The sequence below is a fragment of the Glycine soja genome, chromosome 1, assembly GCF_004193775.1.
Source record: "Glycine soja cultivar W05 chromosome 1, ASM419377v2, whole genome shotgun sequence".
Taxonomy (NCBI): domain Eukaryota; kingdom Viridiplantae; phylum Streptophyta; class Magnoliopsida; order Fabales; family Fabaceae; genus Glycine; species Glycine soja.
The window spans coordinates 55,812,158-55,870,823 of record NC_041002.1 but is presented as its reverse complement, the minus strand read 5'-3'; the positions used below and the strand labels follow the sequence as shown (position 1 = coordinate 55,870,823).

Genomic DNA, 58,666 nt, shown 5'->3' with positions numbered 1-58,666 from the left:
TTGTGTAATCTTATTTGAATTGTTGGAGGGAGTTGGAAATTTTAGAATGAAACGACTTTTCCTTTGCTTTAGTACGAGAAAACTTTGAAGAAAGATAAAAGGGGAGTCCAATAGAATTATTCAAATATTATCCAATCCAAAAATTGTTAAATTATTTTTTAGATGTAAACAGATTCATACAATAAAACCATGTGTTAAAAAAAAAAGATTTGACGCCTGTTAACGAGTATTTCAGTTTATTAATTGTTCTAGGATTAGAATTGAAAAACAGATAAAACTTATAAAAAGTAGTATAATTTATATTTGACATATTAAAAACTTGAAAACGTTACTTTCACTTAAAATTTTGTATTAATTGTGTATATTTAATAAATGTATAAAGAAAGTGATGGCACCCTAATAGCCATCGAGCAGAGTGTGAAAAGAAGAGAGAGCTATAGAACTGTGTCTGGTCTGGAAAGGTGATGGTATAATTGGACCCTACCACCTATATATCCAATGCCAATACCATGTGAGGGGCTCTTTTCTTATCCAGATAGATACCCCTTCAGTTTCGACGTGCCTTGCTTTTATGGCCCCAACGGCACCTACATCTTTGAAATTCCTTTCCCTAACTAATACGATGCATGCAGCTTTATTTCCTCTCAGAAAGTCACTCCACAACCAATTTCTTACTCTATATTTATAATATTTCAGATTTAATATTTATATCTAACAAATACATTGATAATAAAAAATGTTAATAGAATATATTATTAAAAAAAACAAAAAACTTAGCAGTCTGTTTGTTATCATGGAAATGGAGGCAGGAGGAAAGGAAGAAAGAAGAAATAGAAGGAAGATTGGACGTTTGATACTTTGATTTGTATACATAAATGTGGAGAACTTTTTTTTTTTTAAAAGATTTTACATATTTTTATTTACACCTTCAACAGTTGACATTTTTAATACTACTCCCTCCATCATTGTTTATATGACATAGTTAAATAAATTATGCTTATTAATAAAATTAATTAATTTAAATATTAGCATTAAATTTGTATTAAGTGTAATATTTTTTTTAAAATTTATTTTACCTTTCATGAAAGTTAATTCATCTCCTCCTATTAGAGAGAAAGTGACAATTCAAAATAATAACATTTAGGATATGTTCGTTTGAGTTTAAAAAGAGTAAAAAAATAAGATAAATTAACAATAAAATAAGAGGTGAGATCCATATTTTTACACTTTATTTTAATTAAAAAAATAATCTCAATTCACTTTTTTCCATTTATTTCCACTTTATTCTTAATTATAGATTAAAATAAATAAGAGTATTTTAGTAAAAAATAATAATTAATACACAAGAGAGATAAAATAAAATCTTATAATAAGAAATAAAAAAAATTGTTGACAATGTCATATAAATATAGGTAGAGGGAGTATTAATTATGTTTTTTCCACAATCAATTGCATATGTATATAATAATGGAAGGATTTCTATTTTCATTATAAACAATTGTTTGTTTTGAAAAAAAAAAGAAAGATTTTCATTGTTAATAAATCGGTTTTTTTTATCTTTCTCTCTTTCATATTTTTTTAAAAACAAAATACCCCCAAAATTCACAATATTTCATATCTATTTTTTTTTCTTCCCCACTCCTCTTTTTTATTTTATTTCTATTTATCTTATTTTTCTTCCTTATACAAAATAGATTTCTATCTTCTTTCATTTCCCTCAAATAAACACATCTATTGTTTTATTTCTCCGTCCTATTTTTCCTCTATCAAAAAAGACAAAAAGGAAAAACCGTCGCATAGCAACTTTTAAATGGTTTTTTAGATAAGACAGTGTAAATGGTTAGAAAGAAAGGCGATTGATGAGTATATTTAAGAAGTTTGTGTGTATTTTGTAAAATTTCACGAGAAATTTAGGTCGTATTTGGCAGAGATAAGGGTGCTACGTGGTGAAAGAAAAGGGGATGGGGTGGGAGTGGAGCGCCGTATACTGCCATCTTGGCATTTATTAATCATATACTGCCAAATTACACCTTTTTCAGACTCAATCCCACGTTCCACAAACCTATCCACGCGTTGCCTTTCTATTTGCACACCATTACTGCTCCAATTCACATTTCACAGTTCACACTTTATACCTCACGCATTTACCTAACTGCCCCTCTTCTATAACTAAACACATTACTCTAATTACTGCAAAGATTGGATTAAAAAGTGTTGGATCCTATAAATGCCATGCCACACGTACTGTGACTGTAAATTTGATGGTAGCAGTAAATTACAGTGAAAACGTTGTAGAGAAGGGTTCTCCTTCTTCTCCATTGTCATCTCATTGGTGTTAGGTCGGTTCGGTTCACATGCATATGTACAGAAGAGAAGGGTTTTGGGCCTTGGAAATACTGAGGAGTGTCCTTTCACGAGTGTTGTCCTTCACATTTCAAAGAAAGGCCTACCACCCCATACCTTTTCACAGACACCTTTACGCCTTTATTATACCATGCCTATTGATTGTCCCCACTTTGATATTGATGGGTTGGCTACTATTCTTGTTCGAGTTTCTCACTTCATCATCAACCATCATACCCTCCAGACATCAATCAAAACAAATGATACCCTGCGGACCTCCCAAAAATATTGATTAATTTTAAATTTGATTAAAAAATCCGAATAAAAGTTATTTTTGTTAAAAGATAGAATTCAATCTTTTCTTCTATGTTTGGATAAATAATTTATAAATTAAAATTGATTTTAAATAAAATTCATTTGAGTTAACATTATTTTTGACATAAAGTATCTTATGTTTAGACTATTCAAAATTACTCTAATTCAAAAATAATTTTGAACTTGGAATTAAGTCGCAACATGAAATTAAATGTATAAATATATACATAAAATTAGGTAAGTGGTATAATTTATTTTCTTTCATGATCATTTTCTCTTATATCATACAATCATAAAATAATCACTTTACTGTTTACTCATTTTCTTTCATGAATGAATTACAACATACCATAAAGCTCTCGAGTCTTGGCCACTCCAACACGTTGGCACATCACACATATATACACATAGATTTTTATTGGAAAAAATATCGCTTTTACGGTTCAACACTTCAAAATAAGAAATAATTACGGCCTAAAAGCTTATAAGTTCTGAATCTTACATCTATCCTCGCGCCTAAACTCTATGACAAGAAAAATAGGGAGGCTTTGGCAATCAGCATGTGCTCCCCATACTTGACTTTACCTTATGGTAAACTAACTAATCACTAATCAATATGTTTTGTTTCAACATTTCGTGCGGACATTTTTAATTTGATTTTTGCGTAGGACAACGTACGCTTACATATGATTATTAATGGGCTATTAGTACCTTACCCAGCACAAGAGTAATGAAACTTACTTCATGGCTGACACCCATGAGTGTGATGCCTTGATTTCCCATGTGTTTCCTACTTAAAGCTTCTATTACTTATACAAATATATCATTGTTTCCTTTTCTTTTTCTAGGAAAATAATTTGTCACTATTGACTAATTCACTTCATATGTCTTCAACAGGAAATAGCTTAAAAAGTATCGCTATCTCATTGAATGCTATGTTTCTATTTCAAGATAGGTGGCATAGACACGTTGCTGTTATTGCTGGCAGCTTTGAAAGTCAACTTATATAGATAGTATTCATCCCCTATCAACGCTTATCCTGGAATAAATATGAATAGTTCTTCAAACAAATCATGCATAATTTGATTCTGATTTCGGTTTAAGGAAATTTGATTAAATGGGTCTTGAACTCTTGATTTTTAGCCATAACATTTTTTTTTTGCTTAGTGCCAAGTGGATGTCGATACCCAGACCATGGATGAGTTCCATTATTTCTTTCGGTCTCATTCTTAGATCCCCGTTCCATCCTTCAGACCCTCCTTTTCGATCCCCTAAAATTTAAGATGAAAATTTTATTTTTAAATTGGGATGCCTCATTGAGCAATATATGTGTCACAGAGAAAGGTCGATAACATTATATATAATATAGTGTAATGTTATTCATATTATTTCCCGCTAAAGATATACGAGAAATACCTTTGGTAATTTTTTTTAATTAAGAGAGATAAAACGAGAAGAAAAAGAAATGTAAGATAAAATAATTTTTTATAAAATAGAGATAAAAAATATATTGTAAAAATATCTTGTTGCTCCCATAATATTTTTATTATAAAATTTATGTAATTATTTTAAAAATAAATTCTATTTTCAAAATTATAGTAAATTAAAAATCCAAAATAAATACATTTTACTTATTTACTTAAAAGATTAAAAAAAAGTTAAATGATTAAGTAATATATCGAATTAAATGTTACTGGTAAGAGAGGCCCAATGATACGTGTTGGTGTAGGAAACGCGTGGTTCTGGCTCAGAAATGGACCTTTTTGGAATGACACGTTCTGACCTGTGAAACTACTTCTATCTTCTCCTCTCATCATGTCTCAAAAGTCGCACCATATCGCTGCAATAAATTGCAAAAGTAGGCTTTTCTTTTTTGGTGACGTAGTGCAAAGGTCATCGATATGGACCCTCTCTTTATGGATCACGAGGGTGTTAAATCTGAACCCCTAATCAAATCAAAGTAGTATACAATAAAAATTTTTAACCCCATTGTTTTTTTGGAGTAAATTCTCATGGCTTTAATTTATGTCTTTGATAAATAAATAACAATGGTGCTTCCACTGCTCCTCCACACTTATTGGCCTTTGACTTTTGCCAACTTGCTTCTAGATGCTATGCTCTTGCCCTTTTCCTCCTTTGCTCCCTCTTAATAACTAAGCAAGAATCTATTACCAAATTTTATCACAAGAATTGTGGTGTCTATATAATCCTTAGAGTTTGTCTGTGTAGTTTTATTAAAAATAGTTATTTTTGGGGGTGTTCAAAATATTTAGATTGAAAAAGCAAGTAAATCCCTCATTTTTTCTTTTAATTATAAACGAAAAACTATTTAAATATGTCTCTTTTATTTTTACCGAAAACAAAATATTCCTAACTTTTGTTAAAAAAAACTTAGAGAAAAAGATTCTATAGTGTGTTTAGATTGCGATTGGAATATTCCCAAAACTTTGGAGAAAACCCAAAAAGTTTGGCTTGTACTTTTTTACTCAAAACCATGATACTAGGTTTTGAATTTCAACTAAAGTGCAATAATATTCAAAATCAATGCATAATTACGTACTGATGCAGTAGTGTTAGCCTAACTAAGTCAGGGTATTTCAGTCATTTTGGGGTCGCAAGCCAGGTCACAGAGACCATTTGAGACGAATGAAAGGATCACGTTGTGTGAACGGGGATTTGTTGCGTTGTACGAAAGTGCTTCCTGTTTCTATAAATACACCCTGGCCATGGTAAGAGTCCTAGCATACTGTTTGAAACCCCAAAGAGCCATTACTCATATAACCATCCTCTTTCTCTCATCTTTTCTTTTCCACATAACCTGCAACTTGTTTCGTTGATCCTCACTTTTTTTTCTTCTCGGGATCACTTCCTCCTAAAGCTACAAAAACTATTTTTGTTTCCTATATAGCAGGGAAGAGGGACCAATTTTTTTCGGTGACCTTCTTCCAATACATTGGCTTCCTGGTGGACAAGATTTTGCAAAAATCATGGAGGGAATGCGAGACAGAAACTCACAGCTTGAACTCCAAGACCAAGAGGGTACTAATATTGGGTCCTCTTTGTCAAAGCTGATATTAACAAGTGGCACAAACACCCTCGATTCAATTTTCTCGAATTGCCCCACAACAACAAATGGCAGCACTAGAAGCAACTCCGTGTTGGATTATTTAGAGCCCTTTGGGTCTTTGGGGTATGAGCCTTTGGGGTCTTCCGTGTACCTCCGCCAAAGGGACATCCTCCAAAAGTTCTACCAAGAAAGCCGAGGAAATGGGTCTTATAATGTTCCCACTTCCTCCTTGAGTAATTCGTTGACGAACCCTTGCAAGAAAAAGCTGTACAGGGGAGTGAGGCAGAGGCACTGGGGCAAATGGGTGGCGGAAATTAGACTCCCACAGAACAGGATGAGAGTGTGGTTGGGAACCTACGACACCGCCGAAGCTGCTGCCTACGCCTACGACCGCGCCGCGTACAAGCTCCGTGGAGAGTACGCGCGTTTGAACTTCCCCAATCTCAAGGACCCCACCAAGCTAGGTTTCGGTGACTCCGCCAGATTGAACGCCTTGAAGTCCTCCGTCGACGCCAAAATTCAAGCCATATGCCAGAAGGTCAAAAGGGAGAGAGCCAAAAAGAATGCCGCCAAGAAGCTTCACAATAGCACTGACCCTAAACGCGGCCAGAGTGAGAAGCCCTCCTCCTCGTCCTCGCCGTCGCCGTCGCCGTCGCCGTCGCCGTCGCCGTCGATTTTTAACGATAATTGGGCGAACCAGTTGTTTTCTCCGGCCGTTTCGGAGGATGGGTTTTGGAAGGGGGAGAATTCGCATTCGCCGGCCTCGGTTTTGACGGAGTGTCAAACAGAGGAAACAGAGTTGTTGTTCGAAGGTTGTTCTCTGGCTAGATTGCCTTCCTTCGACCCCGAGTTGATTTGGGAGGTTCTGACCGTTTAATTAGTTGATACTGTCTTCCTTTCTTAGGTTACTACTTACAGCGAGCGCTCATGTCATGTGTATATGAAAAATATATATTATTAGTGTGGTCTTGTTTTGTTTGTCGGAATGGGAAGAGGTCCTTTAGCGTATGCCTGTGGTTTCGGCCTTGGTTTTTTGCTCAAGCCTTGCTTCAGGGATTTTCCTATTGCACTTGTTGTCAATTGTGATAGAGTTCTCCCTCCATTATGAATTTTTCCTATTCACAGCACTTTTTTGTCTGAAACTGCAACCCTGTTCTTCACCATCCATAATTAATACTACAATCCAATTGCAGTTTAGTTCTTCTGATTACTTGTACTAAATTTGTCTCAGGATATAAGATATTTTACTGATCTCCTAACATTAATTGGAACTCCGCTTGTAAATATTCTGTTTGGTTGCGTTGCAGGTTCGTCAAATTAAAACCCCTGCTTGCTACACGAGAATTGTCTCCAAAACAGTATCTAATATGTTGGGTTTGACGCTTAAAGTGGGACGTAAATAGTAGTTAATTAGAAAATCAAATTTAAGGCTATATATTATTCTAACCTCTTTATGTCAAAGCAACACTTCACTTTAATTTTTTCTATCAAAAATACTGTCGATTATATTCCTCTTAGACCAAACTGTTATTGCTAACACTTGATTACTTTAATTGTGAATACAAATTTATTTAGTATTTATATTGATAAAAAAATGTCTTTTAACCTAATATTTTGTTGATGTTTAAATAAGAGCTTCTCTAATTCAATTGGTTGACTAAGTTCGTAAGGATTCTTAAAAATTTTCATGAGTTCTTAATTATTGAAACAAATGAGGATGAATTTTGGATTGCTTGTGTTAACGATCGTTATATAAGTAATTGTGTCTTAACAATATAAATTTATTTTTCTACCTTAGAAAAGTAAGTTATAAACTTTGTTAAAAAATTTAGTATTGAAGTGAAAATTTGTTAAAGATTTTAAATCTGATGTGATATAGTAGAATTTAAAAAAAAATGAGTTAAGAAATCATTTAAGATCAGTAACACAGGACATACTCTTTTTAGAAATTATATATTTATTTGTGTATTTGAAATTGCTTCTTTATAACACTTATTTTTTTTAAAAAAGAATAAAAATAATAACTCAATGGAATCATTTTCTCAAAAATTAAAATTTCTCAAATATGTTGCAAAAGTATATTTTTCTTATTAACATGACTCAAGTAATATATTATGTCAGAATTAATTTTAAATCTAATATATTTTTTACACATAAATTAATTTACTCAAAATTTAATTTTACAAAATGAAATTTATATAGGGGTGTAGGATTGTTGGCGGGACTTACAACGCAGAACAGGAGTCGTAGTGTGATTACAGCGATTTTATTTTGATAGGAGGTGTTTTGTGACTTTGTTGTTACACCTTGGGAGGCAAAGGCTATTTTTTGGCAAATTGACTTCAGGGAGTTCCTTTTAGAAACTAATTTTCAATTAGGATTGGTTTTGAAACATTTTGTAAAGGGGGTCTGTTTTGTATGAATATTTTGCGGAGGGGAATGACAAAACACATATTTCACCAAGACGAACAGCAAAACAAGTGTATATTTTGCCAACAGAAACAACAAAATAAGTGTAGGTCAGGTTAGGTGCAATGTGCAGCGCGTAGGGGTGCAGTGTGCAGAGTGAATTTCGCCATCCACATTGGCGAAATAGGTGCAACATGTTGATTTTGTCATCCTCATTGACGAAATAGGTGGTGCTGTTACTTTCTTGCACCATTTAAATTTCGGCTCCCCACCCTCTCCCCCTCCCCTTTACATAACACCCTTCCGTTTATTCTGAGGGGAATGACGAAACACATATTTCGCCAAAAGGAACAGCGAAATAGGTGTAGGTCAGGTTAGGTGCAATGTGCAGCGCGTAGGGGTGCAGTGTGTAGAGTGGATTTCGTCATCCACATTAGCAAAATAGGTACAACATGCAGAGTAGATTTCGCCATCCTCATTGGCGAAATTGGTGGTGTTGTTGCTTTTTTGCACCATTTAAATTTCGTCCCCCACCCTCTCTCCCTCCCCTTTATAATATTAACATATTAATAATAAACGGAAGGGTGTTATATAAAGGGGAGGGGGAGAGGGTGGGGGGCCGAAATTTAAATGGTGCAATCAAGCAACAACACTACCTATTTCGTCAATGAGGATGACGAAATCCACATGTTGCACCTATTTCGCCAATGTGGATGGCAAAATCCACTATGCACACTGCACCCCTACGCGCTGCACACTGCACCTGACCTGACCTACACTTATTTTGTTGTTCCTATTGGCGAAATATACACTTATTTCGCTGTTCCTCTTGGCGAAATATGTGTTTTATCATTCCCCTCCGCAAAACGCTCACACAAAATAGATCTCCTTCGCAAAATGTTTCAATTTACCTTATTTTTCATTGTATTTGGGATATGATACTCCTTATACTAAGTAAATAAAATCTGTTTTTGCTGATAAAAAAAATAAATTTATAAATTCTAATTAAACCAATGACGACTGTCGATTTTATTTAGTCGATCACCATCACAGCAAACATGTTTTTCGTAATTGGGTTGGGGGTATTGTACCTGAAACATGTTTTGGGAGGAGGAATTTTATAATGCATCCCTTAAGTTTGCTACATGCTATACACTGTAGCGAGTTTGTGTGAGGTACATTTTTTATTTTTTTTCAATCGGCTTTGTGAGGCACATGGCAACTATTATCCAGAGTTTAAGTGTGAAGAAGGACTCCTAGAAGTCATAACACATACGTTAGTGCGTTACTTGAATAAGTTGACAATAGAATACAAGGGAAAATGGGCTTGATGATAGAGAAACCTCTATATATCAAGCTTGGAAAAAGCAAAGGAGAACTCAATCTCTTGTTTCTCTTCAACACAACTACGTAGCCCCTTGTGATTGCTGAGAAGAATAGACAAGCTGATACTGGCTAAACCTTCATGCAATTGTTTCCATAATTCGGTATGATTTATGTGAGAATTATGTACAAACAATAAAAGCATGTAAGGCTCAACTCAAGGCCTGGAGGGTTTGCTTACCATCTGCAAATGCATAATAGGAAAAGTATTGATGGACATCCAATTTGTCATTGCACACTATGAGAGACACATAAAAGAGAGAAAACTATAAATATTATAAGTATTCTGATGTGATATATGATGAAAGAGAGAGAGACAAATTATAGATATTAGTTAGATATTTAAAAAGGATGGATATTTGTATATTATTATTTTATATAAAAATTTAAGAGATATAAAATGACGCAGTTTGAAAACTTGTATACAACATAAAAAGCTTATGTCGTAAGACATCAATTTTAATCTATTATTAGCATGAAGAAATAGCCTTTTCTAAAGGAGAAGCAATAATCGTAAATATATGAAATGTCAAAATGCTAGCTGATTTGGGACTTGATAGCAAACAAAAATGAATTTCTATATGTTTTCACCAACATATTGGACCTATCCTTGACTAGTATATATGTTGCCCACATACATGCCCACATACAAGCAATGCAACCAATTTAATTTGATCAGAAAATTCTTAAAACGAATACTCAAAATCACTGGAGATTTGCATGAACATATTTCAAATGCATTCACACGGTTGAAAACACTTTTAAAATAAAGGAGTAATAATATAAAACGAATACTCAAAATCACTGGAGATTTGCATGAACATATTTCAAATGCATTCACACGGTTGAAAACACTTTTAAAATAAAGGAGTAATAATACAAAATAAGTGTAATTACCAAAATTCAGAGTAGACACATGTTAGTGTGAATGTGGATAAGATGAACTCTTAGATTTTGCATGTCAAAATCAGAGTGACCTTTATTAAGAGGATAAAAGACTTTGACGTTTAAGTAAGTAAATTAGGAGAGTAAAAATGAGTATATGAAAAGAGTATGAGGGAGCCTATTACTTAGTGTAGAGTGAGAGTTACAAGTCTTTATTTGTAGGGACTATTACGGTAATGTAACAATCTTTGTAGATAATGTTAGAAATATAGTGTAATTTAGAGATGATTATTTACCTGCCACGTGATAAGAAAGAAAATAAAAATATGAATAAGATGTTAGAGATAATGTGTCTGTTGAAAGTTTGACGGCTAAGGACTGGACGTTCGTTCTCTTTTGACAGGACTGACATGAAAGATTGACGTGTATTCTGAAATGTCACATAACATATCACACGTATTTTGTAGATCATGATCATTACAACAATAATAAAAAACTCTTGTTGCTTTTTACAATTGTAATTATTGACTTGAAGGTCAAAATTTTTGCCAATCATGATCATATATGAACTTGACTTAAATGATACCATGAAAATTCTAGTTACTTTGGCAAATATTCTACTCTACTAAACTAGTGCAAAACTCTACCATAATCGAGTAACCAAACCAAAATTACTATGAGATTCTAGAAAGGAAGGTGAAAGAACGCTGATCTAGCAAATAGGAAAATACTAAACGTCTATGGTCTATCTCATTTTATTGAAATAATTTCTTCAAAACTAATCCTATCACAAACTTAATAATAATATTCTCTTTAATGATATTAACAAGAGATATGATATTTTAATTGGACATATATAAAAACGTCTCTGTAGAAAACTCAAAACGGATTGTTTGATTACTGAATGGGCTGGACCAAATGAGAGAAAGGACCAAGCTTGAATTATTTTTAAGTTAAAAAATTTTTGGGTCGTAAAGCTTTTTAGGCCTTGTTCTCATGTTTGGGCCATCTTCGGCATTTTCTGGTAATGGGTTCAATTAAATGGGCAATGAGTGTCCCATTACCCACAGTTGGCAATATGCGTGAATAGTCCGCATCACCCAATAGCCCAGCCCTCACGACTTAACTAGTTCACTTCAGATTGCTATGCACGTTATATTCGTTTAAAAATTTCAGCCCAAACTTGCAAATAATCATTATAATTTATATAATCGCTTACCTAATTACTGTAACTGAAATCATTATTTAAATTGGCAATTATAAATGATTTATTTTTTTGTTGATGGATAAAAAGTCAATATTTATGTATAAGCGATCCTAGTGCTGTTCGGTATGTGCATAAGAAAGAGATTAATAGAGTAGAAGGAAATGTGATAGATGAAAAATGGGAGTGTAATTAGAGGATGGACTTTTGGTTGAGTAAATGGGATCCACACACTTTATCCCGTATTTTGTGGCTGCCTCCATGTGAACGGGATCAGAATTTCAACTAAGAAGAACCCTCTTTTTACCGTTGACTCTCTCCTTCCAATGGAACAAGTCTAATATTATTTTTCACAGATAGGTAAAGTGATATCCATGCACCAGTTGACTGCTTATCGGATGAGATAATAAAAAGGAAAATAAAATAAAAAAATTAAAACTATGTTTAACAAGACATTTCAATTCGTTTTTACTGGTTAAAAAACTTGTTTCAATTTTTGATAAATAAATTTTTTTTATAGTAATTTTTAACATCTTTTAAACATTATGAAAAAGTATTTTTTAAAATGTTAATTTCTAGTTTCTAATTTTTAACATCTTTTAAACATTACGAGAAGTATTTTATCAAATACAGACTAATTTTTCAACTATTAGTTAACTTTTTCGTTAATAGCAAGCTTTCCAGTTAATAGCACGCTTTCCAATTTCTAGTTAACTTTTTAGCTAATTTTTCCGAATATAACCTAAAACAAGAAAAATAAAAAATTTATTTTCTTTAATTTTAAAATATATTTTTAAGATGTGTATATAAAATAAAAAACTATATATATTACACATCAATATTTTAAGAGTAAACCATGAATTTGATTCTTAAGTATCAATCTCTCTTAAATGGTTTTGAAACTAAGAAAAAAAATACTAAGAAGTCCTAGAAGCATTAAAAAGTATATTAAGTAGCCTCTTAAATATTAAAAAATCTTTTAAATTAGTCCTTCAGTTTTACTGAAATACATCAATCAAGAAAATAAAATGACGAGTATTTAATTATTCAAGATTACTTAAGCAGTTTTATTACTTCAGAAACTATTATAATTTAGTAGAGAGGTTAAATGTTTGACGAAAATTTGGTGGTTTAATCAATTATTTGAATATTCAGATAATTAAACCCGAGGAAGAAGGATTTTAAAACGAAACCGTATGTGTAGAAAGGCATGAAAAAGAGACATGTGCATGTTTCTACAGGACCAGGACCATTGTATAAAAGACATGATTAGTAGTGTGAACTGCTTGTTGATGGTGATCATATATAAAGCCTCTCCAATAACTCGAACGTTTGTTCAACAGGGCCAAACCTTGTCCATCCACGTTGACGGAAACTGAAAACTGTCAAAGGAAGACGCTTAGATGTTGCTGCAGATGAGAAGCTGAACAAAAACGAAAGGAAGCACATGCTAGCGGAGGAACCAAAGCCCTTTCTCCATTGTCATTGTTAAATTCAATTTTAATTAATTAATGCACGTCACTGGAACTCATTTCGATCTGTTTTATGTCTCATTCTCTACTTTCTTCATGAAGAAAATCAAAATAAAAAGTATTTTAAAAGGCTTATTCAATAAATAACTTAGTAAATAAAAGTTATTGTAAACAGGTTTTTTTTATATTAAAATTAAACAAAGATCATTTTGACAAAAGCAATCTCAATCTATACTTGACAATTTTAATTAGTTTGATAATAAATAACAATTTTTCTGTGTGATACTTTATGATTTTAATTTTGTGTTTAAATAATTATTCAGATATAACGTCAGCAACATCAACTACATGTTTCGTAGGGTGCTCATAACAGTTAATTATATACATGATTTTGAATCCAAGATGATTTAGCTTTCATTATTTTTAACTCAAATAAAATGGAAATGGAAAACCTGCAAGAAAAAAAAAAAACACTGAAAAACATCATCCAGAGGATCAAACCCGAGACCTAATGCTATCGAAACATGAGTTTGCCACTGCACTATACTACATGCATTATGCATTTGCTACACCCTGATGATCTACATCGTTAATTAATCTATCCTTATATCCAAAGGTAACAATGTCTGACCTAGAAAAAGACATCGATTAAGCCTTATTTCAGCCTTAATATCTTGTTAATAACGACAATATTTCACGTGGGATCAAACATGCTTTAGCTGGAATAATTAACAAGAGAGGTTAGCCTTTAGCAGCAGCCTTGAAGGACGATAACAAAGAATTAAAGCAACTTTAAGTCCTCGATGGCATCTTTAATCGATCACATAAGCGTTAATGCAAATATTTATGTTTCCTGTTTGACATTCCCTCCTTGTCTTGTCCCTGTTTCCCCTTTTTTTCATTTTATCGTTTATAGTATCAAACTATCAAAAGTCCTTCTATTTCACGTGTAACTTCCTTGTTACATCTTAAAGGGGATAAATTATAAAAAAGATTAGAATAAATCTTTAATGCGGTCCTTCACTTTATTAGTTGCCAAACTACCTTTACAATTATCTTATATAAAAAAGTAAAAATAAGAAACTATTAATATGAAATGAAAATAATTATTTGCTTCCATCCTCGGACTTTGGTGATTATCAAAATTAATTATCTAACCTTTAATATTCTAAATAAGTTTTAATAATTTGTTAAGCAAAATAACTAATTACTATATTGGATATAATAAAAAGGCTTAATTAGTTCCCATAAAATTATATATCAAAGTTTGAATTATTTTTTTTATTGAGAAATATTAATGGTTAGTTTTTATTCGGAGTGGATGAAATTATGTTGAGGTGTGTTCATATATATTTAGTATTTAATCATTTTTTGGGTAGGATTATTTTTTTAAAAAGATACATGTGAAAAAAATATATAATATTTTTTCTTCTAAAATCTGATTTTATAAATATTATTATGAGATCTCATAATAATATTTATAAATTCTAGAATTTATAATTCTACCTTATTCATTCTGACTTGACAATGATGCATGATTTTTTCTCGTATAAGATCACCACGGAAAGAAGAGGCAGTTAGCGTTCTTGAAGATGGAGTTGACCTTTAGAAAATAAATTATATTATCTTAATAACTTAAGAGATTAAGTAATTTAGAATAAAATAAAAACTTGATTGAAGAAGAAAATATAGGTTAGATGCAATAGGAATGGGGTCATTGCAGCAGCTGCCTGTACAGTTGTAACAACTCGACAAGTAACAATCCTAAGTCCTAACTACCCATAGAGTGTTCTTGGCAACCATCCATCATCACCAACCCATTTACATAAATCCTGTTGTATGTGAACACTTTTCAGAGGACTAGCGCTCCTCCATTCTATTCTCTCCTACCTGTCTGTTTAATGAAAATTTATAAAAAAATTTCAATTATTTATTTTATTATAGTTTTAAGAGAAGTTATCGAAATATAAATAGGACGAGGCAAAAATTTATTTTAAAAAAAATTTAGTATGCTAAATTTAAACCATATTTAAAAAAAAAAAACATAGTTATAGGCTTTTGTTTTTTTAAGTTATCGATTGTGTTATAAGAATATTGACTTAATAATTGAAGAAAAAAAAGGAAGAAAAAAGATGTCATGTGTTCGAATTATTTTTCCTAACATTCTAGTAAAGTTAATAACTAACATTGGCTTAGGAAAAAAAAGTAGTCAATTGTGTTACTTATTTACTTGCTAAATAGAAAAACTCAAGCCACGTGAATTTAAAACATCATTCTATTAATTTTTTTTTATATAATTTTGATGTAGAAATATAATTTCTCTCATCTTCTATTAATAGAAAGTTCTTGAACAAATTTCTTAAGAAATTACATGTTTGTATTTTATTCGACAAAAGTTAAAGAGAGGATAATTAATTTAATAATTATAAATTATTAATATAATCATAAATAATTATTGGTATGATTGTTTTATTTTAAATGTTAACAAACTTATGGTAGTTTGTTAATTTATTTAATAGTAAGTGTTTTATATTATCAATTTATAAACTATTTTTTTAATAAAATATTATAAAAAATAGAGAATTTTATCAAAATTAACCATGTATTTAGATTACGTTTATCTCTTTGTTCAACTCGATCTCTTCATTTGGTTTGATCATAGTTAATTATTACACTCTGATTGATTTGGCTAGGTTAAACTGTTGGCTCGAGATTTGGAAGTCTCATCGGTCTCTAAACATGTTGAAATGGGGCAAATTGCCTCCAAGGGGCTCCTTTTACAAAGTAATTCTCCAAATGGGGTTCTTTTTAAACAATTTCCGGCATGAGTCTATTTTCTACGTAGGGTGCATGCAACTTGCAAAGAAATTGCCAGCAATATTGACGATTTGACCATGTAGCGACACGTGGAGGGAGGAAATCGCCAGTAGCTTTGGCGAGATACATGCATGAGGAAATCGCCAGTCAAACCAGCGATTTAAGGCTGACATGGCAGGTCTCGCCAGGGGCAATGGCGAGACCAAACTGCTGCAGTTCAGGCTAGGGCGTAGAGGACCAGAGGCTAGGGTGTAGGCTGATAACTGCTAAATAATTGTATTTTGATAGTAGAAAATAAGGCAAAATTGTCTTTAAAAATAATTATTTAGCAGTTATTTGCGCTTAAATATTAAAGAATTGATGTTTTGTTGAATTTTGGCTGCAGATATAAAAACTGGAGGTGTCACAAGCAAAAAGGCCAGAAAAATTGAAGAAAAGAAGAAAATCTGAAGCAGGCCCAGCCCAAGACGCGCGCTGAGTGTGCGTCACGCGCTAAGCCCATGATCCAACAGAAGTGCGCGCTAAGCCTGCAACACGCGCGCTAAGCCCGCGATCTAACAGAAGCGTGCGCTAAGCCTGCAACACGCGCGCTAAGCCCGCGATCTAACAGAAGCGTGCGCTAAGCCTGCAACATGCGCGCTAAGCGCGCGATCTACACGCGCTGAGCGTGGGGGTGTCGCGCTGAGCGCGCCTACGAAGGCCCAAAGCCCACTTCAGCAGCCAGTCCAAGGGACAGAACACACCACGATAGAACCCCCTCTCCTAGGGGTTTCATTTACTCCCTTCCTTTCTTTCACCCCTCTTCTACTTGTAAAGCCCTCAATGGCCATGAGTGGCTAAACCCTTAGTTAGGGCCTGGCAGGCCTAGAAGCCAATGTGATGTATGATGTACTCTTCACTATTTATCAATGCAATACCAGGTTTTTCTTTCCTATTTTCTTTTCTGTTTTTATCTTGCATACTCATCTTTATATTCTGTTAGGGGTTAGAGGCTCGGGAGATGATAACTTCTAATAGAACAAGAAGAAAAGATATCATAATAAAATCATTGCATTATGCCCATGCGTCAAAGCAAACATCTAGAATTAGAACTTCATGCATTTTATCTATTGAGTCTTTGCAAAGGCATTTGGGGGATAGATAGGTAAAATAGGCTTGTCATCGTGAGGCATCAGGGGCAAGTAAATGAATAGATGTGGGTGGGATAAAATCACCTGAATTGGTAAAGAAAAAATCATAAACTCATACATCCTAGGCAGATAAGGCAAGTCAGTTCCTAACACTATTTCATCTTGAATTTATCTTTTATCTAAATCTTTTATCTTTCTTATCTTTCATCTTTTTCTTTATCTTTTAATTTTATCTTTAATTCTTTTATCTTCTAATTTTATCTTTAAATCTTTTATCTTTTCTTTACCTTATCTTCTATCTTTCTTTATCTTTTATTCTTAAATTCTTATCTCTTGCTTTTAAATTGGGTTTGCATTAATCTAAGTACAAACAAAGTCCCTGTGGATTCGACACTCGGACTTCCGAGAACTTTACTACTTGTAACGATTTGGTACACTTGCCAAAGTCATAACACAGGCACAGGTTAGCTTGGTATCGCCAATAGTATTGGCAGGATATGGGGTTAGCTTGGTATCGCCATTACCCCTGACGAGATCAGCTTGGTGAATAAAAAGACTGTGTTAAGGAGAGAAGGCATGCATTCATCTTCCTCGTGTGTGTGCCTTTTACGCTAGTGCTTGCAAGCTTTCTTATATTCTTCATCTTTTCTTCAGTTCTTTGAAAGTTGGTAAGTTAGTTAATATTTGTTGCATTTTAATTATTTAATTGTTTCTATTTTAATAATTAAGTAAATTACTTTAGATATTATAAAGTTTATATGTAATGAAATAATAAATGATATTAAGTTCTTGGTTTTAGTTATTACTTTTGAATGTTGTTAGTTTTAAGTCTTAGTTTTATATGGTAAGTTAATTAAGTTATTAGTTTGATAAGGTACGTTCGTTTTAAGTCTTAGTTTTATATGGTAAGTTAATTAAGTTATTAATTTTATAAGGTACGTTAATTAAGTTATTAAAGTTCGGAAATTTTAAAGTCACTAAAAGAAATGATCAACACTAAACTAATTTAAGACAACAAATATTACAACATTCTCATATTCAAAATTTATTCAGCACTTTAAATAATTACTTCAAATAATTTGAAAGTTGAAAGCTCACAAAATTAAAAGTTGAAGGCTGAGAAATTTGTTGAAGGTTGAAAAATTTAAAAGTTGAAGGGTGAGAAATTTCAAAGTTAAAGGGTGAAAATTTTGAAATTTGAAGGCTGACAGAGCTGAGAAAAAATTCGAAGTTCAAAGTTGAAGGGAGAGAAAATTTCTAAGCTTCAAAATTTTTGAAAGGCATACTAAAGTATGGCAGCAGGGTGCCATTTAAAGGAATTTTTCAAGACCAAACTCGCCAGTCCCAGCTACGTGACCAACATGTTGTCCCGCCAGTGAAAGTGGCGAGAGCCACTGTGCCTAGCTGTGCCCTACACCTTGCCCTAGTCTGGCGCGTCTGAACCATGCATGGCTGTGTCGCCAACAGTGGTGGCGAAATCACTGGCTATTTCGCCAGTGGTAATGACTACACCCATGCCATGTCATCTTCAACCCGTCAATCAAACCAACGATTTCATCATCCGCCACGCGTCTCCACCTCCGCTATCTTGTCGTGCATGCTTGTGGGATCCCTTTAGCCCTACGTCTAAAACGAACCCCCCCAGAAATTATTTTAAAAAGAGATCCATACTGGAAATAAGTTTGTAAAAGAACCCAAATGGATCAATTTGTCGTTGAAATGGACCTGCACATGACTCAATACAATTCAACTTTGAATAGGGGATTCAATTCACTTGATGAGTCATGCATCTTTTTTAATGGTTGGACATCGTCACTTGAAAAAAAAAAATTCAATTTGTACCTCACTTGTGTTTAAAGTTTGGTTACATTTTTACCGAAGTAATCGTATCTTAAAATTTTTGATAAAGGATTGTCACTTTCAATTTTCGAATATGTTGCATCCTCAAACTATTAAGTCCAACTATTTCGAACAAATAAAAAAAACAATAAAGCATTTCTATATTCACTGGAAAATAAAAGCTTCGTACGCATCTAGGCAATCTACTTTCCACGTTGAAGCTTCATTCGATCATTTCAACATTTCACCATGATTTGTTCCACAGGTAAATAATTGGTCAAATGTAGAATCTACCACGGAGACAACTAGTCGCCAGGTTGGTCAAAGTCGCAAAGATACATCCACGGTAAAAAGTGTCTGTCTGTGTTATTAAAAAGTGACTTTTTATTTTTATTTTTTTATGGTTAATATAAAAACTCTTTTGTATAAAAGAAAGAACAAGGATTCTAATATCAATATATTTGAATTGTGTGCATATCTTACTCTTACGTAATATTCTCAATATATATTTCGGTAACGAAATCTTTCTGGGCGAATAGTCTAGTCTATGCCATGGCTTTCTAGAATCTATGAACTTAAGAAAGGACCATTAGCATCAACGAGCGAGGAGAGCTCTCTTTCGACGACATTAAAACAAGTTTCTAGAATTACTTAATCCAACCATACTCTAATTGGATGCATCTCTTCGTTTATAACGTCAGCAATAGCGCCACTCAGTTATAATACCATTTCTTGTCCAATTCTCCAAATTTAATAATTAAATCAGAATTCAATTATTAATGCTTCAACACAAAAAAAGATATCTACTCGTCAAACTCAATTTTATAAAGTGCGATCGATGGTTTTGTACCAGCCGTTCCCACCATGTGATGTATCCACCAAGCAGTCATTTTTTAAAGGTACTTTGGCCTTTCAACCCTCTGCCATATATATATATATATATATATATATATATATATATATATATATATATATATATATAAAGACCAACAAATTATCCAATCTACTCCTAGAAGATTTGACAGGGAACCTTGGAAAATTCATTCGTTGTCCGCAAAATTCTTTACAATCATTTTATCGTTTATCTAGATAAATATGAAGTAGTGGTATATTTAGCGTATACAGTCATGTACGTCGGTGCCATAAAATAAATATAAAAATAAATCTCATAGATTATAACAGGTATTTTCGATAATAAAAAAAATTTAATCCACCCAAAAATTTGTTCTCCTAACTGCTTGATCGACGTGTACACGTTCACTATTTTTTGAAGAAACTGTATTTTTTTACTTGACGTGGATCTGACATTTTCGTTTATTTAAAATGGAAATCGTGAAATATTAAACAAAACCAACAACGCTAGGGGATTTGTATATCTCTTCTAGAAGGTTATACTATATATTAACATTAGTTTGACTGACCCAGGAGCAGAGCCAGAGCTATAAACAGTTATATTGTTCATTTTTTTATTAATACATTTTATTATGACTGTATATTTTTTCTTATTTATTAAAAAATAATACTCCGCACTTTGAGAAAGTACTGTAGAATTAGATGGTAGCTATAAGTTATCTCACGTTTCCCCACTTTGAGAACAAATTATCTTGAACTCCTCTGATCAGCAGTCTCTGCACCCCTCCCTCCTTGTTTGTATCATATCAGGCAGCTCAGAAGGCAAAGATAGATCCATGTCCACCACCGCAACTACAACCTCTGAAGGTTTTTTTTTAAATTTCATTCCGTGCTACCATTTTCATCAATTTATTTCTACCTCTTGCACTTTTGAATTGTCTATATATACCTTTCGATCTCTCTTTAATTATATCTGAAGTGGGTCTCTTATTTAATTTATACATGTACTAATTAATTAAGAGATTGAACATCGGCGAGATGCATCCATAAGTAGGAGTAGGATATATATATTGATAAATGTTTAACGTACGGATGCAGAAGTTAGCAGCAATGAGTGGAAAGTCATACACATGAGCGAGCAAGAGGAGGATCTCATTCGCAGGATGTACAAGCTAGTCGGGGACAAGTAAGCATATTTTATAATCCCTGCATTTTGTTTCTTAGTCCCCATTGCACCTACACTACTTTGACATGGATTTCCGTTTCTGCGCATTAATTTAACTCGAACTATATACATTGGAATTAGCATGAGAGTGATTATGTGTGTTATATATACTAGTATAATATTAATCTCTTTATTATATATTTCCAGATGATGAATCAATGTCTTTAATTTGCTTGTTATAGCCTATAGGAGATATACTTTCAGCTTTTCTTTTATCTTTTCGATTTATTTTAACTAGTGGGATGAGGTACAATTCCAGAAAGTAGCCTGGGTGCTGCGACATAGATGAAAACAGTCTTCTAGCTAGCTAGCATGCATCCAAAAAGTTTTAACCATGGGTGCACCTAGAATTTTTTTAACCATGGATCAAGTCATGCATGCGTTCTATATTTTGATTTAAAAGAAAAAACGAATCAATGGTTATAATACTAGATGTATGCACGTATCCATTCAGCTTAACCTTTGGGGCGCATCTTAGAATTCACCCTGCAACAAGTATAGTTTAGTTTAAGGACACATGCCAGCCGACCTGAACCTTTGACTATTTGGTAGTAATAAGTTCTTCTTGTACCAAATGGTTAGAGACAGAAGTCAGTCAGAAAGAAAATAGTTAATTACCTCACAAACCTATCGTACCAAAACATATCTCTACTCTTGTGTACTTAAAAAGCCGAGTTCTATATTTTGATCAGTATGGATTATGGTGTATTTGGTTAATTAGGTCAGAAGTCAAAGTAAAATAATGAAATTAAGTGAGAAAATAAAAGAAAAGGAAAAAAATGAAACGATTTTTGGATTATTTTATAAAAAAAGAAAAAAATGTGTGTAAAATAACATAAATACCTTAAGTAAAAAAAAAGAAGAAGAGATAATTTAGTGTGTTTTTGTCTTTCAATTTATTATACAAGTGACAGCTTTGTTCCTTTTAGCTTAAATCCGAAAGAAACACTATTAATAGTAGGAATCGTGTGTAGTGGCCTGTTTTCTTTACTGGGAGAATCCTTCCTCTTCTTTTTCTATCGAAACAAACAATTAATGCGTTTGAATCAAGTCTTATTTTAAAATAATTTTAAGAGAGAGGACATGTATTAACATATGGTTACTTAAACTTTTCTTTTTGAATTCTATACATAGAATTAAGGACTTAAAGTGTAATAGAAAATTTGAATACTAACAATATTTTAATCTTAAAAACAATCACATTAAAAATCTATTGAAGTTTAAACGATAAAAAAAAATATTTTTAACCTTTTCAAAATAGCATCCTAAAAATTTGAAACATTATTAACAATTTTTTAAAATTATTTCAAATTACAAATATTTAGATGTATTTTCAACACTCCTTTCTTTTCTGTTTTTCTAAAGGCTTCAACCACTCCTCTTTAACTTAATATATATGGACATCCAATTTAAATTTCATGTTTCAAATTTGACTTTATTTCTTTTGATTTATGTATAACCTTATCATCATCGATCTTTATAGAGTGAGATGAGATCACATCTACATTCAATTTTAAATTTTCCTACGACTCACATGTCTAGTTTTTTATTCTTCCAATCATCTTGAACTTCTCTTTCATTTTTTGTCAATTGTAGCTTCGTCATAACTTGTATGTTACATGATAACAACATTGTACCTTTGATAGATGTTTGAAGGTGGCCTAGTTCCTCTTTTAGGTTCTTCATCCTCATCTTCATTTTCTTTGAACATTAAGCTTCTTCGTTATCTTTGTGTTCTTCTTTTACTTCTATTCCTTATTTTTTATCTTCTTTATTTGTAGTTCACTCATTCCTTAGCAAATATAAGGCAAAGCTCTTACCTTTCATTTGAACTTTGAATAGTTCTATGTCATTTGTATATCTTTAATAACACAAACTTTAATAACTTGTATGCTCCATGATAACATGGTACCTTTGATAGATGTTTGAAGGTGGCCTGGTTCCTCTTATAGGTTCTTCATCCACATCTTCATTTCCTTTGAACATTAAGCTTCTTCATTATCTTTGTGTTCTTCTTTTGCTTCTATTCCTTATTTTTTGTCTTCTTTATTTGTAGTTCACTCCTTTCTTAGCAAATATAAGGCAAAGCTCTTACCTTTCATTCAAACTTTGAACAATTCTATGTTGTTTGTATATCTTTAATAACACAAACTTTATATTCAAACAACATTTTATAACATTTATCCAAAAACTAAATAACATTTAATTTTTTTAATTAATTTTAAGAACAAATAAAAATCAAAGATTAAGTTCAAAATAACTTGAGTGACTTTTAATTGCAACTATATTCCTTTTTTTGTTATTGTGTGCTTCATTTCAATTTTGAATTTGAAAATATATAACAATTTGGTTGCGATATGTGAAGAGCTTTTGATCATAAGTCATGTTTTTCACAATCATTGTTAATAAGCCAAGTTTTTGTGGTTTTTTTTTTTTTTGTAGTAAAGCAGGCCATTGCAAATGGTTATTACTTTTTAAGTTGATCCTCAACAACATTGGCCTTTCCTTGTTGTTTCTGAGACTTTGATATTTTCTTCATGTGTCCTAATATCTTGTGTTTGACCTATCAACATCTCTTTTGAGGATGATTAATTGGATCATACTTCTAACATCTAGTATATTTATTTGTAGATATAAATGAAAAACTTCTCTTGTTCTTTAGTAATTTATATTTGTATGACTTCTCTATTTAATAGGTGGAATTTGATAGCTGGTCGCATTCCCGGTCGTAAAGCAGAAGAAATAGAGAGATTCTGGATTATGAGACACGGCGATGCTTTTTCTGTTAAAAGAAACGGAAGTAAAACCCAAGACTCGTGATTTTCTCTGGTCATGTATCTTTTCTGGGCATAATTCTGCTAAATATATAAAATTGGGTTAAATATATTTTTGGTGTCTATAAAATTTCTTTTTTTTTTTTGGTCTCTGTGAATTATTTTGTATATTTTTAGTCTCTTGTTTATTTTTTTGTTATCAATATCAGTTTCTTAAATTTTTTATACTTTTTTCTGCCATTTTTAATCTCTTTGATAGACTGATATTTATGACGAAAAAATTAATAAATGATTTGAAATAGTAAAAAAATGAAATTTCATTAGAGTTAAAAATATATTTAACCCTATAAATTCTGTTCTAAATCTTACAGAATTATCGTCAATTGTATTTCTTGTCGTTGAGATGAGAATTAATGTACACTTTCGTTAATCGGTCATGAGTATCTCATATAGAAGCTATGGAAAAGTTTGCATGTTGGTTTGTATAAAAGAAAAAGGTGTGTATTAGTCTGATTTAATTTGAGTGATTTATTTGAATTTATGATTTTTTTCATTTATGTTATGGGGATAACCCCAACGATACATAATAGGTTGAGTTCTACTAAGCTATGCCGATATATAAAAGAGAAGCCACATATGTGTAATTGTCGAGGTAGGCCATGTAACGCAAATAACAAATAACATTTGGCATAACTGATTTTCCCATCAAAAGGCCCCAAGTGGTCTATAAAGACAACTTTGATTCATTAATAACAACACACACTCTCACTCATAAATCTCTCTCAATCACGCTCTTACATTCCGGTGATCAACATCATAACAATTTATATATCGTAATACAAATAAAACGTATGTGCGGAAGTTTCAAATACATTTTGCTATAGAAAAACTGTAGAGTTACATTACCATACGAAGATGATATTCATGAAAGTAAACTTTTAACTTACTAAACCATGACTTGTTCAAATAAATAAAGAAACTCTAGAATTTGTAAAAAAGAACATTAGGATTTTTAAACAAAGAAACTTTAGAACATGATTCTAAATCATGACTTAAAGTAGCTTATTGAAAATAAACTTATATGTACCAAACAAGCTTAAATGGTCAAAGTAGCTTATAAGCTAATGAAAGAATTTATAAGTTCCTCAAAAACCTTACTATAGGCAGAAGTATTGTTGAATTTTCTATAAAGTTCCTAATGAAATAAATGATAAAAGTCAATTAATAATATTCATGATTTCTTGAGATAGTATAGTCCTCTTTGTAACTCACAAGCTCAATCATCTTCAAAACGTTGGAGTCCTATAAGTTGTAATGGTTAGTTTTGCAATTTAGGTCGGATATCAATTAACGAACAGAAATGAAGTTAAAATTTAGTTTCAATATGTTTAAGACATTAAAGTGTTAAAAATAATGTGAGAATTGAATTGTAACAGAACATATCAAGTAAGTCATTATATTAGGCAATTTCACATTAATAGAATTGATATTACAGAGATCGACTAACAAAATGAGATGGTGTAACAAACATGAACTATGTCAGAAAATTTAACTATTGTCATTGTTAGACAGTTTTACATGAATGAGATTAATTATTATTATTATTATGGAGAATACTAAAGATTGTTGTGTAGGCCTCAATGAATCCAAAGATTCAATAATACAGTGTTCAATAATATAAATGCATCTAAAAAAACATTGTCAGGTATTTATTCTAATATCTATAATTTCTATCTCTTTTATCTCTGTCTCTTTTCGTGTAAACCCATCGAGATGTGAACGGAACATTTTCCAAAAGCAAATGGCAAACTACTTCATACCAATAAACTGTCTTAGGCCTTAGCAAATTTTTTCTTTGTAATTGTAAACGGATATTTTAGTTTGGTTATTAAATATTTGCATGATTCACATGCCAAATATGGTGTAACTGATGTCATAAGATTTTATGGAAATCAGGCTCTGTAATTAACTTTGGGTATCTCTTATACCCTTGTTATTAGTATATATTATTTTTCGATTAAAAAAAACTAAGGCATGAGTTATATGAATAAACTTAACATGATGAATGGAAACAATTTTTTTTCCTCTCGTTGAATAAACTTCGTTTGACAACAATACAAATGGAGCCTTAATTAGTTTGTTTGATTTCATACTAATGAATCACGTTGAAATATCAAATAAGATTATTTTTGCATATTTGATTTTACATCCAACAACTAATTTTGGATCAAGAAATCATTCTGAGTTTAAATAATTTTATGTAAATTTTGTGTCAAGTCAAGAATTTTATACTAACTTATTTTATAATAAAAATATTTAAATATAAATTACAACTCTTTAAAATTAATTTTAATCAAAATTAGTTTCATCTAAATTTGATTTTGTAAACACTTATCCAAATACACAGTAGATCTACCGCTAGCGTCATTGGATCACAAAACAACATCTGGTGCTGACGTTGGGGCGAACGGAGATGGCGTGATGCCCCCAATGAATAAATAAAAAAAAAATACTTAATTTATGCTTCTAGAAATGAATAGTTTTTGTAAAAACAAAATGAGATTTATATATTAATAAAAAGTGTCACAAAATGTGACTTAAAAAAATACATCAGCATGAAAATATAAAAAAAAATAGAAAATAAAATGCAATTAACCTAAAACAACAAATAATTAAATAAATAAAAATGAAATAATAATATATTTAGTCAAAGTATTCTAGAAATTCTCCTTTTGTTTGTTTCTTTGAACACCTCACGTTGATTTATATATTTTTGTCTTCTTAAAGGCTCAAGGATGTGGAATGATCCCTTTGTTTTTCACTTCTAGAAGACGATATAAATAGAGATTGACGGGTGAAAAAACAAAACAGTAATGGGATGAGTTTAAAGCGACAACGCGTAATGACTAATGGGGATTGAATATTCTCTGGTCCGTGCTCATCATTCCAACTCTGACCTTCAAATATCGATATTCCATTGGCAAATTAGGACCAATCATTTATCACCATCACGCTTACGTGTACTTGACTTGGTCAGCATTCTATTACTCACTTACAAAATACCAGTCTCAGTCAAACTTTGACTTATTTCCAACTTAAAATTAATCTCCTAAGATAGATACATGCATTAACCATTAAATAGAAGCCCATCCTTCACTTCATTCAGCATAATAAACACTGCTCTCTCTAACCTTTTCCCCAAACCAACTTACACTCAAAGAAAGCTTGTTCTCCTTCTGCCTAGTAAGAAGCAACTTGTTTTAGAAAGAAAAGAAAAACAGTGTCATTGCTCTTTGGCACAATAAGATAATAGAAAATGGAAAGCGACAGGAATTGGGAGCAGAACGCACTCATCAGTGAGCTAATTCAGGGGTTGGAGGTAGCAAGAAAGTTGAAGGAAGACTTGAGTTCAGCCTCTTCGGTTGACGCTAGGGACTCACACTCACTACTGCAGAGGATATTGTCTTCTTATGACAAGGCTTTGCTTTTTCTAAGATGGAATGAATCAGTGTCCATGCAACAACCAACTAAAACTTCTTCACCACAGTCACCACTATCCATTGACAAAACTCCTCTGAGGGAAGACGCTGAAGAAGATCATCAAGAACTTAAACACAATTCGAAGAAAAGGCAAGTTTTACCAAGAGACTTCTAGTAGCACGCATGAGTATTTAATTAATTATATCTTTTTATATTAACACTGGTAGCAATTTTGTTTCAGAAAGATGATGCCGAAATGGACGGAACATATTAGAGTGAAGATCGAGAACGGCGTTGAAGGACCCCTCGAAGATGGTTACAGCTGGAGAAAATATGGACAAAAAGATATCCTTAGTGCAAAATATCCCAGGTGCGCGAGTACGAGGGAATGTAGTTTTCTTAAAAAAAATAATTTGGTCCCAAATGAAAACAATTAATTAACAATAGATTGTTACATGTTGCAGAAGCTATTATAGGTGCACCTTCCGCAAAACAAAGGGGTGCTTTGCCACAAAGCAAGTGCAGAGATCAGAAGAAGACCACACTATCTTTGACATAACTTACCGAGGAAGTCACACATGTAAGCGAAACGATGCCGTTCTGCCGCCAAAGTCACCAGATTATACACAAGACGGCTCCTTGACTGTCAAAACGGATAACATAACGGCACCTTCCGCTTCGTTTGGATGCATGGCGCAAGATAACTACCACGACTTATTTCCTTCTTTGGTCTTAGAGAATGATCCATTTTTTAGCACCCTTTCCCAAACATCCTCGTTATCTGCAAACACACCTGAATCAAATTATTTTGTGTCTCCGACTTTCCTCGAACATGAATTCGATGGGGTCTGTAACAAGCCCTGCCCTGATTCTGAACTTGCCCGGCTGGTTTCAGCTGATACATCAATCACCAGTTCTCCAATTTTCGACTTTAATTTCTCGCTCGATGCAGTGGGAATTGATTATCCAAATTTCCCCTTCAATATATGAAAATATGGTTAGCATTTGCAGAAATTGCACTTGAGAATGAATTTCATACTATTTTGTAGAAAGTATGGTTAGCATTTGAAGATGATGTATAACACTCCAGACAGCACTAATAAATGCCCCTGTAGTTCATTCTGAATAACCACGTTACTTAAGGGTGGTTTAATCATTTTAAATAACGAATTCTCTTTAAACAAAACCCATTTTATTTAGAATCATACATCTGAATTGATTGGGCTGTCTAAGCCCCAGACAATCACCAGAAGCACCCTATACACCTACAGATTAACCCCCAGACAATCAAAATAGGGGAACGGTGTGTGATTATGCTGCAAAATACGGGAAGAATCTAGAGAGTTTGAAGGCTGACTTCTTAAGGGTTAAGAAAGTAGTGTGAATTCACAGAATCACAGAGGAAGCAGCAAAGCTAATAAATAATAATAGCCCATTTTAAGCTGATTGAACATCGAGTGACGAAATTAAAATGTTCATTTGCACGACTGGTGCTTATATTCCACGGTCCTTTAACTTTTTTCTTAAGTTAAAAAAAAAAATACTTTCCCCGTGCTGTTGTATTTTCATCCAATGCAATTTAGTTATATTTCATTTTCTCCACAACCTGTAAACACTGTAAAGCACTAAGGGTTCTATTTCATTGTTGGGCCAAAGCCCATGTCAAGGTAGCTATGATGCACCCACAATCCCACAAATAGTCTAATAAAATCGTAATTTTTAATCAATATCAACCAATACTAGAGTGTTCAGAGAGTATATCCTTAACTTTTCTCTAAAACGTGTATTTTCAATATAGCATTAAGGAAAGTCTTATCGTTAAACAAGCTACTAGAAAGCGAATGCATGATTTGTACAAACGCCACCCTACATCGGTGAGAGCAAATGAAATGCGCATCTAGCATACAACTTATTAGCTATGTTAGACGTCAATCATTAGAGAGTCAATTATGGTTAGAAAGTAATTGGTTGTTGGTTATGGTTGGTAGTAGTTAGTTAGACTTATAACTAACTTTTAGTTATGGTTGTTAGTAGTTAGTTGGACTTGTAACTAAGTTCCTCTATGTATAAAAGCTTGTACTAACAACTAAACTAGACAGAAGCAATAATTCATTTAAGTTATTTTTTCTATTCCAATTCCCTTTCTTCCTTCTCAGATAACTCTTTTCTGCTTCTGCTCATTTTCTTCATGCTTCCATTCGATTTTCGATTTTATGACAACTATCATGTAGCACGAGAATATTGTCCACCTAAATCACAACAGAATACACATCATCCTATTTTGGGGGGCAAAAATAAACCCAGGCCAGTTTACTACTTACAACAATTTGAATGAGGTTTAAATATCGATTATCATCAATAAACAGACAGATCTTTCAACCTTCTCTCCAGAGCCCATACGAGATTCGTTTTCCACATAAAAAGGCTGGGTATAACTTGGTGACGAGTGGCTAAGAAGTGGGTTCAAATGCAGCTTGCTGATGCCAAACGCCATTGAGATTCGACTGCCATAATCGGACCATTCCATCATGACCTGTAGTAGCCAAAGTCATTCCACTCATATCCCACTCCATTTGCCACACCTAAACAACATTTAACGGTAGACTCCAGTAAGCAACACCTTGTCATATAATCAATCAAAAGCTAAGTTCAAATATCCATACGTATGATCTCAGAAAGACATTGAAAAGTAGACGTGAACATATGAAGAGGCAAATCTAAAATCATATACCATGCCCTCGTGACCTGACAGTAGTGCAACTCTCTCTACTGGGAGTCTTCCATCATGATCAGGGTTCAATCCAAGATGCCATATTGCAAGTCCCTTGTGGGTTGCAACCGCAATGATCTCATATGGTCTACAAGAAAATCATACCAGTTACTAATATATGCATGTAACAGAACAGGTTCTTTCACATTTCATTGACAATGTAAAGACTGATGGTAGATAAAAACAAGTCTGAACCTAGTACAACAAACTTCCCCACATTAGTTGACTTATACGGAATCACGGCTATCAACCAATCCACTCTTTTGATGCCAGCCAAGCTATATGAGGAAGTGATTAGCATTGCCAGGCCAATAAATGTGATTGCCATTTTTCCAAAAAAAATTTAAAAATATTTTACCTGCCAATATTTGGTGCCCATGCAACAGCATAAAGCTGATCACCCTTCTCCTCAGGGAGTGCCAGTTCTGCCACAGGAAGCCATCTTTGATGAGCCTGATCAAATTCGCAAACCTGTGGAAAAAAAATGACATGCCAGAGATGTAAAATTCCCCTCTCCAAACCCAATAGAAGAAAGGAGTGGAAAAAATTTATGCCGTTGAAATACTGAAATCTTTCCCATTGTCATAGCTTGTATCATTTGCAAGGTTATGCACAGTTAAGATATGGAGAGACAATTCCAAAATGCAATAATCATACCATATAAAAGTATAGATAATACAGCTGAAAAGTGAAGTCAATAAAAATAACAGGGCACAATTGTAGAGTTGAGTTACCTTAGAAGAATTAAGCTCTGATGTATTTGAATTGAAGCCTACAAGGAAGCTGGACTCCTGGCTTCCACCTTTTTGTGGATTCCAAGATATGGATGCTGAGAGGCATGAGGCCTTTCCAAACGAAGACACTGACTCGATAACATTTTGAAATTCAGCCTAAAAAGAGAGAGCAGAAATAAAAGAATAATAAGTTGATATTCTAGCAGTAAGAATATTTAGTTTCACATTTTATGACTCAAAGGGAAGGTATAATTTTACCAATAGGTAAAAGAAGTTAGTATTACCTGAAGCTGCCAGTTTCTCAGTTCCAAGGGATCCGAGAGCTCAAAAACTCTTACATTCCCATCTGAATATGCAGCAACCTATAATTTTCATAAAATTAATAAATAAGAGTAAATAATTTGTGCATTAGCTATAAGCATGCTTACAGAATTTCACGTAAAAGAAGGCACACACAATGTAATCAAGGAGAAAATAGATAAAAAAAAAATGTGAAACTGCATCCAACAAACTGTCAACTATAATTACATATGACTATTTGAAATTTAGATATAAAAAACACATTTCCAAAATAAATATCAATGAAATTGTTCAAGCTATATAACTAACCATTTTCAAACTAGTCAGAGAGATTCCAAATTGAGCATCAAGGACTTTGCTTGAACTGTTTCCAAAGCTTTTGAACATCTTCCACTGAAGAGACTGGGAATCTGCACAAAGACAACTTTAATTTTCAGACTTTCAGCATGAACTGGATAAAACTCCTTAAAAAATAACTTATTGAATGAAAAGCTCTGAGCTGTTAACATAAAACGTATGCAAACTTAACTAGTGGATGTAAAAATAAGTACAGAAAATGTAAAACAATAAACATAGCATGCCATCTACATTGTATCACCAAACCAGGAACATTTTAACAGCTAACGTACAACTCTGTTCCTAAGCTCAAGCGATTGATTGCTTATTATAAGAAGTGCATTTTTTCAATTTTAGCTAAAAAAACAGGTAATGATACCTTCTGCGACCTCCTCCCACAATGAAACAATTCCATCGGCAGAAATGCACGCAACTGCATCACCATACTCTGGCGGAATCCAAACAATCTTCACGATGTTTCCTTCTAGAACCTTCACAGTTTCAGGGAAAAGTAAATACATACAATGTTGGTATCATCGATAAAAAGGATAACACACAACATGTTAAAATGAACAATTACTCTTCCACAAGTACTGTTTCTACATGATCTATAACAACATACAAGGAGAATAAGATGTTTTGGTGTCCACATTTATCTTCCTATTTTACCCTTATAACTATCTTTTTTTAAATCTCTTTTTTTATCACTATCACTTTTTCCTTCCACTAACCCACACCCCACTGTTCATAAAAACTACCCACTATTATTTTACTTTTTTATTATTTTTATTTTTTCAAAAATTGGAGGGGCACGAGTGTCTTTTTTTTTTTTTTTTCCTAGTATGCATAAAGAACTTAAAATTTATTTGTTGGTGTTTTAATGAAACTAAATCTAGTCCGAATTAGATTACACGATTCAATAAAAGCAAAAGAAGAAGTTGAAAGGATTAGAAAGACGAACCCTAGATTTGAAAGTAGAATGGAGGGAAGAAGATGAAGGTGGGTCGCGGGAATCGAAGATTGAAAGCGTGCCATCAACGGAACCCGCAGCGAGCCTGGTGCCAGAATAGTTCCATGATGTGCAGGTTGTGCCATTATCAAGAGTCAACAACTCCTTCGCCATTTCTCTTTCAGTGAGCACTGAAACTGCCCAAACCTGAAAACTAGTTTCCGGGGTTTAACACTCGCGCTAATCCAATTTTCCAACAAGTTTATTTTTAAATGAAAAAATAAAATATAAAACTACCTGAAATCTATTTATAATACTCAAGTTTTTTTCCCCAATGAATTAAAGTTGTTGTATGACATTGTTTTTATCTTTTAAAATATTTAATTTATTTAGTTTTTTTATTAACTTTTCATTTACTCATTTTTTTGTCATTTTATAATTCTAATTTTAATAGTTTGGTTATAAGTTTTTATAGTTATTTCCTTACATCTTTAAAATAAATAAAAATAAATTTATTTTTAATAATTTGGGAAAATTAATATTTTATTTTATATATTGAGAGATTGTAACTGGAAGGAAAAAAATAAAAATATACGTTAAAATACTATTCATTAAATACTTTTTTATTTGTAAATTTTATTACCTTTCAATATCTATTTATTTATCAGAGATAATATTAATAAGTTTTAAGACGATATCTTATTGTAACACGGAATGACATTCTATTTTCAAAATTATATTTAAGGTTCGACTCATTTTCAAAACTTTATTCAAATTTAGCAAGCATGTAGAAAGCAAGAGACATAAACAGAAAAGGCTGGAATGTACTAGGTGTGTTACATATATAGAGTATGTAAGAGAAAGTTCTAAATGGGCAAGTGATGGGAATCAGTTTCCTAAGGGGTGTTATTTATGCTTGTGGAGTTTGTCTCCTTACATTTCTAATCTACAGGGAAGACTAATTCATTCACTCAACGTAGAATATCTTGTACAATTCCTACTGGGATTGTAGTGCTTCAGTATTAGCTAATTGAATGGTCACTCCTGTTGCTTGTAGTGGCCCAAGGTTCAGAGAATAGAAAATATACATAGGCATAACATTTACTGAAACTCCATGCCATTGTCCAACTCAAATTAAAATTGCATATGAATCAAAGTAATGGTGAACATTCCTAGATATTTATATTTTGAAGGCAGAGATGTTGAAAATATTGATACATTTTTAACTCCTCCCTTGGCCTCTTCTCTTCTAAAGGATCTATTTATGATATTTTAATTAAATACTTAGAAAATTTATAATTATGTTTTATTTCTTTTAATAAAAAAATAATCTTATAAAAAATATCATAATAATTTGTATGTTTAATATTTTTTTCTCAGAGAATATACTATTATCTTAAAAAAAATTATTTTTTAAAAAAAAAACTCATTTTATTAGTATTGTTAATACCAAGTTTCAATCCCCTAGTCAAATTGTACAAAAAGCTAGTTAAGTAGGCTCAGTTTGCCTAAAATATTGAGTTGGCCAGCTATATTTTAATTTACAAAAATGTGAAGTTCAACTTTTTTTACATGTATGATTTTTCAAAAAATAATCTTGTTGGACACATAATTGAACATTAAATATAAACACTTCATTCAACGAAAATTCAAATCTTAATTAAAAATAATTCTTTTTTATTTGAAAATATCAATACATATATTCTTTTATTTCAAATGTCAAATTCATTAAACCCAAATTCCATGTTTTTCCTTTATTTAAACAATAAATATCTTTCGTTGAAAATAATTTTAATTGAATTAAAAATATTCATAACATAATAAAAATAACTATTTAAATTTAAATGGTTTTTCACACTCATAATTCATCAATAACTGCCTGCAAGTTTATTAACATTAAAATGAGATGTTAGGTCATGTTTGAAGACCACAAATGAATTAGATTATACTCATCATCCAGTTAAGAAGCTAGAGCCATGGCCAGGCAGGTAGTCACTGCCACTGAATTTATAACGAACCTACTCTTAATTATGACTGTGTCCCACCCAAGTATTCCATTGACCTGCCCGTCACTGTTAATTCATAAAATTAACATATGAAATATTGACTAATATTATATCTTTTTATCCTTTTCCTCGCATTTTTTAAATATTTTATAAAGAATAACTAAAATTAAATTAAATTAATATTTTGGAAATTTAAAAATATTAACACTTTTTTTAAACAAATAAGAAAATAACATAAATTATTGTAAAAAAATAAAATGTTCATGCAACATTTTTTTTCCTTCCGATTTCATTCTTGGTATTTAAATAAGCTCCATCAATAATGACTATTGCAGTGTCGTGTTCGCGCAATCAATACAGTCACACGCTGCAACGATCCGTGTCCGTTACACATGCAGATGCCCTTATTTGATCAGTCACTATCCATGTTTGCATTATTTTCAAATTTTCATAATAAATTCGTTTTGTCTGACTAGAATAGTACTTACTATACAGCAAATTTTTTAGTATCATTAATATAGATTATGTATGACTAGAATAAAAACGTTCATTTTCAAGTTATGTTAAATTTGGTTACTAAAGTTTTTTTAATAAATTAAATATCAAAACATTATTAGTGTAAATTATTTATATTATTACTTAAAAAATAATACGTTCTTTTTTAGAAGTAAAAATAATATGTTCTTATATATATTCAAAAAAATTATAATTGAGTTTTCCAAATTATGAATCATTTGTAATCTGGTCTAATAATGTTGTCTATCTTTAATGAAACAACTATTTATTGCTTGACTTTATTTTTTAAAGTTTGACATGAAATTAAAGTATAATATTAATGTAACTCCAAACACACACCAAATGATGTAACAAATGGATTTAAATACATTTATGAAACTTTTAGGTAGGAAAAGTGTTAAATTAAATCAAATATTGATTTTTGTAATTTAATTGAATTTAATTATTCATTTTTAATTATATGCATTGATTGCTTGACTTAAATTACTAGTATAATCATTAATTAACCAATTAATTTTGAGGTTACAATAAAAATAAAGATACAAAATAAACTATAAAATTATTAAAATTCAATCATTAATTTTTCTAGTTAATTGTATTTTATGATTGAGGTTGTGCATCCCTCCTTTTAAAAATATTAAATCCTTTAAAGTTGAATCATTGATTTTTATTTTATTTTTAGTATAATGGTAGTATTGACTATTGAGGTTAGAACTTATGAAAATATGCATGTATGTACTCATCAAAAAACTGATATATAACCATAATATTTGTTAAAAATATCTAAATAAGAACATAAAATGTTTGTGCATGTTTTAGTATGAAATTATTCCTATTTCGAATATTGACTCTATCATAGTAGTGGTATGTTTATGTTAAATTTCAAACTCCATCGCTAGTGGTCCTTTGCTATGTAACTTCGTGGACCCCTTTGAAAAATTGATGTTAACTTTACATTATTTATAGTATGCTTAAGGTATATCTGTTTTCAATAATGACATTTTTAAGAATATTATAACAAAAAATGTTACTTTTGTGTAAAATTAAAAGTATATTTGGTTAAATTTTAATATTCCTATAAATATTGCTTAAAATTTAAAATGTTAAGAGGAAAAAATAAAGATAAAGACTATTAGTAGCCGGAAAAATTAACTTATTAAATTATAAATATTCGATAAAATTAATTTTTTAAGTAGTTCAAAAATATAAAATGACAGAAAAATAATAAAATCATGATTTATTTTAAAAAAATAATTAATAATTTTGATAAATATATTAAGAATAAAAATATAAAATTAGAAGTTAGACGTTTTGAAAAATGTTAGTTCAGTTGTCATCTTAAAAAATGTTAAAAATTACTAAAAATATTTATTTATCAAATAATCAAACAAATTTTCCAACTAATAATAAAATATAAAAGCCGGCCTAAATGTGATTGTAAAATACTTTTATAAAAATATAAAATTACTCACTTCCCACTATAAGAATAAAAATAACTTCATATATAAAAAAATAAAAAAATTAAAACAAAATAATAATTTTTCATACATATAAATAAACAACTCCCAAAGAATAGTTTTTGAAAGTTCGTTATAAACATGAAATCTCATGTTCATATTTTAAAGAATAAATTTGTTAACCTTGAAACAAATATTTTTATAAATTTATTTCTTTATTCCATATTAGTTAGTATATTGTTTTACAATTTTCTTTCTTTTCATTCCATCTCTCCAAATCAAATATTTTTTCTTTCTTTCTTTTTTTAATCATTTCTCTCCTAATAATAAAAATTGTTATAAAATAATGTTGTTGGAGTATTGTAACTATCCTTTTATAGAATATCACATATTAATCGAAGTTGCAGATTCCTATGTAATGAATGTTCAAAGTTGAAAGAAACATTAAATAAGAACAAAGATGGGCTCGCCAACCATCAGAAATATTTCAAACAGAAATCATTCAGGCCCTATTTCACATATGTTGTTATAGTTGATTACAAATACAATACGACGCCAACACTTGTGATTAACAAAAATATCTTAAATTCTTAACCACTAACATTTCAAATTCTGAAAATAAAACTGAATTAAATCTCCTACTCAAGGTGAGTAACAAAAAAAATAAAATTCACAAATAAGACTAGATCGAGCGATTTGTGCTAACTGCTAACTAAGCGCAGGAAATACCGATTACGGTAGGAGTGAAGCGCTCCGACGCTGACCTTCCGACGAAGGAAGAGATCTCCGGCGAAAGTGCAGCAATCTCAAATTCCGGAACTTCGGGGATGGTGGAGAGAACCGGTCCAGATTTATCATAAACAACGTAGAAACGCTCTTTGGAGTATTTCTCTGGCACTTGGAAACTCAAACTGGTGGTAGTGGTGCTGGATTTACTGTTGGACTTGAAAACGGAGCGAAGGAGTTTGTGAAAGGAGCGAGAAAATTTGAAGGACTTTCGGGACATGACCGTGGGAGGTTGCTCCGGCGGCGCGTGAAGTGAACGTTCCGGTAAATGAGGCATGGAAAGGGTTCTACTTATTATAGGGGAATTAGCTATGGCTGAGTCGAGTTGGCGTTTGAAGGAGTTGAGCTCGAACGAGTCATATAGCGTGCTGCCACAGTCCCACAAATTACTAGGATACGATGATGATGATTCTGTCGCTAAATCAAGTTTCTCCATAATGCCTTGTTTCTTGTTTCTTTGAGATCGACACTACTGTCCTGTCTTTTTTTTTTGTATGTGCCAAAACTATGTTAAATAGGATGAAGTAGATTAAAGAGAGAGTGAGAGTGACGTTTCGTTTAATCGCTTTCAATTCGGCTTTTGTAGTGGTTGGTGAAGGATCAAACGCGTTAGTCATGACTAGTGACCAGAAAACGGTTACCGTTCTTATAAGCTTTTTCACGTTCCGCCATATAAGGACCATATATATAAAATCCCTTCATTAACTTTCCATGCATTTTCTAAATTGTAGCTGTTCATGTTGCTGTCAAATGGATATTTCACTTCAGATCAGCTTTAATTTTTTTTAAAAAAAACTTTTTTGCATTCTTCGATCGTGTATGATTCATATGATAATTTAGTAAGAAAGTAATATATATAACAGAAATAAAACGAGAACAAGTATGGGGAAACGGGATAGATAGTGCATGTAATGCTAAAAGTTACCTTTGCATTGTGGGTGCAATGCAACAAGACAAATTAGACTGGTACCAAAAATGTGTATAATAAAAAGAGAAATAGGAAGAGAACGAACCGTATAATTGAATTAAATAAGATCATATATTAATGCAATAGACGTGCTTGTTACTTGTTAATTAGTGGCGATTTTCGTGGATGCATGAGTTGTCTTTAAATATCATCCCATGTGAGATCGATGCAAGGCATGCTAGTAAGTTTAATTTTCTTTTTGTCTATAGACAGAACTACGCAAGAGGCAAAAAGAACAATTATTTGGGAATGTGGAACCATACAAATTAGCAGTATCGAATAAGCCTAACCGTTGAAGTCTAATTCGTGGATTAATTAGTTTTTTCTTTATCAGTATTAGTGATCGAATTAGTTAATTTCACATAACTGCAAAATAATAAATAAAAAAACTCATTACCTTATCGGTGATGATTTTTAGGAAGAATTCGGCAGCATATATGCTGTTTGAAGATTCTCATACTCTATTATAAGGATGAAACCTCGAAAGTTAAAGCTCGTATTGTATGAAATGTTAGAATTTTTCTTTATGCAATTTATTGAAAGAATTTTTTGTTATCGTTTCACATTCAACTCCAGAGAAGATGATATAAATTCTGTTACTATCAAGCATTGTATGGAATTGAATATGGAAAAGGAAATCAATATCTTTGGAGTCATATGCAACACATTATTTTAGCAAAATGTTCAGGACATTTGATTTGTACTCACTCGCTCTCTGATGGTTAGAGTTCTATATATATTGAACGTATTTTTTGCTTTGGATCAGTAAACCTGCTCTTCTTTAGAAATTAAACATCGTTGAGTTTGAGCAAATGAAGGTTTAGAAAGTTGTAACTAAACAGGTAGAGTGAGAACGTATTTGTTTTGCCATGGCTGGAGCCTGAAGGTAAGTGTCGCTATCTGATTATGCTTCCAGTTATTTTAATTTGAATGTGTTTTTGAATTGATAGCATATCTAGATTAGTTTTCTAGTTTTACATTTGGTATTATTGCATAATTTTGACCGATCAAAAGAAGTTACAGCATAATTTTGCCTTTGTTTACTGTATGGTATGTTTGGAGTTTAAAATTTCTAAATATGGATATTGTATTTAGAGGTTTTTAATCCAAGCTAAAATAAAAAATAAAATGAAAATTGATGTTTTAAATTTTTTATTGATTTAAAGCGCTCAATTCAGTGTTGAAAATGGTTGGAAACTGTCTAAAAACTGGATCCTGTATAAAGAGAAAGGGCACAGATGGGCTCGGCCCAATGGAGTGAACGCGTGGGAGCAACACTTCAATAACGTTTTAATAACTCGTCATTCCATTTTCTTTTACAAAACCCATGATTCCATTATAACTTAAAAACTGTTTTAATAAATTGATGACATAAATTTAAGAGTTAATGTAAAGATTTTTATACTTTTAATTAATAAAAAATATTCTCAATATAATTTTTTAAATAACTATTATAAATTAGTACTACTATTATCTATAATTTGTAATTAATATTTTTTTTTTACATTATCAATATATTTTCGTTAAATTCTGAAATTAGCGCGAAGCAAACATAATTATAACTAACGATAATATGTTGGTAAACATAACAGAGCATGAATTCATTCCATTTACAAGGAATAATCATTCTCGCAACCAACCAAGGAATGATTATTATCGTCCTTCACTAAACAAGACATAGGAAGGTTACATGATTTTTGCATGCCAATAAAGTGAATGAACCAAAACAACAACAAAATGAGCATCCCTATGAAGTATAGACAAGAATGAATCACCACTTATGACTAGCTTAACTGTATACTAAGCAGTAAGTAAGCATACTCTTTTGTCTTTGAAGATTACAAGCTTAGCAGTAGCATTTAGTAAAAAAAAAAAAAGTTGGGGACAGTGTGTTTCTTTTATCTGTCAACTTTCTCCCGTTTTCTCAATTAAAATGGGTTTAATGATGACCCACGTTATGGAAACAAATTATTGTTCTCACATAAATTTTGTATCCATTCGCTTAATCAACAACATCATCGCTAAAGAGCTTAAATTGGTGGGCATCAAGAACCAATTTCCTTATAGAAGAGAATGCGCCCATTATTCCAACACCCGTGAAGACCACCATAATTGAGGTGTTAATCCAATAAGTGAAGGATGATTTTGGAGGCTTGTATGTCATGTTGTACATAAGCATAGGCAGAACGAAATCCAAAGGGATGAAACCAATGGCACCAACCACACCGTTGATGTCTCCAAAAAATGGCAGCATAGCTGCCACATACCCACATAGTATCATGTAAATTGATCGAAGAATTATGCGTGGAATAAGATTTCTTTTGGAAAACATCCCCTGATTCACATCAGCTGACTTCTTCTCCATTATCTCATAAGCCACTTGAGAATAAACCTGTCATATGTTGAGACAAATACTATAGTCATTTATGATTTCCCAACTACCTCCCACGGAATAAAATAAAGGCTTCATTTCATTCCATTTATTTTGTTTGTTATCCAGCGCCATTGGGTAATTTTTGTTTTTTAAAGTTGTTTTTTTTTTTGTTAACGTGGTAATGTGGTGCTGATGTGTGACCCTCTATGCTAACATGATAATACGCGTGGAAATGACATGGATGCTTGACACCGATCATGAACTTCATTGGCAATTGGAAAAAAAATTCTAGGACCTAATTTATGCAATTGAAAATAGATGACTAAAATTACACAATTGTGATAATTAAGGCATCAAAATGGAATTAAGCTTAAAATAAAACAAACCCTACCAAAGTAAGTGTTTGATGGCCCTTTCCGCAAAAGAGAACTTTATGAGCTTACCAGGCCAATGGCAAAGAGCTGGAGAAGAACAAAAATAACTGCAAGGCCAAGGACCCAAGTTGGAGCCAAAGAAGGTCCATCATCTGGCATCAGACTGTTGAAAATGTTTGAACTAGACTTGTTTCCAAATATCCAATATCCAGAAACTGCAGCTGAGTAGAATGTCACTCCAATTACAGCATAGCACATTACAAGGCCTTTTACCATCTTCCCAGCAGCAGGAGGCGCTAGAGTTGCCTGTATTCAAAATGACATTTTCAAAGTGAGATCAAGAAGCATTTGTCAATCAGGGTAGTTTTACACGCCTCTAGGCAAAGTTGACATTACATCGAACTTTATCTTATGAAGGATGCCGAGATAAATAGTTTTAACAAAAAATAAAAAAAGTGCGGTTACTTGTATCTCAGGTAATATGCCATTCCCAAATATTGCTGCAAGTATGGAGATGGAAGTGAATGCGCTGAAAGCTCTTGATGACATCTTAGGTTCTAAGGAATAGTCCCTTGGAGGGACGTTCTCCGATGTACCTGCAAAATGATAATTGGAACATTCAACTAGAAGTCATGGCACCCATATGTGGAAACTATCCAATTATGCCTAGTACTATTTGAAAATGTGATTATCAACTTCATGGAAACTGTAATTAAATGAACTTTCTGCATTAGTCAAGAATGAGAATGTTCCTACTTCTAGTTAATCTTTATTGACCACTTATTGCAGCAATTTCTGATTAGTTAGTGGGATAAAATGACCATCGATCAAGAGCTAGAGTCTAGCATCGAATGCAAGATCCTCTGCAATCGTCACCAAATGAATCTAATGAGAAGTCCTTGCCCTACAACTGTAAAAGGTAGTCCTGGACAAATTATTCATCATCTATGATTAATGTCATTAGTTCATTACTCATTATTTCCATTGTATCCATAATAGCAAGCGCACACACACAAAACTCAATGGAACCAATATGCGTCTGAATATTTGTAATAAATGAATTGAAGGGGTAAAGAGTTGGTAATACCTGCATGAATGCAGGCACCAACCACAAGAGCTGTGTAGCCCAGGCTGAGAAATAGCGAACACAAGTTGATGTGTCTCAGGGAATGGAAAGAGGGAAGCTGAGATAGAACTATCATTATCACTGTCACCATTGCTATAAACTCGTACAATTTCAGGGATCCGTGTGGTGAAATACTGGTATACAGGATCTGTCACAATATAAAGAAAAGGCCAAAAAGGTTAATTGACTAAATTAAAACTTGAAATATTGTTACCAAGATCATTAAGACATCAAAATCATTAAATTGTTTAATGTGTCTGCATATGAACATAAATGCCAGATATTTTCCGACATCTCTTGTCCAATTAATAAATTTTTTAGCTTAGAATTAATGTTAGTCAGATATTTTGTTCAGGACTGCCAGAATCCAGTACTGAGAGTTGATCAAGTTGCTATCTACTTCGCTCATTTATCCTTTGATAACCACACGGTATATACCAACGCTAGATAATGTCATAATGATCAATTATCAGTAAATCACAATGATTGCAGCATATAAGCAACATTAGTGCTTTAGAATTTTACACAGCAACTTGATTTGTCCTTCTCGTAGATCTTGAGTTAGGATGTCTTTATTATACGCAGATAATGGATTAACAATAAATAAAGATAGCTTTTCAGCATAGTTCAAGTGGTAAAAAAAAAGGTAAAGTTAGAATGAAGTTGAACATTTGATTTTGAGTACGAAGAATCTTATCATTTCCACACTGAAGATCCTGCTCATTGAACCATAATTTTTTTGTCACCTTGAACTGTGTTTCGTGTTACGGTAAAACCCGACTATGATTAAGAGATTAACATTGTGTATACCCCCCTACTACAAGAAGAGAACTTTCAAAGCATAACTACTACTTTAGCTCAAGGTACAGATAATAGTCTATTTTCTCCAACGAATAGAATTTGGATCAGTTTAACAACCCATCTTCTACAATTTAACAATATTTCATTTCATTGCAGAAATGCATGGAGAAATATATATGAGTCTACTACAGTAGTGGAAACTTCTTTACATGTCTGCTTCCATCATTTTTTCTTTTTGCAGTTGCTCTCATTCATATCATTAATGTTAAGTTTAAATTTTTTTCGGGACTCATTAATTAATATGTGGCTTAAGAGTTAAGTCACAGGCCGAAACAATATAAATATAATAGTTAATTGATAACTTAAAACCGGAAGCTGATAGTTAAAATGTTAGCTTATTAAATTATAAATATTTGATAAAATTAATTATTAAAGTAGTTCAAAAGTATAAAATAACTTAAAAATAATAAAATTATAATTTATTTAAAAAGATAACTAGGAAATTAGATAAAAATATAAAAAATTAAAAACTAATATTTTCAAAAATAAGTAATGTTTCAAAAAATGTTAAAAATTATTATAAAAATTTGTTTACCAAACAATTAAATAAGTTTTTCAATTAGTAAAAAACATTATAAACTAACTAAAGAAATATTTTGCCGAATATAACTGTAGAATAATATATTAGATAAAATATTTAAAACAGAAAAAAAATGCTAGCTAGTTGAGTGAATAGAATAGTTTAGTGTGACAGATATTTTTAAAGTGCAAATTAGCAAAAACTCATTTTTTTATGTCTAACAAAATAAGCAGAAAAAAATTGGTAGATAATGGATGAAAAAGGAAAATGCAAAGCAAAACCTGAAGGCATTGGCCCGCAAGTAAGATTGCTCCTACGCCAACCCCACAGTTGATTGCTGTTTGTATTAAGATTACAAAATAGTACATCCATCCCGACCCTGCCACAAACAAAATCGCAAAATACAAATTTAAATTAATTTAAGCACACATAAGTTTACCATTTCTAAACCTTTTAACCAGTAGCAGCGAATGCAAAATCAAATGATCTTAATTGTTCTCCCCAAATATATTATGCAGAGTTGGATATAGGTGGCAAAATAATATTTTGGATAACTATCAATGTCTTCAATAAGTAGCTGGGAAAAGCGAAATTTGGCTCAAAACGTACATATATTCAGTGTATAAAGTCATACACATTGACGCACCGACACCAATACCATGTTTGGCTAAAAGGCGGCAAAACTATAATAATTATATACATATATCTATTGAAGGTGATATTTGAATATCTATTATATAGAAGTATTTCATCAATACTTATTTTTTTTTATCACAGTATATCATTAATCTTATGTTTCATACCTATTTTTCTTTTCATTCACCTTCAATTTTTTTAAATTTTTTTATTTTCTCATCACATCACCTATAAATTTATAATATATATCATCCTTTTATTTTCTCTTTCTTTACTACATCATAAATCCACCCCAAAATAGGGTGGTGGTTGTGTAAAATTTTCTGTGGAAACATTGGTTGAGGGTTGTATATAGTTATAACACCATGGCCATGCGTACGTATTGAAAGGGAAATATGATGATGTTGATAACAAAACATACAAATTTAAAGTGACACACATATCTGCAGGAAAAAGTCGGGATTTAATTGTTCTAAAAAGAAAAGAAAAGAAAAAAGTAGAAAACTTGTATACAATTAATGTGAATTTTTATTGCTAGCTAAAATTATTTGCAAAGAAATGAGGTGCGTACGTACGTACCGAAGACGTGAGCGGCGAGTTCACGAAAGCGGATGTGGCGGCGACCGGCATTCTCACAGTGATAAAGCACCTTGGACATAAGGTAGTAAGAGTAGAACGTGACCAGTCCCATCGCCGTTAGGCAAAACAGACCCAACCCCCACCCCAACCCTCTCAACGCATACGGTAGCGTCAGTATGGTGGGACCCACGATCGCCGTCGTTAAATGGAAACCCGCGTGCCACCATTCACCTATATATATGTTGATGAAAATGAAAATTCAATAATATTGTAATAATGTGTGAATGAGTACGTACGTACCTTTGGATTGGAGGACAAAATTAGCTCCGGCGTCCTTCTCCGGGAAGGCCATGAGAATTGAGAATAGAAGCAGAAGCAGCTTATTTAAATATCAATGTTGCTTGGGACCTCCACTTTACAACATGCGATCGGAGATGATGGAATAATCTCTCGCCAAGCCATGATCATCAATATCATTTCCACACCCAACACCTACACTTCAGCCTGCCCCGGCCCACTTCAACTTCCAAGGGAGATGGCCCAAAAGTTATCACAGATCACTCCACTAGACATTTCTTTCCATCAACTACTGTATAGTTATACTTGTTTATTCAAAAAATCAATAAGTTGAGTTGTGTTTTAAAACATTTTTTTAAATCATGTATTATTAATAAAAATTCTTAACTTCATGGTTAATATTTTGCATAACATAGTATTGCATTTATTTTATTCTGGATTTAAATATATTTAATTTTAGTTTTACACTTCTATAATATTATATATTGGTTATATATAATATTAAATTGATATATTATTTTAACAAATCAAGTTCACATGATATTATTTCATTCCCATTTAAGTCAAAATAAATTACCTTAGCAAAATTATGAGGCAAATAAGAATAAAGATAAATTTATCTTAACCTGCTCTATGAACACTTATCAATATTTCAATTATTGATTGATTAATTCATCATTTATTTTATTTTTTTTATCAATGCACTATCAAATTAGAAACATTTATATCAGATGGCAATGTGAGATTCTAAGCTCAGGATGGGTAAATAACAAAATTATACACACGAAAGAGAAATAAATCATTTGAATATATATAGCAAGATGCGCGTGAATTTTGTTTTCAGAAAGTCAAAACACGAAAACAAACATTTTTATGATGTCACACGCAATAAACAATTTAATAATTTAGATGTGTTATAAAGTTTTTTTAAAAATTATGTATGCTATATTGTATAGTATTTGTTTCCGTATATTTGAAACATGAATGTATCCTTAGACTTGGTGAATGCTAATCCGTTTAAAGAGTAAAGAATAAATGAAGATGTGAGATTTGGATCCTGACTAGATGTGATATGGTCTCATCTCAAACTAGAAAGCATCTGAATGCGATATGGCAATAGAGCATGGGGTTGTTCTTTGCTTGACGAAACTGTCACCAAAAAAATTGAAAAATAAAAGACTTGAGTTTGGACGTCACAGATGACACGTTGTGTGGACGCGCGCGCATATATAATAGTAACTTTTCGATTCCATTTGGATTTCTGTTATACCGTTTACTTTCCTTTCTCTCAAGAGCAAAATCCAACGATCTCTCACTGCCTCAGCAATGGCTTCAGATGATGGTGTCAAACCTCCGACTCACGAGCTTCTCAGCATCTGCAAGTCTCTCGTCGCCGGTGGAGTTGCCGGTGGAGTGTGAGTTCATTTCACTCTGCATTATTTCTTTTCTTTTGGTGCTTGTCGCGCGCAACTTTGCTTTATTATACTGTTGTTGCTTTACTCGCTCGCGTTCTTCTTTATTTTGTTTTCTTTTCATTCTTCTTGCGATTCTTGCCCTTCGTTTTCCTCTGTTTTTCTCTTGAGATCGATGTTTTCATTATATTGCATGCTCGAGGTCATGATATATATATATTTCTTTGACGTTTATTGAATTACTGAATTAGTAGATCCATAGGAATAGGATGATAGTCAAATCTAGTGGGTTAAAGTCTGTTTGTGACCATGTTAATCTTTTTTTTTTTTTTTTTGGTGTGCTAAACATGTTTGTTAATTAAAATTATTACTATAATTATTGGTATTTGACTATTTGTCATTAACTTTACAAAACAAGCTACATAGCTATAGCTTTTTCTTGGCATCAATGACGCAGATTTTACCTTAGAAAATGTTTTATAAACATTTAAAATGAGACGATAAAAAATTGTTTCTTTTAATTTTTGATGAATTTTTTACTATTGATCTTGCACTATGATATAGTCAAGCATTATATCTCCAACTTCTATTATATTTATAGGTCACGAACTGCGGTAGCTCCTCTGGAGAGATTGAAGATTCTGCTGCAGGTAGTTCCCCTTAAGTTAATACAACGACTGTTATCTTGGATGGTTGCTTGCTTTAATTAATGTAGAAAAATATCTGTTCATTATATACTCTGTTGTTCAGTGAATAAAACAAATTGCTTTTTTGAAAACGCAGGTTCAAAATCGCCAAGATATAAAATACAACGGAACAATTCAAGGCTTAAAATATATATGGAAAACTGAGGGTTTTAGAGGAATGTTTAAAGGAAACGGAACTAATTGTGCTCGTATTGTCCCAAATTCAGCAGTGAAGTTCTTTAGCTATGAGCAAGCTTCACTGTAGGCTTCTCCACATTTGTATTCTGATATTTATTTCATTGCTCTGCTTTAAATTTGTTAATTTAATATCAGTCTCCCTCCAAATAATAAATATGCTTAATACTAATGCAGGGGTATTTTATGGCTCTACCAGCGGCAACCTGGAAATGGTACAACAAAATCACCTCTCCGTTGAATAATTCTATCATGCATCTGATTTATGTACTTTTTATCTCGGACATGTGATTCATAATTAATGTGCTTTCCTACCCTTTTAAGGCTTGTCATCGTCATTCAGCGGTGCTTTGTGGTTGATTACTTGATTTTCATTTCCCAAACCAACTTTTTTCTTTTTTGTAGAAGAAGCTCAGCTCACTCCCATTCTGCGTCTTGGAGCTGGCGCATGCGCGGGAATCATTGCCATGTCTGCCACTTATCCAATGGACATGGTACGAGGAAGGCTAACCGTCCAGGTATTTGCTTCTAAAAGTGTTGTTGTGGAAGATAAAGATGCTTCATTGAATCATTTGCTTAGCTGTTGGCTGTAACTTCAATTTCATTTTCAATGATTCTGTAGACAGAAGCATCTCCTCGTCAATACAGAGGAATTTTTCATGCTCTTTCAACAGTCTTCCGGGAAGAAGGCCCTCGAGCTTTGTATAAAGGCTGGCTACCTTCAGTCATAGGAGTTGTAAGAGAACAAAAACTTTAGATTCTTGTCTTGAAAAGATTGGTATTTGGCTGGTACTAACATCTGATTCTAGAATGTTTGAGATATCCGATTTATTTTTGCATGAAAACACTATGCTGTGGTGTCTGCAGATACCGTATGTGGGTCTTAATTTTTCCGTATATGAATCTCTGAAAGACTGGTTGATTCGGTCTAAACCATTTGGGATGAAAGCTCAAGACTCTGAGCTAAGTGTGACGACAAGGCTTGCATGTGGGGCTGCTGCTGGAACAGTTGGCCAGACTGTGGCTTACCCACTTGATGTCATTCGCCGAAGAATGCAAATGGTGGGATGGAAAGATGCTGCTTCAGTAGTTGCTGGTGAGGGGAAGAGCAAACTTGAGTATACTGGCATGGTTGATGCATTCAGGAAAACTGTGCAGCATGAAGGTTTTGGAGCATTATACAAGGGCCTAGTTCCCAATTCAGTGAAGGTCAGTTCAATCGATCCATTTGCTTAACTCCCTCCTTGTCATCATCATGTTATAATAATAATAGTACGGCAGGCACAGAAACATTTTGATTGCAATCTCCATTCATTTCAGGTGGTCCCTTCTATAGCTATTGCTTTCGTGACATACGAGATGGTCAAGGACATTCTTGGTGTAGAAATGAGAATATCTGACTGAAGAATTAGCAATTCGTTTTGGGATTTTAGAGGAATTTGCCAAAAGTGGTAACTTATTATTTCATTTTCTATAAATGAAATTTGAAGATTCAATTGTAAAATACTATAAGTAATGTCCTAACGATATCCACGGATTATCTTTTCTCTGCATATTATTTTCATTCAGTGGCAATAAATTGTGTGAGCATGTGAGGAGCCACACTGTATGCATTGTGATTGTCACAGGCTTAGTAGATAACTCTGATTCAGTGTATAGTTTTATGATGCACTTTATCGGGTATTATGCACATAACATCACAGTTACGTTTGGCAAAGTTAAAAAAATTAGTTGAAAAGTTAGTTACCAAAAAATTGTTGGTTAAAAGTTATTATATTAAATTATCTTATTAAATTAGAAATGGTTAATAAAATTGATTATTAAACTAGTTAATAACTGAAAAGTTACATTATATTTTATATACAAATATAAAAAAATAAAACCCCACTTATCTGATTTTTTGTTTCATATATAAAAATATATTTACCTCAATTCCTAAGTGTTGAATAACATGGAATGATAACTTTATGCCATTAAGCAGGTTTGACCGGTCACATTTTATGCCATTAATCAGAAGACAACCCAAAAAGGCTATTTCCTTTGCTGATAATGACCTATTTTACGAAAAATTGATTACGTGGTCTCAAATCATAATTTCAACTAATTTTCACATGTGATTAAGTGTTACTAATTTTCTGTTATAAATTAAAAAACCTGTGAACACCGACGGATCTATAGAGAGGCTAATGGGATAATTATTCTCATAAAGTAAATTTTTATATTTAAATATATTAAATAAATATTTTTTTCCCATAAAAAATAAATCCTATCCTCATAAGATAATTATTTTAATAAAATGAATGTAAATAATTATAAAAAAATAAGAGAGAATAAATTGATATTAATTTTACTCACTTTATTCTTTTAATTTTACTATATATTTTTAATAAAATTTATATAAATTTTTGTTTAAGAAAATATTAAATTATTTTTTATCCTCACAAAAAAAAAAGTTTAGATCCTCCACTTCCCGTGATGATCTAAGACTACTTGATTATTTCTCTTATTTAACATGGGCACATAGCAACGAAATGGTGAAAGGAATTTGTTCACATCATTGGTGGCAGTAGCTAATAGGTATAGTGTGGTTGGTAGTTGATGACAACCTTGTACCAAAAAGTTAACAATAATAGCATTTTCTCATACAAAACACACGGTTTAACAAAATCTGTGTGAGAGTTTACATGGGAGAGAGGACATTTTAAAATTGTTTCCTGTCCCTAACCATTCTCTTTGACATCAAATCCTTTAGATAGACACAGTTGCCTTATTGCTTCCCTCTTCTTCTCCCAGGGAAGCAATAAGGCAACTATGATAAAACAAGCATTAAAAGATTGAATACCAATACATTCTTCACGCACAATTGATTGATTTGATTCTTGAATTCAAAATTCTGTTGCAATTAATTTGTTTTAAACAAGTTTTACAATTTCCCAATAAATAAACTTTGGTGACCCCTTTACATTTTTCCAAACGTATTTTAAGTTTTTTTGGGTCCATCGTCATGTTACAATCCTGGTTGCGACACAGATGTTCCTCAAATGCAGAAGCTACTGGTTTTGCCGGTTATACAAGAACAAAATTTAGCCCATATATACACGCTAGAAGTATAGCAGCCAAAAGATATTGTTTAATCATCAGAAGACAATTTTTGCTTCTTCCATTTGTAAGCAGCTTCCAAGATCTTGAGATTGGTTGTCTGGCTTTCCTCAGGGAATAAATAGTCGATGAATTCTTCAATTCTGCAAAATCAAATTAACAGGAAATGAAGTATGAAAAAAAAAATTCTTACAAAAGTACAGTAACAAGAAAAATGTCGATAGTTATAAAATTAACAATGTGTAGACAACAAACGGGCTAGCCAACATGCAAGAAGCCGAAGGCTCAAGTGAACCTTCAAATTTGTGGGCATGCAGAAAATAAATCCACAGAATAGCCGTCACCATGTTACATATGAAACCATATCACTACTAACCCTTGGAAACTACTCAAAAGATAAACGGAGTTAGTTACATACCTAGTAGAACCATCTTCAGTGGCAACATGCCTTCTCTTCTTGAGCTTCTTGGGCAGTTTAGACTGGACTAAGCTAACATCACCCAACTCTCCAGACGTAGCCTCCATGTTGAGCCATTTCTCCAATAGCATTGCCCTTTCTTCTTTCAAATCTGGAGCTGATGATCTGAAGTAGTTAAGAGCTTTCTCAAACACCCCTGATGCAGGCACAAAACAAGATATAAAGAGAATCAGAAAATTAGTCCACTTATGTTCAAACTGAAAACAAACAATAAAAACTTAACAGCATAAGAGCACAGCACTGAATTCCCATACTTCTAGCACTCTGAATGCATTGCTTCTTTTGTTCTTCTTCTGTTAAGTCTAAATTGTCCATAGCCATAGCTGTTGCCTCAAATTCCGCATAGCTTATCCATACCTTCAAGTGCTTTGTTCGATCAAGAAGCCTTTCATAAAGTGCCCTTGCTCTCTCAAATTCACCCTCAGCAGTCTCAAAGTTAATGTATGCCTGTTATAAATTCACAAATTTACAGTTACATAATGACCAATATGTTAAAAGTTATCAAGGTATGCAGTAGAAGACAACAATAAAAATCAAAGGAATGATGAATCATGCTTCACAAACTTAATAGCTATATTTTTGTTTCTTATCAGGCATCCAGGCATATTTCACACCACTTTTGCACAGAATTGATAAAGGGGAGTTTAAGCCAATCCCTTACAGACCAGGAAGCAAAGGTCCTACATAAGCATATCAGTTATTAGAAAAAGCTGGCTATCTTCAAAAACATCTATTTATGGATCCCCACGCCCCCCAATACCTTAAAGTGTGACCAAATGTAAAAACACTAGGACTTTTTAGTTGCTTATAAATACACAATAAGCTTGAGAGGCTTTCCTTAGAAGAACACTCTTTATGGATTTGTATCAAGCATTTGAACATGCACGAGTTTGACACAGTTAGTGTAAATATTTGCCTCTGAATGCAAAATAAATGGAAACTGAAGTCCATCTAGTATTTGTATTGCATCATTTGATTATTTGACTCTGATGTGTCCAAGACACATTTCGACCAATATTAGTCTAATTTAATTACCAAGCACAAAAAAGTAATTGAAGGGGGGAAGGGAATGAGGGTTCAACAGATCATACAATTATAAAAACAGGAAATAATGTGCGTATACATAGTGAAAGATTATATTCAATGTTTTTGGAGCTCAAATTCTAACTGAACCCAAAAGCAATGACAATGTTAATGTTAAAACACAAACTTATATCCATTGAATTCCTTAATAATTTGTAATTTTGTAAAATCAAGGCTTAAATATTTTTTCTTATCACCTACTTTTCCAATGTTTTTAGTATAATGCTCCCTAAAGTGAGCTTTATATTTAAATAAAAAGCTACCCAACATATTTCCATAGTTTTCCTTTCCATACAACCCCAAAATTTAAGTAAATTCTGTGCTGCATCAAGAATAAGCCAAACAATCAAATGCAAGTGTTTGCGGTTATTTTCTTGCACAAGAAATAAATTGTGTACCTTCCACAACAGTTCAGGCATGTCCAATGCTGGTTGAGCAATTGCAAGCTCAAAAATTGCTCTAGCTCGATCAGTCTCAGATAAAGATCTCTCCAGTTCTGCATACTTGCTCCAAGCATAACAATTTTCAGGCGACCACTCCAGATATTTTTCATACAGCTTTCTGCATCGATCTATATTACCAAGCTGCAGTTCTATCTCTATATACTTCTTAAAAATCTGTTGTCAAAGTGTAAAGATGAGTGAAAAGTTAACCAAGTTGGCAAGTTGCAATGAAAAGAAGTTATAATATTTGCGTCTTCAGAAGAATTACCTTATCTTTAGGAGCCTTTCCAATGGCATTTCCTAATATTTGACGGGCAGCCCTGAGATTCAGCTGACGTATTTCAAACTGGGCTGCTAGAAGCCATATCTTTGCAAACGAAAACTTTTGGTGAGGTATCTGGTTGAGACACTCCCTAAATAAATGGAAGTCACAGAGAACATCACTAAGGTCAATACTCAATAGGATAAATATATTGATGCTAATACTGCAATGAGAATTTTAATAAAAGTTGTTTTCAACTTTCAAGTGATTTTGTAAAGGATGGCAAGAAAGACAAGATTCTCCTAGAATTTGAATCAAATGTGATTGAAGAATCTGGTATAAACAACTCATAATCCCAGAAAATTCTAGAGTCCCCACTCTTTATATTTTATATATGATGTCCACTGGTCTAACCAATTTACTGTTGATATAATTGTCAAAAAAATTGTTACAGAAACTGTTTTAACTAACTAATTGCTGATACTCATGACAAGTAGAACAAAACTTATGTATAGTTTTTAGGTTTTTTGGGGCTGCTCTCCCATTAGAATTGAAGTTTCACTTTGTTGGGCTTTAATGTAAACATTTAGTACATGAATTATCAAGGTGAAACTTGAATTCTACTTGGCAAACAGCACAAAAAGCACTTAAGGAACTGTTCTAAGTTTTGTCCAGTGAAATATCTACTATGAAAGAGACATTCCATTCAAGACTAAATTAAAACAGTAACATACATTCAATATTGGAATGCTAATATATGCTTTGTGCATGAGCATGCAAAGGAAACAACTTCAAACTATGATTACTGACTTACTGTCTCTTTTTATTTCAGCAGTTACCAAGGGTATCTATTCTTTTTATCTGCTCTATATTTAGCTGTGAAAGAGGAAGGGGGGATATGATATTCATTTAACATTTGATGAACAAAACAGCGATTTAAACATGACAGTGATTAGCAACATTCAAAGCAAGCCCCATACAGTTATAAATTTCCAAACTTCAAGTTCATAAAAGGTGACATACTTGTATACATCCCTTGTTCGTTCCATGTCTCCAGCATCAAGCTCTTCATAGAGTGCATAATTAATCCTAAATTATACGTAATGATTAACAAACATTAGGACAAAATATAAAAACAGTGACTAATCAAGAAGACAGGAAAAAGGAAATTCAAATCAAGCATACCACAAATAGATATAGCGCTGCCAATAGCGCTTTTCCTCAGCCGGAGGAACATTGGCTATTGCCCTCTCATAAACCTCCCTGATTCTCTCCTTATCCCCCACACTTTCTTCCAACCTTATGTAATCGAACCAGGAATCATAATTCAACGGATTCTTCTTCACTTCATCCTCATACTGAAACCTTCTCTTCCCAACAATAGCATCCTCAATCCCTTCCCTGTCCCCATACTGCTTCTCAAATGCCACAAACTTACGATACAAATCTTCCGCCCTTCCCTTGGGAATATGATCAAGAGCAAACTTATATATGGCCCTTGCACGCTCAGTCTCCTTACACCTTTCCTCAAACTCAGCAAAAGCAACAAATAACTGCTCCGCTTCCTCATCGTCGGAGAGCTTATCCACGGCTCTCTCGTACACGTTCCTCGACCTCACAACCTCGCCATTCTTCATCTCAAACTTGGCATAGCGAATCCAAGCCCCAACCCTAGGGTGGCACTCAACAAACCGCTCGAAAATCCCTCTGGCGCGCTCAATTTCATTGTACCTCAATTCAAACTTGATGTAAGAGAGCCACCCCTGCTGGTCTGGGGTCCACTTCATCCACCGCTCGAAAACCTGCCTGGCGCCGGCGACATTGCCAAGCATCTCCTCCATGTGAATGTACTTGTACCATAACTGATCCACCCTGGGCAGAAGCGTCACGGCGCGGTCCCAGACGTTCCTTGCGTGGTTTATGAACTTGTTCTTCATCTCCACCTCAGCGTATTTGAGCCACAGGGTGTGGTTCTTGTAATCCACCTCCAACGCTCTCTCCCAGACGGAACGCGCGCGTTTGAAGTCCTTCTGCGATTCCTCCCACTGCGCGTACTTGATCCAGACGCCGATGTTCCATCGAACGCGGCGGATTAAGTCTTCGAACTCCTTGCGCTTGCGGAGACGGTACTCACCGAGCTCGGTGGGGTCGGTGATCTTCTGCTTGGGAGGGCGGATCTCGGCCTCTTGACGCTCACGTGCCTCGCGGAGAATCTGCTCGGCGGTGATTTGAATGGGAGCGGGGGTTTTGTTCTTGACCCTGGTTGGACGCGGAAGCTTCACCTCCGTGTCCTTGCGAGTCAGGTAACCCAGGCTTGGGTCTGCATCTTTCGACGAAGACATTGCTGCTATCGCTGATAAACGATTCTGCAGGTGCAGCTGCAGCTGCAGCGCAGCCCTCTCTCTCTGTCCGTAAACCCTAACGGCTAACGAGATTGGGGAAGAAGACTCTTCTATTGTGTTTTTCCCGGTATAGTAACTATTGATTTGACCTGTATTCACTGTTTTAAGCTTTACTCTAGATACTGGATGGATATATAGATATGTTAATTAAAGATTAAAGATAAAGCCCATGAAAAAGATATTTAGAAATTAAAAAAACCAAACCTATTTTTTAATTAATTAATACAAAATAAAACAATAGATGAATTTGTGGCCTCTTTTACAACTTTAGAATATTTATAGTAAGTCGTAATTATATTCATTTTCATTTTCAAATGAAAAATAATTGAAAGACGGAACGCAATTTACAGTATTCCACTAAACAAACTTTACAAATGCCTCCACAGCAGTTGGGAGAAACTTAATGATTTTTAAGAATTTTTTTAGAATTTTTTTTTTATTGAGATTTTGTAATTTGAATTTTAGTTAAGATTCAAAAGAATTTTATAAATTTATAAATTTTAAAGAATTTTATAATTTTTTAAAAAATATTCAAAATTATCATAATCAATGAGAAATATAACAAATAAATGACAATGTTTGGATTAAAAAAAAATCAAACCAATACAAATTATAATAACTAATTAACTTTAACTTCTTGTCCTCCTATATAAGGTTTTTATGTATATTTAAAACCATATTCATCTTTTATGCATTACTTAGCATCTTCTCGTTATTGTTTTTGAATTTGAACAATAAATTCAAATTATGATACCAATTCAGGAGAATCATCATACTAATTTATCATTTAATAAAGAAAAAGAATCACGTATATAATAATGATATCAATTAGCATTGAACAATCACGTATAAAAAAACGTATATAAAAACAAAAATATATAATAATACAAATGCCCACAACATTGAAATCCATTACATATACAATACAATAATACAAATGCCCATTCTGTTCAGCCATATACCAATTTACCACTGCAGAAATATCACGTATAAAAGAAAGAAGAAAAAAAACTATTGTCATTGATTCAACAATCGTATAAAATAATCTAGCAATAACCCATAAAAAAATAGCAGAAAACAATTACTGACTGCATAAAAGCTTTGGGACGGGACGAGATGACTCTACTGGTGCCACTGCTGGGTGGGTATGAGAAAATTTTGGATCAGAGTAGAAAAGTCTCTCATATATGACTGAGATTGTTTCATGGGAATAGTATTATACATACAATTAAAAAATCGTATAAAATTTATAAAAATCCAATGAAACCTTTAAGATTTTGAAATTTAAAAACCATACCTATTAGAGCAAAAAAAAAACTTTTTTTAGAAATATTAAAAACAAACCTATTTGGTTTTAATGTTTATAAATTTACTTTTTAAATGTTGTTTTATTATCGTTTAGTTATAATATGACATTCATTTAAATGTTATCATCCATTTTCAAAATTTATAAAGATCAAAATCACAAAAAAAATGCAAATACTAAAAACCAAAATTCGTCATATTTAAAGCAAATAGCAAACATATTAACCCTTTCGAAATTATGAACCTTTAAAAAAAACATGATCAACAACGATTGGCATATACATAGTTTTCAATTTAAAAAATTTACTCCTTTCTACTCTAAAACAAGTGTAATTTTTAGAGTATTACCTGAATGGTGCGTTTGGTATAAAAAAAAAATTGTCTGAGAATTATAAATCTTGGAAATCAATTAAAGTTGATCATAAATAAATTTTTTGAATTTTAGAATCAAATATTAACGTGACACTTTTAGTAAAAAAATTAAATGATCTATTAGAAATAATATGGAAAATTTATTTATTTTTCCACAGTAAGATTTTTAACTAAAAAAGTTAAATTTTTATCCCCGACCATGAGAATGTGTTGGAGGATTAAAAAATTATTCATGTGAATATTAGATGTATGTATGGGAATGATTTTAAAAATATGCATACCAACCTAATGTTTATGGAAAATTTAAAAGAATCTCTCTACTAAACTTCCCCTAAGTTTAAGGAAATAAATTCTAACATCTAAAAAAAAATCATAACAGTGGATTATTATTTTTCTATATTATATATTTCTAAGAGCTTAATTTTAATATAATATTGGTGCAATTTTTTTTTTGTTCTCACCTGATTAAAAATTACTCTAAATGTGATTTTAAAGAAATTATTATAAAGATTAATATTTTTTATTTATATGATTTATTTTATCAAATAACAAACTTAATATATTTTAATAAGAACATATTTCAAGTACTTTATATTTATATTATTGATTGAAATTTATTAAAAAAATTATCTATCAAAATCAAAATCAGTATAAAATATTTTACAATAAATTTATATACCTTGCTTAGACAACTGAATTATACTCATTTTGATAATTTACATCTTATTTTATAAGTTTTATTCATTACTTTTTATTTTTAAATTAGTTTTAACTAAAATAATAGAGTGCTAGAAAAGGAATGTATTACTAGCACTCTCAAACTTGTATACAATAAACCAACCTAATTATAAATTATCTTTCTATAATTTTTAAGATTATTATAAAAATTAACCATCATATCACACATTACAATGTGTGATTATGTGACAATATAAAAAAATATTTAAACTAAGATCAACTTATTACAATCATTGGAAGTCAAGAAAACAAATGAAGTTAAATAATAACTTTAAAAGAGATACTTTTAATATAAATTGATCCTTCTTATGTATATATTACTTATTCTAAAAACAATGCATTCTAAAACATTTTTTCTGATGTCCTTTTAAAGTTTCCTTTCAAATACTAGTTTGTAAACAAGAAAATACATATATCCCATTTCATTCGGGGTATACGAGGTTAAAAAAGAAAATAACAAATATGATAAGGGATAAGTAATACAATGAGAAAAAAGAGATAAATAAAAAATAAAAGTAAAATGAAAATACTAATTTATGGCCGACCCAACATATTTTTATATTGAAAGCAAATTTTGAGATAAAGCCTTCTTAAAACTAATAGAAGTAACGAAAAATTAGGGATTTTATATATATAAAAAAAGTGTCTTTCTTCATCTAACAGGAATCAAAATCTCATTTATTAAAGAAAAAACACACTTTAGTTATCATCACACTAAATCAAGTAATAGTAAAAGTTATATATAAAAAAAATGCCAACATTGTATATGTTTTTTATCATAAAAAAGTAAAAGTTATAAAAAAATGCCATAAAACAAGAAATGTACCCAAAAAGTTATACAAACATGATTTTATTCATCATATTTTGGTGTAAAATATTCACCAATTTTATTTATGTTTAATTTTTAACAATAAATTTATTGATTATCTTTAATGAAAATTTTCATTTTAAATTCAAAACTTATTTAAAAATTCAATTTACTCAAATCAACCACATATTAGTATAAAAAAATGATTTGTGAATGTTTTATATATTAATTGATATCTAGTTAGATAAACAACTAGTAGAAAAATGTAAGTATGATATATATAACACTGTATTCTATAATAGATAAAGAGAGATATGAAAAAAACAATAAATATTAATAAAATGTTTATAATTAAAAAATATCTAAATATCTTCCCTCCGCATGTACAAAGAAAAGAATATCTAAATATCATTATTCAAAGTTATATAAATACCATTAGAGTCGGACTTATGATAATTTGATTAGGCTGGTCTGTACTATTTTTTTTATGAATTCTTACACCCATGTCAGATTATATAGAGATTAAAGGTAATATATTGCGGATATAAAATAAGTTTATAATAATTATCTTAAAATTCTTATTAATAATAATCTATGATT

The 58,666-nt window shown here is 32.0% G+C and overlaps 8 protein-coding genes across 9 annotated transcripts; 4 read left to right on the top strand and 4 right to left on the bottom strand.

The window, feature by feature from the left end:
• The first annotated feature begins 5,390 nt into the window (after positions 1–5,390).
• LOC114425380 (ethylene-responsive transcription factor ERF061-like) lies at positions 5,391–6,927 on the top strand. Its single transcript, XM_028392299.1, has one exon. The coding sequence runs from the start codon at positions 5,646–5,648 to the stop codon at positions 6,600–6,602; it is 957 nt and encodes a 318-aa protein (XP_028248100.1). The 5' UTR covers positions 5,391–5,645; the 3' UTR covers positions 6,603–6,927.
• A 13,489-nt stretch (positions 6,928–20,416) lies between these two features.
• LOC114425364 (MYB-like transcription factor ETC3) lies at positions 20,417–24,268 on the top strand. Of its 2 annotated transcripts, none has more exons than XM_028392287.1 (3): positions 20,417–20,583; positions 20,818–20,902; positions 23,638–24,268. In XM_028392287.1, exons 1-3 carry the CDS (start codon positions 20,553–20,555, stop codon positions 23,759–23,761), a joined length of 240 nt encoding a protein of 79 aa, XP_028248088.1. In that variant the 5' UTR covers positions 20,417–20,552; the 3' UTR covers positions 23,762–24,268. The 2 variants fall into 2 exon arrangements, with proteins under 2 accessions (XP_028248088.1, XP_028248082.1); XM_028392281.1 differs by having other exon boundaries at positions 20,423–20,583; positions 20,815–20,902.
• A 2,592-nt stretch (positions 24,269–26,860) lies between these two features.
• On the top strand, positions 26,861–28,788 carry LOC114425360 (probable WRKY transcription factor 41). Its single transcript, XM_028392269.1, has 3 exons — positions 26,861–27,345; positions 27,437–27,565; positions 27,660–28,788. Exons 1-3 carry the CDS (start codon positions 27,032–27,034, stop codon positions 28,183–28,185), a joined length of 969 nt encoding a protein of 322 aa, XP_028248070.1. The 5' UTR covers positions 26,861–27,031; the 3' UTR covers positions 28,186–28,788.
• Positions 28,789–29,287: 499 nt separating this feature from the next.
• On the bottom strand, positions 29,288–32,540 carry LOC114425356 (protein SEH1-like). The gene is made up of 8 exons (XM_028392254.1): positions 32,297–32,540; positions 31,715–31,826; positions 31,309–31,409; positions 30,984–31,061; positions 30,700–30,855; positions 30,324–30,436; positions 29,927–30,053; positions 29,288–29,777 (listed from the first exon to the last, which is right to left on the bottom strand). Exons 1-8 carry the CDS (start codon positions 32,456–32,458, stop codon positions 29,646–29,648), a joined length of 981 nt encoding a protein of 326 aa, XP_028248055.1. The 5' UTR covers positions 32,459–32,540; the 3' UTR covers positions 29,288–29,645.
• Positions 32,541–36,746: 4,206 nt separating this feature from the next.
• On the bottom strand, positions 36,747–37,660 carry LOC114425346. The gene has a single exon (XM_028392243.1). It carries the CDS (start codon positions 37,483–37,485, stop codon positions 36,976–36,978), a length of 510 nt encoding a protein of 169 aa, XP_028248044.1. The 5' UTR covers positions 37,486–37,660; the 3' UTR covers positions 36,747–36,975.
• Positions 37,661–39,797: 2,137 nt separating this feature from the next.
• Positions 39,798–45,059, bottom strand: LOC114425339 (probable GABA transporter 2). Its single transcript, XM_028392232.1, has 7 exons — positions 44,787–45,059; positions 44,487–44,717; positions 43,553–43,650; positions 41,852–42,038; positions 41,230–41,360; positions 40,834–41,070; positions 39,798–40,408 (listed from the first exon to the last, which is right to left on the bottom strand). The coding sequence occupies exons 1-7, from the start codon at positions 44,836–44,838 to the stop codon at positions 40,019–40,021; spliced, it is 1,326 nt and encodes a 441-aa protein (XP_028248033.1). The 5' UTR covers positions 44,839–45,059; the 3' UTR covers positions 39,798–40,018.
• Positions 45,060–46,032: 973 nt separating this feature from the next.
• LOC114425329 (mitochondrial adenine nucleotide transporter ADNT1-like) lies at positions 46,033–48,701 on the top strand. Its single transcript, XM_028392219.1, has 8 exons — positions 46,033–46,198; positions 46,797–46,845; positions 46,979–47,142; positions 47,254–47,291; positions 47,482–47,594; positions 47,699–47,812; positions 47,944–48,285; positions 48,397–48,701. Exons 1-8 carry the CDS (start codon positions 46,110–46,112, stop codon positions 48,478–48,480), a joined length of 993 nt encoding a protein of 330 aa, XP_028248020.1. The 5' UTR covers positions 46,033–46,109; the 3' UTR covers positions 48,481–48,701.
• Positions 48,702–49,943: 1,242 nt separating this feature from the next.
• On the bottom strand, positions 49,944–54,943 carry LOC114425322 (crooked neck-like protein 1). The gene is made up of 7 exons (XM_028392207.1): positions 53,627–54,943; positions 53,465–53,530; positions 52,448–52,592; positions 52,135–52,353; positions 50,908–51,100; positions 50,594–50,789; positions 49,944–50,318 (listed from the first exon to the last, which is right to left on the bottom strand). Exons 1-7 carry the CDS (start codon positions 54,781–54,783, stop codon positions 50,207–50,209), a joined length of 2,088 nt encoding a protein of 695 aa, XP_028248008.1. The 5' UTR covers positions 54,784–54,943; the 3' UTR covers positions 49,944–50,206.
• Between the last annotated feature and the right edge of the window lie 3,723 nt (positions 54,944–58,666).

Coding starts and splice junctions, on each gene's coding strand:
- LOC114425380 (XM_028392299.1), top strand. CDS start 5,646: ATGGAGGGAATGCGAGACAGAAACTCACAGCTTGAACTCCAAGACCAA.
- LOC114425364 (XM_028392281.1), top strand. CDS start 20,553: ATGTCCACCACCGCAACTACAACCTCTGAAG. Junction 20,584..20,814: donor CGCAACTACAACCTCTGAAG/GTTTTTTTTTAA, acceptor GTACGGATGCAG/AAGTTAGCAGCAATGAGTGG. Junction 20,903..23,637: donor TACAAGCTAGTCGGGGACAA/GTAAGCATATTT, acceptor TCTATTTAATAG/GTGGAATTTGATAGCTGGTC.
- LOC114425360 (XM_028392269.1), top strand. CDS start 27,032: ATGGAAAGCGACAGGAATTGGGAGCAGAACGCACTCATCAGTGAGCTA. Junction 27,346..27,436: donor AAACACAATTCGAAGAAAAG/GCAAGTTTTACC, acceptor ATTTTGTTTCAG/AAAGATGATGCCGAAATGGA. Junction 27,566..27,659: donor CTTAGTGCAAAATATCCCAG/GTGCGCGAGTAC, acceptor TACATGTTGCAG/AAGCTATTATAGGTGCACCT.
- LOC114425356 (XM_028392254.1), bottom strand. CDS start 32,458: ATGGCGAAGGAGTTGTTGACTCTTGATAATGGCACAACCTGCACATCA. Junction 31,827..32,296: donor ATTCTACTTTCAAATCTAGG/GTTCGTCTTTCT, acceptor GAAACTGTGAAG/GTTCTAGAAGGAAACATCGT. Junction 31,410..31,714: donor GTGGGAGGAGGTCGCAGAAG/GTATCATTACCT, acceptor GTCTTTGTGCAG/ATTCCCAGTCTCTTCAGTGG.
- LOC114425346 (XM_028392243.1), bottom strand. CDS start 37,485: ATGGAGAAACTTGATTTAGCGACAGAATCATCATCATCGTATCCTAGT.
- LOC114425339 (XM_028392232.1), bottom strand. CDS start 44,838: ATGGCCTTCCCGGAGAAGGACGCCGGAGCTAATTTTGTCCTCCAATCC. Junction 43,651..44,486: donor ACTCGCCGCTCACGTCTTCG/GTACGTACGTAC, acceptor TGTTTGTGGCAG/GGTCGGGATGGATGTACTAT. Junction 42,039..43,552: donor TTGCGGGCCAATGCCTTCAG/GTTTTGCTTTGC, acceptor ATATTGTGACAG/ATCCTGTATACCAGTATTTC.
- LOC114425329 (XM_028392219.1), top strand. CDS start 46,110: ATGGCTTCAGATGATGGTGTCAAACCTCCGACTCACGAGCTTCTCAGC. Junction 47,143..47,253: donor AGCTATGAGCAAGCTTCACT/GTAGGCTTCTCC, acceptor ATACTAATGCAG/GGGTATTTTATGGCTCTACC. Junction 47,595..47,698: donor GAGGAAGGCTAACCGTCCAG/GTATTTGCTTCT, acceptor ATGATTCTGTAG/ACAGAAGCATCTCCTCGTCA.
- LOC114425322 (XM_028392207.1), bottom strand. CDS start 54,783: ATGTCTTCGTCGAAAGATGCAGACCCAAGCCTGGGTTACCTGACTCGC. Junction 51,101..52,134: donor TGCCTGAACTGTTGTGGAAG/GTACACAATTTA, acceptor AATTTATAACAG/GCATACATTAACTTTGAGAC. Junction 50,319..50,593: donor ACTGAAGATGGTTCTACTAG/GTATGTAACTAA, acceptor TTGATTTTGCAG/AATTGAAGAATTCATCGACT.